We start from the raw sequence: 70772 nt of genomic DNA on the forward strand, positions 1-70772 counted from the left end.
GGCATGGCCGATCTGAAGGTGTTAAAAATAATTGATCGATCGGAGTCGATTCAAAGGTGCAATTTCGTGGATCGGGCATGGCCGATCTGAAGGTGTTTAACAATAATTGATCGACCATAGTCGATTTGGAGACGAAAGATTTCTGAATAGTACTTCATTAATATTTGGCCATGAGGCCGACTGTCTAAGAGGAGGTGGATAGGCCCACTCATCCCTTTTAAAATAAAAAAGAAAACAGAAAAAAGATAAAAGTTCACCTAGAAGTAGTAGCGTTTGAGGTAAACGGCATTCCAACTGTTACTGATGTCTTTACCCTCGGGGGTCTAGAGTTTGTAAGTACCCTTACCTGCTTCTTTGGTTATCTTGTAGGGGCCTTCCCAGGTAGGGCTGAGTTTGCCTGAGTTGATCTCCTTAGTGTTTTGAAAGACTTTACAGAAGACCCAGTCGCCTATCTTGAAAGTTCGGACCCTCACGTTGCGGTTGTAATGTCGGGCAGCCTTTTGCTGATAGATTGCGTTATGGATGCTCGCCCATTCGCGCAGCTCGTCGATGGTGTCCAGATTCTCGCAAAGGTTCTGCTCATTTGATTCCTCGTTCGCCTATTGGAGCTTGGCGGACATGACTGATACTTTGGCTGGGATGACTGCTTCAGAACTGTAAGGGAGGGAGAATGGGGTCTCGCCTGTTGACGAGCGAGCTGTGGTTCAGTATGACTAAAGGACTCCGGGTAGCTCATCTGCCCATGCACCCTTGGCTTTCTGTAACCGTTTCTTTAGTGTTTGAATGATGGTCTTGTTTGACGACTCGGCCTGGCCATTAGACTGGGGGTGGCGGGGGGTTGAGAAGCTCAACCTTATCTTCCATATATCGCAGAAATCCTTGAAGCCTGAGCTGATGAACTGGGATCCATTATCGGTGACGATCTCCTTTGGTATCCCGAACCTGCAGATGACATTCTTCCAAATGAAGGCTTTTACCTCTCGGTCTCTAACTTGTGCGAAGGCTTCAGCTTTGATCCAGTTCGTAAAGTAGTCTGTCACAGCTAACATGAAGACTCGCTGTCCAGGTGCAGTAGGTCGTTTTCCCACAATGTCCATTCCTCACTTCATAAAGGACCAGAGGGTGAGGATGGAATGTAATCGCTCTGATGGGAGGTGTGAGATATGAGCGAACCTCTGACAACTATCGCACTTCTTCACATAAGCAGCCAAATCGGAGCGCATAATCGGCCAGTAATATCTAGCAGTGATCACTCGGTGTGCAAGGTTACGTCCCCCAACATGGTTTCCACATTTGCCTTTATGTAACTCAGCAAGGACACGTTAGGCCTCTTCTGGGCTTGTGCACTTGAGGTAAGGGCCCAAGAATGATTTTCTAAGGAGTTGGCCCTCATGTATGATGAATCTGGCTACTCTTGCTTTTAGCCGCCATGCCTCGTTCTTATCAGTAAGGAGTTCGTCATGCTCCAAGTATTTCACTATCGGAGTCATCCAGCATTCGGCTAGTTCAACTCCCATGGCTTCCTCAAGCGGCTTGTTTGGTTGTCCATCCCAGTTGGCTGGCCACTGCATGAATAGTAAAGGGATGGACGAGGGGGCAGAGCATTTGAGGGCTGAGTCAAGATTGGCAAGAGCATCAGCGTGGGAGTTCTCCACTCTGGGGACTTGGACAATGGAAAACTCATCGAATTGTGCCTGCAGCTCCTTGACCATGCTCAAGTAGGATGTCATATTCGAGTCGCATGCTTGATACGTGCCCTGTAGTTGATTGACCACAAGCTGGGAGTCAGACTTCACTTCTAGTCTTTTTGCTCCAATTTCTTTGGCTAAGGGTCCAGCTATGAGAGCCTCATATTCAGCTTCGTTGTTCGTGCACTTGAACCCACACCGTATTGTCCGCTGGATGACGTCTCCTTCTAGCGTGACCAGTACCACTCCCAGTCCGCTTCCATTCACGTTACTCGAGCCGTCCACTAAGAGGGTCCACTTGGATGGTGATCCGTCGTTCATGCATAATAACTCACTTTCTGCTTGGGTGGTGGTATTCGGGGTGAAGTCAACAATGAAGTCGGCCAAGGCCTGGGATTTGACGATGGTGCAAGGCTGGTATGATATGTCGAACTCACTGAGCTCTACTGTCCACTCCAAGAGTCGGCCTGATAATTCTGGTTTGTGCAGTATCTTCTTGAGTGGGAAGAAGGTGAGTACAACTATTAAGTGGCACTGAAAGTATGGCCTGAGCTTCCTAGATGCATGGATGAGGGCGAGGGCTAACTTCTCCAACTGACTGTATAGTGTTTCCGTGTCAAGGAGCGACTTACTTACATAGTAGACCAGCAACTACTTCGTTTCTTCTTCTTGAACTAGTACTACTGAGATAGCTATCTCTGAGACTGCTAGGTAAGAGTAGAGCTTCTCCCCGTCCACAGGTTTGGATAGGAGCGGAGGGGAGGTAAGGTACCTTTTCAGTTGTTGCAAGGCTTCTTCGCAGGAGGCGGTCCACTCAAACTTGTTGGACTTTTTGAGGGCATGGAAGAAGAGATGGCACTTATCTGCTGACCTGGAGATGAAGCAGCTCAAGGTGGCCACACGTCGTGCGAGGCGCTGGATGTCTTTCACACAAGTTAGAGACTGTATACAAAGGATTGCTCTGATTTGGTCAGGGTTGGCTTCTATCCCTTGCTGAGTCACCATGTAGCCCAAGAACTTTCCTGACGAGACCCCGAATGAGCATTTGGCTGGATTTAGCTTCATGTTGTACTTCCTAAGGATGGCAAATGCCTGGCTAAGGTGGTCGAGGTGCTGTTCGGCCATTAGTGACTTGACGAGCATATCGTTGATGTATACCTCCATGATATCTCCTAAGTATTCGGCAAACATTTTGTTGACTAGCCACTGGTAGGTGGCTCTGGCGTTCTTCAGGCCTAATGGCATCACCTTATAGCAATAGGTTCCCCTTTCCGTGATGAAGGTTGTCTTCTCTTGGTCATCCAAGTGCATCAAGATCTGATTGTACCCTAAGAAAGCATCCATGAAACTAACGGGCTCATGACCTACGGTTGCATTGACCATCATATCGATACGTGGGAGTAGGAAGGAATCTTTGGGGCAGGCTTTGTTTAAGTCCTTGAAGTCGATGCACGCTCTCCATTTCCCATTCTTTTTCTTTACAACCACGACATTTGCTAGCCATTCGGGGTAGTGGACTTCTTTCATCATACCATTACTCAGGAGCTTCTCGACCTCTTCGTTGACAATTCGGTTACGCTCTGGTGCGAATTTCCTTCTCTTCTGTTTCACTGGTAGGTGATCTGGGTCTACCTTGAGCTGGTGGACCATTGCTTCCAGACTAATTCTGGTCATGTTGGCGTGCGACCAGGCGAAGTAGTCTTGGTTCTGTTTGAGGAATTCTATCAGCTTCTCTCTGGTCTCGGGCTTGAGGCGTGACCTTATATGTGTCTTTCTATCGGGATCGTCCGGATGTATCTGTACTTCATCTAACTCTTCCATAGATGGTTGATCTGGATCAGTCGGTGGGGTTGGATGAATCTATAATTGCTACGAAGAATTACCCTTGCCTTTGAAGGCATTCTTGTAGCAATCCCTGGAAGTTTTGGGGTCACCCTTGATCTCTCGTACCCCCCATTTGGTTGGAAATCTGATCGTCTGGAGGAAAGTAGATGGGACTGTGATAAGAGTGTAATTTAGATATTTTTATTCCTTCCATATTATGTTTTTTTTATGTTTTATGCGTAGTTGAGCTGATTAGAGCTTATTTTGTAAGTTTGGCATATTTTGATCGACTTTAGGAAATAATTGAGAAAAGATTAGGAAATTCCAGATTTTCCAGATTTTTCGTTATTCTGACCAATGCTACATTTTTCAGGTTTTTCAGGGAGTTAGATTCCTCAATTGCAAAAGTGTTCTTCAGAGAAATTAAAGTAGACGAATCAACCTTTTCAGGAAGGTATTATGGGCGAGAATCCGAGCTCGTTTGGGTTCTCAGCAGTTGTTGCAAAACCGGACATGGAATCCTAGTCATAGAAGGATTCCTTAGCTGAGTATTGAATCTTCGAACAGGCCTAACTGGAGCGTCAGATATCGAAAACGAGTGATTCAAAAGCCTAGATTTCTATACACATCCTGGACTACAATTTTCATGAAGTGATGGAGCCGAGAAAAGATCTTTTCCATTGCGAGAATCCTGGTGCAAGCTGGAGAAGAATTCTAGAATCCATATCTGATCAGATTTTGTCAAATCTGGAAGTCTATCTTCTAGGAAACGTCTAGGAAAGAAATTCCATGATTCTTGGGGAAGAATTAAGGAAAACACAAGTTATTTAATTAGAAGTTTTTAGGTGAAACGGGGGGAGGACAGTAGAGTTTTAATTTTAAGAGTTTTTGCTTTCTAGATCAAGATGTGCGGCTAATTTCCTTCTTCAGTTCAAGGGGATTTTGAAGCCTAATTTCATGTCATTGGTGTAACTTAACTTCAGTCAATCTCGTTTTTATTAGAATTGTTTATGTTATTCTGATTTAATTGTCTGTGATTCTTATTTGAGTGATTTAGTTTTGGCCTGCTAAATTGTTTAATCAGAATTTACCTGTTAGAATTAGGAATTGTGATACGTAATCATCCTTTTTCTATTCAACGAGTGATGTATGATGATAGCTAATTATGGACAAGTTTTCGGTCTATTGTCTTGAATAACATAACCTAAATTAAATAATCCAAGCTTGCGTGATTGTTGCTTAGATTGATCTATTCTCCTAATTCTTAAAGCTGCCATTGAATTAAATTTAGAGAGCTTGTTCTAGGTTGTTCAACGGTTAGTATCTACTCGAAGAGCTTGTTTCAGTAGTGACAAACTAAGGGAGAATTCGGGTAACAGAGCCTGTTGTTTCCTAGGGTCAGTAGTTCCATAATGACGAGATAGAACAGTGTTACGTTTACTTTATGTCCAATGCATGTTTAGGTGGATATTGAACCGAGAACTGATTGTTTAAACTGATATTTTATTTCTCTGTTTTACTTTAGTTTGCCTTGATTACAAACCCCCTTTCATTACTGTTGTCAGGTTTACTGTTTAGAGTTTAATTTGCGTTTCTGTTGTTTTTATTGTTTTAGAATATAGAAATTAATCGAGTCACTCCCTGTGGGATCGAACCTTGCTTGCCCTTTATACAATTCAGTAGTTAGGTTAGTAAGGTTAATTAATTTGGTGCATTCGGCACGCTACCAGACTGCACGCATGTCGTGGATCCAAGGTCGGCCCAAGATGATGTTGTATGGTGAGGGGCAGTCGATTACCAGAAAAATGGTCTGTTTGTTCACTCCTCCGGCGTAGATAGGGAGGATGATCTCCCCGATAGTGTACTTCTGCTCAGAGCTAAAGCCAACTAGCAGCGTCGGCCGCCTATTGATGTTTGCCTCTTCCAGTCCCATAGCCTTCACTATTTCAAGGAATAAGATGTTTGCCAAAGAGCCTCCATCTACAAATACTCTTTTCACTAGGATGTTGGCGACCTGCAGGGAGATGATTAAGGCATCGTGATGAAGAGCGGCCAAGGTGACCGGCTCGTCATCTTCAAATTGAATTACCTGATGAGTGTGTGACCGTGAGGCCAGATGGATGGACTGGACTTCATGGTGGTGGTTGGCTCTGGCATATCGCTTGGCTGATGAGTAACTTACCCTACTGATCTCTGATCCTCCGGAGATGAGCGAACAGAAACCTTTCGGTGTAGGTTCTCGCGGAGGTGGTGATGGTTCTTTTGAACTCTTATGGCTAATGGTGTTCTTCCCCTTATCAGTTAGCAGATCCTGGAGGTGTCCCCTCTTTAGAAGTGCAGCGACCTCTAGTCGTAAAGCGATGCAGTCTACAGTGTTGTGCCCATGATCGCCATGGACTCACACCATTTGGTCTTGTCTCTCCTTGCCCCAGGATTAAGCTTGCCTGGCCACTTAACGGTGGATCCCATTCCTTTCATAATCGCGACCACCTGGGTTGGTTCGACATTGAGGCTGTACTCTGGTATTTTGTATTGGTTCGATCCGAACTTTCTGCTCTCGGTTCTTGTTGGTTGACGATCATACAGTTTTCTGACCCTACTCGAATTACGTGCTGGGGGTTGGTAGCGGTGCTCCGTTGGCCTGTGTTCTGGTTTCCTATCATTTCGCCTTGAATTGTATCTGGAGTGAATCGTTCGGTTTATCTCATCCTCCTCCCATCTTATTTGGATCACTGCCCGGCCAGGGCGTCTTCCATTGTTGTGCATCCCAGCTTTGTAAGTTCTTTGTATAGCTCTCCATTCGGGAGGAGGCCCTTCTTGAAGGCATCTACGACTGTCTCAGGGTTGCATGTAGGGATGGAGATCTTCTCTTTTTTAAACCTGCTGACATACTCTCTCAACGGCTCGCCCCTTCTCTGGTATACTTTGTATAAGTTGGCTGACAGCTTCTCGAGTTTCTTGCTGCTGGTGAACTGTTCCACAAACGTGTTGGTGAGTTGGGCAAATGAATCGATGGATCCGTTTGGGAGGTTCGTGTACCATTTGAGTGTTGGGCCAGATAAGCTCGAACCGAAACTTTTGCACATGTAGGCTTCCCTAAGCGGTCAGGGTATTGAGACGATGAACATCCGCTGCTTGTACGAGGCTATGTGATCGTCCGGATCGGTTGTGCCATCGTACATTTTCATGTTAGGCATAGTGAACTTCTGAGGCATGTCGGCTAGGGCGATCTCATCCACGTAACAATGGGGCCTATTCTTCTTGGTTGGGACCGACATTCTTGGAATGCGTCGCATCACTGCTTCCATATCGGCTAATCTCTTGGCTAGTACCTATTCCATAGGAGAAGGGGACGTCACTAGGTCATCCCGCATGACCGGGTCAGCCTTTGCATTTAACTTTGGTACATTCCATTGGGTCATCCCTCTTGGGGTAGTCTGACGAGGCCCTTCGTGCACTCCCTGATAGCATAGATCTTCGGTCATTCCTTCTAGTTGGATGATCTCAATGGTAACTATTCTGGCGTTTCGCCCTACATGGATGGTTAGGGGAGTCCTCTGATAGTCATTCGGTTGGTCAGGATGGATGGGCTCGGGTGCTGTTGGTTTAGTTTGGCCATTCATCCCGCGAGGATGAGCCGAGTCGGGTCGAGTTGAGTATGTGTTGGGATGGTTAGATTGAGCTGGTCTTGTGGATGAGGGCTTTCTGCCACTGGATCGTCTTGATCTTGATGCTGGGATGAATCGGCTGAGTGATGTTCTACAGGTATATCTTTATCTCCATGAATTAGGACAGAATCGTCGATCGCAGATGGGTTTAAGGGACGCGGCCTTTTGCCAGAGGCTGAGGGTCGGGGCTCCGGCGTAAGGAGAGGTTACATGGACGGAACAGGGGTACGGAACCAATTGGGGGGTGCTTGGCCGGGCAGGAACTCTAGGTCATAGAATTGACTCACCTTCTCCTTGAGAGATTGGTTTTCTGACCTGATGGACGCATTTTCTGTTCGGATCGCATTGTTCTCAGCTTCCAATGCAGCCACCTTATCCAAGTTCTGTTGCATGAGAGCAGTTAGAGCTTCCAGTTTGGCCTCGAGGCCGGGATTAGCGTTATCAGAGTTGTCAACCATGGCAAGTTCCTCTACGCAGCAAGGTTCGTCGAGCCGAATGATTGCTAGAGGCCCCACGATGGGCGCTAAACTGTAGACGTAAAAATCTACCTATACGGAAAGGGGGTCTGATCCCGTGAAGTTGAGGCCACCAGTGATCCGCTGTACCTGCACACATAGAAAAACAAACGCGTGAAGCAAACGAGAAACATCGGGGTGGTATTTGCCGTAGGCACTCCGACGCTCAAGTCAGCAAGGCTGAAAGAGGCTAGTATAGTGAGGGCTAGGGAGTAAAGAGGTTACCAGAAGTCTAGTCGGAGACTGTGACTACGGCAGTGATGTAAAGCTCTCAAGTAGGAGCTTCGGATGTGAAGGTGTAATGTCCTGCCCTTTGTGAGAGGGCTGACCTCTGTTTATATAGTGACTGTCTAGTCTCCCAATCCTGGTAGGAGTAGGAGTCCTAACGTGACTCTGATGCGAACCCTAGAAGAATTAGGGCCGTGGTATGCTATCTTACCAGTGTCTGGATGGGAAGGTGATTCTGATGAGGAAAGTAACTTCGAATAGGGAAGTCTTCTGAACAGGAAAATGACTTCGAGTAGGAGACTGATCAGGAACTGGAATGTGATCAGTGGGCCGTGGGCTTGGAACTTGCCTATAGGCCTATGAAATGAACTAGAACTGGGAGGCCTGTGCCCAAATGGTTTAGGTCGGCCGTATCTCGTATCAAAGGGGACTAATCTGGCTTGGGCCTCTTTGGGACTGGGCCTGGTCTTTTCTTCACTAGTGGTTCTGTTTTCCTATTTGGGCTAAGGACGATTTTTGGCCCCAACAATATCTATATATAAAGGGGTCGGATTATAGGAATTTCAATTTTTAAACTAATTTGAATATTTATTAATAATCATTCATCAATATCAATTTAACAGCTTAAAATTAAGTGATACAGTGATATATAAAATAACTACTTATAACTATTCATTGACAACTGTTGGATTGAAATAAATTAATCACCGTGTGTGTGTGTGTATATATATACACACACGGTGATTATTTTATTTCAATCCAACAGTTTTCAATGAATAGTTATAATTAGTTATTTTATGTATCACTTGATTTCAAGCTGTTAAATTTAATCAATTTGATTAGAGCTTCATGCCCTTTATTTTTAAATTAGGCATTGTTAGCATCGTAACATTTTTAGACATCATTTGTTAACATGGGTTGTATCAATGTTTAGCATCAATTATTAACTCTTATTTTCTTTTTTAGCAAAATTCTAATATTAGCTTATTCTATATCATTTGTTAGTTAATTTCTGTTTTATACTAATTAGATGGAATTAATTAGAAGGATTTTTCTTTTTTAATTTAAGTTAGTTATAAGGTTGTTGTGACCAATACTATAAATACTTGGGTAGGACTATTAATTCCTTAAACATCCAGAATGGAAGCAACTCAGTACTTACGAATAGCTTTAGTATTTCTTAGTCTAGTTATATTTTCTAGATTTAGTTTTGGAGCTTCAAAATCTTCAGGATTCAGCATTAAGCTCATCCCAATAGACTCTAGTGAGTCCCCTTTATATCAACCTAACCTTTCTCACCACGAAAGAGTTGAAAAAAGGGTTAATATCACCCTGGCCAAAGCTAAACTAACGAACTTACGTTTTACTCAAAATGCAACATTCAGTGATGACAAGCTTTTGACTGCTCTAGACCGTCAATTTATATTCTATATTGCGTATATGATGATTGGAAACCCAGTGCAGCCTGTGTATTTAATGGTGGACACCGGTAGTAGCTTAAGTTGGACACAATGTGAACCTTGCATAAATTGTTTCCAACAAAGTTATCCCAGATACAATTCACAAGCTTCCTCTTCTTACCATAAAGTTAATTGTGATCACCCTCTTTGTAACTACAATGAACCATCCAGCGTTTTCAGATGTGTTAATGGCGGTTGCGTCTACAGTCAGACATATGGTGCTGGTCCAACTTCTTCTGGGCCAACAAAAGGTTATCTCTCCTCGGAATCATTTCATTTTATAAATGGAAACTATGATGACGAAGAATTTACTGTTCTCTTCGGCTGCTCGAATGACAACGTAAATTTCTACTTCGGTAATCAACCATCCAATAGGATTTCCGGGATCTTGGGATTAGACTTACATCCTACCTCACTAGTGAGCCAATTGCATGAAACAATTGGTGGTGTTTTCTCTTATTGTATTGTTCCTTATGATCAAAATTATCCATTCGATGTTCATCCTCATATACTCAGGTTTGGGGATGATGTTCAATTACCTGAGGGAAACATTCCAACAACGCCCTTTATAAGTTTTGTAGGCAGAAGTTTGTATTATCTTGATCTTATAGATATAAGTGTTGGAACGTATCGCTTATATTTACCACCAGGTTCCTTCGATGCTACACTTGGTCACGGTTTCATCATAGATTCAGGAAATCCATTTACCACACTCACCACAAGTACCACGGGTGGGCTCAATGTTTTTGAATTGGTGACAACAACATTTAGTCGACACTATGATTCTTATAATCTTGTGAGAGTAGTAGTACCTCCCACTAGCAATATAAAGTTCAATCTTTGTTATATGCACAGACAAGATTTTAATGATTTTCTACCATTGACCTTCCATTTCCAAGGAGCAGACTACGTAGTACATAGCAGGTTTGTGCACATTGAATTTAATGAAGGATTTTTCTGTGTAGCATTAATGCCCAGTCCATTCGCTTCTATTCTAGGAGCTTATCATATGCAAAATATGCGCATTATTCATAACACAGTAATCAATGCAATTCAGTTTTACCAAGAAGAATGTGCTTCTGATCACTTTTAGAGTGGCGATGATAGTTGATGTTACCTTTCCACTGTGATACTTTATTATCGGAATATGTTAGTATATCTCCTAAGAAACAATCATATTGTCGGTTTCAAAGCATTATATCTTGTAAATACTATTTTAAGAATGGAAGAAAAAGTTCTGATTTCAGATGTATGTCTACTACTTCATTTATATTATTTACAATGCATGTGAAATATCCGAATGATACAGATCTTTAGAAGATCAAATCATCGAAACATTCCCTACATAAGTAATATTAATTGAGAAATAACATTGCATAGTAGGCATGCTAAATGTCTCCATTGAATATCATGTGATGGTATTAGTATAGGTGATTATAAGAGTTATATCACTAGGACATTAGTATGGATAAACGGTTATAGACTGTTTATCGAATATGACCATTTACGATGAATCACATGGACATTTAGAATGTAGTCAATGATACATCATAAGATCGTATTAGTGTATCACTGATCCTTAGACCTGAGATGTCAAGGTTGAATTCTGCATAGATACATGTGATTCACATGGTGTATAAACATGGGACTAGTCATGTCATGTGTAAAAAGCCGATCTAGCTATGTGTTATTTGTGTGTGAAGACAGGTGACAGTCAAGATGAGATCCCTTGAGTTGATATAGTTTGATATCAAGTTCCTAGACCAATGTCAATATACGAAATGGAAATCTCTGGTCGGGGTATATAAGATGTTACCTGAAAAGTTGTTTCATGATGACACGTTCGAAATATATTAATTGTCAATTTAATATAAGATTAAGATAAGGATTTTGACATACTGTGAATTCATTCTTAATTGGGATTAGACAACGAAAGGATTTAACTACACGGCGCATATGATTATAAAATGGTTCTTTAGAGTATATCTTCATTGTGACTTAGAGGTTATGGAGCATTACTAGATACCTACCATAGTTAGTGGGAGTTTCGGTCATAAAGAGATATAACAAAACATATCAAAATAGACTACGATATTGGACCCAGGGCTAAGCCATAGTGAGCATAGGAGGCCACACATAAAAAACTAAAGAGAATGGAAAAATAGGCAAAGAAAATTGATTATCCAAGGTTGGGTAGCACCTAACAAGGATAATAAAGACATTTATATTATTATCATTGAATTAGATTCATAGGGTTATATTTGTAATTATGAACAATTTAAAAGTTAAATTGTTAATTATGACTGAATGTTAATCTAATGTCATTATATAAAGAAGTTTAATAACTTCGTTCTAATGATGAAATTATTTACAACACTAAAACAATTATGGAATTGTTTAAGGAAGTCCAAAACAATTATTGAATTGTTTACAAGGCTACATGCATAAAGAAAATGATATATCAATTTTAGAATAGATATAAAAAATTTCTAATAACCCTAATATATCTCTCTTGGCCTAATTTTTTTTTTTCCTTAGTGTGGATACTCTCTTGTTTAATTTCTCTTGAAATTAAAAATCTCCAAGGTTTTTAAGGACTTAAGGTAACAATCTATACCTTACTTGTTTTCAATTTGATTGAAATTTTTCTTTGTAAAATCGTAATATATATTTTCATAGTATTACATGCATCAAATGCTTAGTTCTCCATGCATTCCAAGCTACAGAATAATCTTCATGTAGTTATAAAAAAAAAAATTAGTCCGAACTTGGGATAGTTATAAATAAGGATAAATTGCACACATTATTATTGTTCACTGAAACTGTTTGAAACAAATCAATGCAACATATTAGTATCACGGGCAATAAAAATTAAATAGCTTTAATCCTCGTAAGCTATTTCACATAGGGACATTGGGTGCATCACCATTAACTCTCCTTTGGGTAGAGAAAATAACATGCTATTAGGGTCCCAACCACAACATTATAGGCAATAAACAATCAAAGTAGCTTTAAAACCTGATAAGCTAAACCTTATAGGGATTCCTGGTGCATCATCATTAACTCCACTTTAGCAGAAAAAATGACATGCTATCAGGGCCCTGTACGCATAAGGTTATGAAAATAACTAATAAGAACATATGACATTCAAAAGACTATCCCCTTTTTGGGTAGATAAAACTTTTTAGGCCACTCTTCATCCTCCACTTAATAGGAAAATACATGTCAATGAAAAATCAATCACTTTTAAGTGTATTGAATTTTTCAAGACCATTGAATTTTTCAAGACCAGTGCATTTCCAAAAATTAACCTTATGCAACCATTAATTTTTAGCACAAATAATAACCACCTTTGGGCAAGAAATTATATGCATAAAAAATGAAGAATGTATCATTTACCAAATGAATAATTTTGCAAGCTTCAATGAATGCACCGCTTTGGCAATTAAACATTCTGGTGATACTAAGTAATATTGTCAAAAACTAAAATAATGTATCATTTATCGAATAAAAAATTTTGCAAGCTTCAATGAACATATCGCTTTGGCAATTAAACATTTTGACAATTCACTAAATTTGTTCTAATGATACTAAATAATATTGTCATAAATATTAAGATTTCATGAGATACACACTTAATTATCTTTAACAAACTTAATTCAATAATTGTTATATTTTAATTGTCATAATTAAGATTTCATGAGATATAATACCCAATTATCTCGGGCAATCTTAATTTAATCCTGTTACATTTTAATTTAGTGAACAGTAATTTTTTCCCTTAGGTTTATACTCCAACTATGTACATAGTTAACCTCATATGACAATGTTGAGAGTATAAGATATAAAACATAGTACAAGGGGAGTGTAACATGCCACAATATTCAACCAATAGTGTAATAACGTATTTAATAGTGAAATAATTTTCACAAATTTTCCAGAATTTTCCTAGCAATATTCATCATAAAAAATATTAAAAAAATCAACCATTACATATTAATAACGTATTTAATATTTCTCCATAATCAAAAATTATGAAATTGCTCCAATAATTCTAAATTAATATTAGAAAAATCCTGAAAAAACTATAGCTCAAAAAACAGCCCTATAGGCTCCTCACGTGCCACCACGTGTGCGTGGGGTCCAATTGGAGCATCCAGTCAGGTCTACGGGTTAGCTGACCCGGGTCTAGGTCTAGTTGACCTGGTTTTGACTTGGTTTGCCCATTTGACCATGTTTTAATCGGTTGACCCTATTGATCCAATTGACTTGACTTGCATTGACATTGGGTTGGTTTGACCTGTTTTGACCATTTTATGCAGTTTGACCCAATTTTGACCTGTTTTGGCAATAATTACAGTGGCCGCATAAACTTTTTTTTATTCTTTTAGCGCCTAAATGTTTGAAATATGACAATTACACCCCTTTAATATGAAAATTCCAAATCGTGTTTCTACGACACCAACAACCAAAAATTACAACCAGAAATTGTAGAGAAAGGGTTTAGGGTTCGTCGGTCGATTTTTGCCTAATATAGGGCTCATTTCTAAATTTCAAATTTTAAATAACTTTCATTAATTTTTTTGCCCACATATGTTTAAATCTTTTCATTTTAATCCATTTTACTTGTTTAATGAATCCTAACTGTGCCATGTCAACTTTTCTAAATTAAAAAAAAAATCAAAAAATATTTTCAAGGCCATTTTGTTAAATGGAAACTTGGGATGTCCGGGGAGTGCTATTCCTCATCTCTAATGGCCGGAAAAGGTCTTCTAGTGGCCGAAAAACAACAAATCAATCAACACACAACACATTCAAGCAATATAATCATCAATGAACTTCAAGGAATCTAGAATGCCAAAGAAAAGTTTAGAAAACCCATGGACACTTCTCAGCTTATGCAAGGGAGATAATGAGTTTTTCGTGATTGATTGGTAGCTCGTGTGGATTTGGACGGGAAATTGTTGGGTTCAATTCGACAATTTAAAATTTAATCCCAAAACTTTAGAATTTGGATTATCAACCCTAAATTGTAATTTTTCCCAAATTCAATTAAGAACCCTAATATAAAAATTAAGCCAAACCCATATTTCAATCCCAGCTTTTGTGAATGCAGCCGTAATGGATATTGAGGTCCTAGATAACAAGATCAGTGTGTTAGCCCCTGTTTGTTACACTATTCTTGATCATTATTCTGTCATCATATTTAGATTAAAAAACAGAATATGTGTTTGTTTATTTATTGGGTCAATTCATTCAAAAAATTAATCCAACTCAAATAGGATTTTTTGTCTAAAAATAAAAAGTGGGTGGGACTTGTTTTCAGATTATCGATTTTATTCAACTCAAAACGTTTTTCCAACTCTATTCAACCAAACATAATTACCTTTCCAATCTGAAAATTAATCCACCCAAGACCACTATCGCTGCTGTCGTTGGGAGCCACCACGAGTCATCGTGGCCAAAACAACATAAGACCGACCAAATCTGGTCGGTCGTGTACCGATCTGGCTGGGAACAACTAGATCTATGGCCAGATCTACCTGTTAATGATGGCCAAATTTTGGTTGTTAACGATGGCCAGATCCAACTAATCGTGCGCTATTCCGGCAATTGCCAATTGCCATCCAATGGTGGTGGCCGACAGTTGGCTATCCTCTTGGGTGACTGGGTTACTTTAGTTAATTTTTAAACTTTTATTGTGGGAGTGTTCAGCTAAATTAAAAAATGAATGCAATCAAGAATAAGTATTGAATTCAGAATATTAATGACCTATAACTTCACATGCATCTACTTGAATGGCCCTTACGATTCATGATATTCATGAATATATATGGAACTGATGAGATTATTGGTTTCATAAGCTCTGATTATTGCAGAAAAACCAAAACAGTTTACTCAGAGTTATTAATATGTATGATATTCTTGGTGTTTCGCTTTTTCTTTTCTGGAGTCCTTGTCTTCAAAATTTCAAACTCTGATAAATTATTTTCAGCTCTCTTTGGAAATTGTAGCTCAAAACTGATATAAGAAGCTATTCTCCTATAGTCTTATGGGACGAGGGAATCTGTTGACTGAAAGCACTGAGAAAAATGGGAAAAGCAAATACTCCGAGAATTTGCCCCCACAAAATTTGTCTCTGTTAGGCTTTTCACCGGCGTGAAGAAAACGTCGAAAGGGAGGCTGATTCCTTCAATGCAAAAGCCCCGCATAAAAAATTACCCCAAGCAACGAAAGCAACTTATCTATGGCGGAGTCTTGGAACAAGTCATTAAGTTCTGTTAGTTGCAAGTAAAAGCTAAGACCAATTGAAGATAGTTTATAGGTAAGAAAGGCTAATCTCTCGCATGAAAATATGTCGATGAAGCAACCAATTTGTTCACCTTGTTATCACAATGTTGAGTTAGATATGATGGTAAAACCAATTTCTTCCTTTTTACCTGATTCAAGATAGGACCATTTGACCCTACTGGTTCTACCATTTTATCTGACTCAAATTCGACATATAGCATGAACAAAAAGCAAAAAAATCTGCGTTAATTTAGACTCATCATCAAAGTTTTGGAAAGACAAAAATATTTACTTGTAATTTACCTAACATTTTAAAGTAAAAATAAAGTCCGTATCTTTTTTCATTTCAAGTGTATTTATCGTAGTTTATTTAAGAAGATAGTATGGATCTTTTTTGCAGTGAAAATTGGCTTGAAAGATGAACAAATATATCTTTCATTAATTAATGCAAATAGGAAGTAAATGATCAAAATGGAGAGACAGGGCACGTACAGAGATTTCCAGCCTCACCCTGAGACTTGTGTCAATCTTGGTAAAGGGCTAAGGGCCAACTATATAAAAGCGATTTCATTGATGTTTTATTAATGTTAGAAGTTGAATTTGCCCCATATCACTCTAATAGTAGACTATTATGATGTATACAAATGATTGGGCTTTCTCCCCACTTGAGTTAGCTTTAAGGAGTGAGTTCTACCCAAGCTCCTCCACTTTGTCTTGGTATCAGAGCCACATTTGTTTGTTAGGGCGGATGATGGGTTTGGATGTTTCTCTCCCCTCTTTGGTTAAGGCCTCACACGTTAAGTGTAAGAGTGTTAGAAGTTGAATTTATCTCACATCGTCTCTGGTGTATATAAGTGGTTGGGCTCTCTCCTCCCTTAAGTTAGCTTTTGCAAGTAAGTTCTACCCAAACCCAATTTATCAATTAAAATCTGCTATGAGCCTATACAGAAGTTGCAACCAAAGGCCTTCAAGTTTATAAAATCTGCCAACTATTAGATTTTACTTTTGCTAGAGACACCATAATTATTAAATGTTCAACAACCTGTATTTGCAGCACTCTCACAACAATTTTCATCTTCAAAATGCATACAAAAAACAAGGTCCACTTCTTATAATACTTTCATGTGGTGATTAAAGTACACTAGACGACATATCTCCAAACGTAAAAAAGATCTAGCAATATATCCTTATAACACTACCAAATTTTTCCCCAAGGCAACCCAAAAAACGACAATATATATACCTCCATCTTTTGTTGAAAAGCAAAGGACCTATGAAACTCCAAAAGCCCACCACAAATCCGAGTGCCATGCTCACATAGAACCAGTCCATTTCATGCTCACTACCATCTCTATTTTTGTTCTCAGGTTTTGGAACAATCACAATATAATTCTGAAGTGGAGGTCCACAAAGTTCATTGCCAATAAAAGAAGAGGCATCAAAGCTCTGTAGTTGAGTGCTTGAAGGAATTTTCCCAATCAGGTTGTTGGTCGATAAGTTCAAGCGGCTCAAAGATGTCATATTTGAAATGCTCTGTGGGATTTCACCAAAAAGATGGTTTGTAGATAAATCAAGTGTCTCTAATGTCTCATATGACCAAGAGTTTCAGGAATTCTTCCGGTATAAGAATTGTGTGACAGATTAAACGTTTGCAATGCTCCCAGATTTGTCACTTCTACAGGTATCTCTCCTGAGAAGCTATTATGAGAGAGGTCTACAAGCCTTACCAAATTAAGAGTGGTGTGATACTGTAACATAATCCCTTTTACCACAACAGATGTATCCTCAACAAACTGAGTTGGAGTAACATCTGAATATATAATTCTGTTTCTTATTCCAGAGAAGTTTATTCTCAACAGGGCACTGATGTTACTGATACAGCTTGGTATAGTTCCAGAAAGGTTGTTGTAAGCAAAGTCTAGGACTTGTAAAAACACAAGATGGCAAAGTTCAATCGGCAAAAGTCCACGAAACTTGTTTGAACGAAGGTTGAGAATAATCATATTTGAAAAACTTTTCCCAATCCATGTTGAAAGATTTCCAACCAATTGATTTTCACCTAAATCAAGTACCAATAACTCTGTACAAGTTTTTAGAGATAAAAGCACTGAGCCAGAGAGGCTGTTGTTGCGAAGGTGAAGGGACTTGAGAGAACTTAAAGTTCCTATGGAGACAGGAAGGATGCCGGTGAAGTTATTGTTATCCAAATCCAGGACAGATAAGGATTGCAAATTCATCCAACAATCAGGTAACTCTCCATATAAAATGTTATATCTAAGGTTGAGAACTCGAGTTGCCCTTGATTCATTTTTCCCAGAACACAAAAATTGAGAAATGGATCCTGACAAACTATTGTTGGAAAGATCTAACTGAATTAGATTGGAGGATACCATTGGCAATGGACCTGAAAATTTATTAGAACCCAAGTCAAGAAACTCCAATTTGGTGACCTCACTCAAATTTGGAATCTCCCCATGGAGATGGTTGTGAGAGAGATTTAAAAGGTTAAATTGGTGGATAGAATTCCAAAACCACCTAGGCACTGTATCTGATATTCCTGCATTTGATAAATCTAGGTACTCTAAATGTTTTTGTGAGTGAACCCATGAAGGAAATTGAGGCCCTAAATGACAAGATCCCAAATATAATTCTTGAAGTTGAAAAGAAGGAACCCAATCAGGACTTACTTTGAGTGCCAATGAGTTTTCATTTGCAACATAACTCCACAGCTTTTTGAGTTTAGTAAATTGAATCTGCCAAAGAGTTCCATTCAGTTTGTTATAGGAAATATCTAGGGCTTCTAATGATTAAAGTTCTCCCAACGAAGATGGAATAGGACCAGAAATAGAGTTGTGAGCCAAATAAAGAAAATGCAAACTTTTAAATTGCCCAAGTTGATTGGTCAAATGACCAGAAAGTTGATTGTAACTTAAATCCAGTAACTCTATTCTATCTGTAACACATGCAGAGAGAATATCTAAGATCTCAGATATCTCTTGACTCAAACTAAGCATTGACAGAAAAATTGACCGCAAGTTGCAAAGTCTACCCAACGATTTTGGAATTTTTCCTTCAAATCCATTGATGGAAAGATTAAGGTAATCGATGGAAGTCAAGTTTCCTAGAGCAGCTGAAATTGTACCTTGCAACATGTTGCCTCTGAGAGCAAGGTGCTTAAGATGGTTAAATTTGTACAACCAGATGGGTATTGAAGAATTGAAACTGTTGACAGATAAATCAAGAAACTCAAGAGAAGTCAAGTTCTGAAGTCCAATGGGAATCGGACCTTGGAAATCATTAGATTTTAAATCAAGGAATACTAAATTACCAAGACTGAAAACCCAAGAAGGAATCGAAGTGTTCAATAGGTTGTTAGAAAGATCAAGTTTGGTAAGAGATGAAAAATTTGCACTGGTTATAGGAGGAAACTGATCAAGTTGGCAATATGGCGATCGTAACACTACCAAAGAAGGGAGTGTATTTATAACCTTCAACCAATGATCATTGACTTTGGTAAGATCCACGAAGTCCAAATCCAGATACTTCAACGATAACAGGTTAGATGCCACCAAAATTTCTCAATGTATGTATGGGGGTTGCGACCGAGGTCAAGATACTGCAGATTGGAGAGATTTCCAAGTTGGTGAGGAACCATCCCCTGAAATTCATTGTTAGAGAGATTAAGATATCTTAATTTCTCTATTGAACCAAGAAATTTGGGAATCTGAATACCTTTAAAATTATTATCACTAAAGTCCAAGGAAACCAAATGCTTCAAATCAAGCAAGGAGGGATTTATCTTACCGCTCAACTTTGACCTCTCATAAGCATCATATTCAACATCAGATGCATAGTCTTTCAATGCAGGATTTCCAAGGTTGAGCTCAAGGACATGGCCTGTCAAGTTGCCACAGACAACACCAGGCCATGCACAACAATCTCCATCACCTCTCCAAGAGTCAAGCCGGTTGTTGGGATCTATCAGGTCATGTTTGAATCTTAAAAGTGCTTCTCTCTCACTTTCTATGCAACCCACAAAAGAGCTTCCATTGCAGAAGCTGACTTTGATGGTTGCAATGGCAAGTAACTCCAGGAAAAGAGCTACAAAACAGCACCCATATTTGGTTTCATTACGTGAGAACGTTTTGAAACAGAGTACTATATGTTTATAGTTACCATATAGCAATTCACTCTCTTTTCCCATTATATAGCAATTCACTCTGTGTTACCATCATAATTTCAACATAAGCAAACATAAATTTCAAACCCACCCATTTGGAAAATTTGTTAAAAGAGGACATCTCTGATAAAACTACAAGAAATTTCCTTTTGATCAGTATGTTGAATCATGAGTCAACGAATCACTTTCAATCTTCACGTCAGTGAAGACACTGGGAAACTTCTTACACACAAAATCAAACACGCTATAGTTTGTTTTGTTCAAAGTATATCAATATCATATTGTTAGGATCCCACATTGAAAGGGAAAAGGGTGAGCATGTGGGTTATAAAGGCTTGGATACCCTCCCTTGACAAGCCGGTTTTTCAAGGAGAGTTCTACCCAAACCCATGAAAGACTCATGGCCCAACCCAAATTATTGAATTATTGGAGTGGGTTCCTATCAATTGGTATCAGAGCATGATCATGCACCTATGTGGCAGCGCACGCGTGACAGACTGACCTTGGGCCCGGGCTGCTACCGCGAGAAAGGGCATGGAGGCCCGAGGGAAAGGGGATCCGCGTAGTCACCTAAGGGGTAAAGAAGCCGAGGGGGGTAAAGAAGCCGATGTGGACGTCGGTTGCAGAAGCGTGATGGAATGTTAAGATCTCACATTGAAAGGGAAAATGATGGGCATGTGGATTATAAAGGCTTGGACACCTTCCTTGGCACGCCGGTTTTTCAAAGAGAGTTCTACCCAAGCCCATAAAAGACTCATGGCCCAACCCAAATTGTTGAGTAGTTATTGGAGTAGATTCCTATCACATATCTTCAAATATTTTATTATGATAACTTTCTTAAGAGTACCTAAAAGTGAAATTGTTTTTCAATTTTTTAGTTTAAATACTTCAAAGTAGACTGTCCTTTAACGCTGCTCAAAATCAGACTATCTGCCCAGTAACCAAATGGACTCAAGACGTTAGTGGTTCTACCATATTATAGTTAAGAGTAGAGGGAAAACCCAGGTACGATCGAACCGTTCTATGGTCGCCTCGGTCGATAAGAGACTAGAGAGCATCAGTACGGCTCTGCCTTATCTTTTTTTTTTTTTTTTTAAAAAAAATAAAAAAAGCTTCCTCTAGTCGGTCCTAAAGAGAGGTCTTTTTAGTTTACCTTTACCTAAAAGCTTCCTACTTTCTTTCCTGGCGATTAGGAAATTTCCTAGGCGTGGTACGGTATATGAAAAGCCTTCCATTGAACTGACACTCCTTTTCTTAATCGTATTCACATCCAAAACAGAAGCACTTTACGCTCCAGGAACGATTAGAGGATGTGTCCAATGATCAAAATAAGCAAACCTTGCTGCATGCGATAGAAAGAAAATATATGCCAAACTTATATCCAAAAGCTAAGGGTGCGGACAATAGAGATACAAGTTTTTCCGGGGCAATAAAGATTCTCAAACTCAAAGCTGACAAGATTGCAATGCCATAATGCCAGGATTTGCATCTCAACTGTTGATTAACATGCGTAAACTCATTTTTTTTCCATCTCAACTGTCTTTATTCTTGTTTACCTTGAAAGATGGGACATAATATTTTCATGCGAGAAATGGCTTAAAAGCTTAACATATATCCATGAACATCATTACTGAGTACGATGGCAAAAGTGGAAGAAGATATATAATACCTTTTTGCACTTCATCTTTTGGGTATCCACAAATGACATTAAGATTTGATACAATTTTATTGAAGAGAAAACTTTATGCTAAGAATCAGCCCCTACTGATGAGGTGATTGAAGATACACAGGGGAACCAATACCTGCGTCTGCCATCTCTGTGGCCATCATCAATCATCGCCAGACCTTCCTGTATCAAACAAAAAGGATTTATGAGTCCTTTGCATCTGACCATACAAGTGACCAACATAGAGATTAAAAAGAACTAGTAATACAAAATATGAAGCCTAATGATAACAAGAACTTACTTCTAACAAAGTATCAAGTGCGTCAATGGCACGACCAGATGTCCAGGAAAGACGTCTCTCTACCTCATCAACAGTTACAAAACCTTGAGCCTAAAAGAGCCAAAAGAACAATGCAATCAGATGTGTTTTCAACTGGTAATACAATATTCCACTTTGAAGAGTAAAGAAATAACAAATGGTTCTTGTTTTAGTACACATTCCAAAATGAAATTTGAGAAAGAACTCATATAAAGAAATTGCATATAACCTGGGCCAACTCCAGAATTTGATTATGGTCTTTGTTTAACTCAGTGGGAACAGAGCGGACAAGCTTTTTCTTTCCAACAGAAATCACCTCAAAACCACTACCCATTACCTGGAGAAATTGAAGCATCGAGTGTTTATGTATCTATCGACATAATAGCATCAACATGAAATAATAGCCTTAATTTCAATACCTTCAGCTTACTTATAGCACGCAAGCAGTCATCCTCAGATATAGCTTCACGGTCACTTTTTCGCTTCTGACGGAGGAGATTGCAGAGTTCCTGCATGTTGATCAGACCTCCATTGTGGGGTCTTGTTGCCAAGCAAATTTCAACAATTTGTACCCCTGTCTAGCCAAGTTGCTATATTTCAGTATAAGCGTTCTATAACATCGTGAAGATATGCCTTTCACAAATTAGATTGAAAGAGGACATAAGTGATAAAAACTAGAGGAACAGAGTCACTCAGAATTCATAATTTCCTGCCACGTCCAGAAACTTGTAGGTGCAGTGCCAAATTCAGATGATTGATTTTTAAAGGCAAGAACACAGTTACTACAAAATTCATGATTATTATGATTGAATTAAACAAATGCTGGAAACATAAAGGCCTGATTCAAATTTTTAGGGTATGAAGAACCAAATCATGCTTCCAATAGTATATAACAGAGCACACAATTTAGTAAGGGATGTTCTCCCAATTCACTCATCAGAACAAGCTTTTCCTCAGCAGAAATCTCTATTAAGTAATGAGCATTTACTTTTAAAGATCATAGCCTACTAAATCCACCACTAGGCGGAAACATCCTACACTCTCTAGAACATAAAACTGCAATTTCCTTTTGATAAGAGGAGGACCAAAAGTATAAATTTACAGATTGCAAATTCCAAATTCCAATAGTTCCTTCACAAACAAACTAGTAATAAGAACAAGTAATAGCCAATTTCTAAAAGGAATCTTACACAGTTTATAAAACAACTGAACACTGAAATAGCTTCTTGATTCTCAGAATGTTTGTTGATCTTCATAATAAGAATAAACGTTTGATTCCATATAAAATTATTCTTGGTGACAAACAAAAAAATGCATGTTTATTTTCTCTGTGGGAAAACTTAAAGTTAAATATGCAGGGTATTTACATGCATCCACAATTTCCTCAACACCTCATAAAACATCACACCTCAAAAAACTATGGTCATGACTCATGAGACATGGACCAAAATTCAAGAATATGACACTAACCAAGTTCATAATAGAAGTCACCGATCCCTAACAGCTCCGCCCAGAAACCCTTATTAGATGCCAAGGGATCCACTCCAACTTTTGCACACATCTCATGAAACTGTGACCTGAACGTAGGGTTCTTGCGTATATCATTCTGCATCAACCCATTTCAACAATAAGCTTATATAAATTTCACCAACAAAAACAACACAATAGCACAAACAAGTAATTCATCCTAAATATCTATTCATGATCAAACTTTAAATCACCATAAAGACAAACGGAACCTGTTTCTTCACACTACCACACATCAACCCTTAAAATTTCAATATATTGTTATTAATTCAGCCAAATTATTAAAAAAATAAAACCCACTTTCTCAAAAAAGAAAAAAAACATCGATTTTTTTAAAACCTTTAACAACAGGATCCTAAAAAATTTGTATTGTTCTAAGAATACTAACCTTATGCTTATATAATATCGTCATTATTTCAACCAAAACACAACACTTTCAGTAATTCAACATCCAAATTCTTAAAAACAACGAAACCGAGAGAAAAAACAAGAAATTTACAGCAAACTCTATTTCAAGTATTCAATAATCCAGATTCCCAAATCAATTAATTTTTTTAAAAAAAACGCTGAAGTTATTACAGAAGGGGGGAAGGAGAGGAAAAATGACCTTGTGCTTACGAGCAAACTCTTCAAGCTGAGAACGAAAGGTGGCAAGCTGTTCTTTCATGAGATCAGTTCTAAGCTTTGCTACATTTTCTCCCAGTAATCGATACTGATCCTGCAAAAATTTTAAATCGAAAATTATATGATTAATACATAAAAAAGGAAAAACCTGAAGCAAAAACTTTCTAGCGTAGATTAAGGTTTGTTGAAAGCAAAAACAAACCCTTGCAGCAGCTGCCGTCTGTAAACCACCAATTCCAGGTCGTCTTCTCATTTTTCAAATATTTCTTTTATTTGTCAGGCAAATTGATTAGTTTTGTTTCTGGATATGTCAGTTTTAAGACCAAACTTGTATCAACAACGTTGTTTGTGAAGAACGGCGAGATGAGATTGAAATTGAAATATGGGTAGCGAATTCTGATGTCAGATCAATGTGGCGCGTATCGAAACCGGTGAGAGCCTTCACTCACTTTATGTATAAATATTCAATATTAAACTTAATTTTAAATTAAACATGAATTATAATATAAAATTATAATTAAATTCTGTAAATTTATTATTAATTTCTAATAATAAATTTATTATTTACTAAAATTAGTATTAATCAATTAAAAACTAAACTCGATATTAATCAATTAAGTTAATCACTAAAGATTAGTTCACAACCAAATTTTATAAATTTTCTCTCATAACCATTACGCGTCAGTTCGAAATTGGACAGACGAGACTCATTGGGAGCTGTTATATCAAAGTTATGAAAATTTGTAAGATTGACTGTAAATGTAATATTGTCTTTATATTATGGGCATTTTATTTTGTAATCGCTATTATATAAACTAGTCAAGCTTCTCACAAATTGAGCTAGCTCAATTCTAGCCGAGTTCAAGCTTGAGTAGCTCGAGTGTCGAGTCGAGTCGAGTCGAGTTCAAGTATAATAATACTCAATTTGAGCAGCTCGTGAGTTTACTCGAGCTTGATATATTATATAATATTTTAATTTTATAAAAGTAAATTAAAATAATTAATAATTTGACTCGAGTACAACCGAGTTGGACTTGAGTTTGAGCTCAAGCTCGAGCTCGATTGTAACCTATTTGAGCTTGAACCAATCATATATCTATCGAGCTCGAGCTCAACAATTGACGCTCAATCAACTTGAGCTCGAGCTCGAGCTCGAGCTCAACAATTGACGCTCAATCAACTTGAGCTCGAGCTCGAGCTTCAACTATTACAACTAAACCAAGCTCGAGCTTCTTAATATTTAGCTCGATTCCAGCCTTAATTGATATGAATGATAACAACAAAATTGAAGTACACCATTTTTGAGTCAATCAAGAAAATAATGCAGTGATTGCAACTTCTTTTATTTGTAGCACAGAAGAAGAGAGACCAAAAAGAATCTGTATTTCATAATGAACTGATACTCAAAACTGTTGTATAAAATGTTTATGTATACATGAAGATTGTTGGAGGAGGCCAAGCTCTACATTGAATTTTATGGGTTCAAAAAATCAGCTATTGCTTTGAGACTCTCGATCTGAAGGTTAAAAAAGTTAAAAATGACTATTGATTTCGGTTCTAGGCAATTCTAGACCATGGCTAATTATGTTGATATTCCTGTAGCTTCCTTTGGTATCAAAAATAGAAAAGCTATTGGAATGAAAGTGCAGAGGAGTTGAATAGCAATCCCCAAAGGAAGGTTGTCGAAAGATCCTGAAGAGATGTTCAAAAATGAAGCTAACCCGGCACCAACAAATGAGCCCAATGTAGACCCCAAGTTGTTTATTGACATAAAAAGAGCAAAGAGAGTTCCTTCAATTCCTGGTGGACATAGCTGTCCAGATAAGATGAGGAATGGCATGAACCTGCAGATACATCGCAAAACTCAGTGAGTTAAAAATACGTTAACAGAAACGAAATGCAAGTAGCAAAAGATGCACATACTTGAATTGATTGATTGCATCACTCAGAGCAGATCCATATAGCACCATGGTCTTATCAGATATCCCATAGGCGACATTCATTCGAGAGACTAGAACAATATCTAGGAAGGTCAAGATTGACAATCCTATCTGAGTCCACCTGCATGATGTTTATGGATCAGGACTAAGTTATAAAATATTTGCCAAAGATATTTAAACAAAAAGATGTATTCCTTACATTAGAACTCTTCGTAGCTTCATCTTTTTTAGGTAGCGGTTATAAGTAAAGGTTCCAAGCATAAGGCCTACCCATCCAACAACACGGGCAGTGCCCAAAAAGGATGCTTCCAAATTCAGGACCTCAGTCTGGTAGTAAAACATGACGGTTGACAAGTTGGGAATAGTTACATGAGCCATGAAAAACCAAGCCATAGGCCTGACCTTCCCAAGAACAAGTAAAATCAAGAGTAACCATAATTAGAATGATATACAAATCAACAAACAGAAAATGTCAAGGACCCTTGAAATGCAAACATCATTTGTGACCTTCAACTGCCACTAGACAGACTGATAATGCAGCACAATAGCGTTAAGTAATTACCTCAAAATCATGGGCTGTCTAAACGCAGAATACAAACTGTAAGTGGCTGCTTTCAGAGAGTGGAACCATTGTAAGACTAAGTGGTTGCCTTTTTCAGGACTCTGAGGTTTCCTTGTCATAACAAATCTCTTCTTCTTGTTCTTTTGGCTCTTCTTTCTTCTTGACATGGTGATATTGGACTTCTTCTCTAAGAAATCCTCCTCATCCAAAATGTGATTATTCCCATTCACCAGATGGGAGCTGCTTGTATTAGAAAACTCTTGCAAGACTTTACTACCTACAGGATTCTCCTTAACCAAGCAACACGATAATAACTGTATGGTTGGCAGCACAGAGAAAAGAAGAAAAATTCTATCTATCTGTAAGCTAGTTAATGCATATCCTCCTAACAAACTCCCACATATTCCACCGAAAGCCATTGCCAACCAAGATAATGACTGGAGGTCTCCAGCAAATGTGGCCCTGATTTAAGAGCAGTGGTAAGTGATGATATTTAATATCTTACTTTTCAAAATAGGAATAATTAAGACTAATTTATCAAAGGGGAGTTCAATGTTTCTTGATCCATATGTTGTTTCCGGACTATTTGCGGACTAGTGAATAGATAATTTAAAACTCGTGAACTCATAAACATGAAAAAACTTATAATGTGCACATACCGCTCAGATTTTACTGCCTCAGCAATCATTGCATCAACTACAACATCTGCCATGGCTGAGCCCAAGTTTTGTGCTGTCAAGAAGACTATTAGATGCCACTGGGAACTCCTCACATATTCATTTAGGCCCAGAATTATCCATGGCACGAAAGAGCACACGGTTGCAATGACTAAGTATGGAACCCTTTTCCTTCCTCTGATTGGAATGCAATCGGACAAAATTCTGCATGCAAAATAGAAAAAGAGTTCAAAAGAATTAATAAAAAAAATAAAGCTTTCTTGTCACAAATTGCCTCATTGAGAACCACAAAATGGCACATATATCAGAATATAATCTGCAATAATATCTGCTACGTTCAGGTACTATAGAACATGTGTTCATACAGCACACAAACTTAGTACCAATACTTGTGTAAACTGTTAATACTATTCAGATGTGCCAGGAAATCTTTCCATAGTCTCTATACATGGAATCTCTAAAAATATCCTAGTTATTCCCAAAAACATCTAGTAGCTTCTATCTATGAAATGATACTTACTATCACACAAAAAACGAAGGGTACATATTTTATAATATGATATGACCCTTCAATTTCATCCAAAAACTTCACTTTCAATTCTAAATGATTCATTACAAAGGCCAAGAACATCAAATTGCCATAATATTCATACCCATATAATGGTTTTATGCTCCATGGGAAAAATGCTATTGAAAACACAAACTGGGAGACTGAGGGCGACAACTTAAGCTTGTCTTTCAACTGGTAGGAAACTGCTGTCCATACAAATGATCTGAAACCCTGTATTCACATAACCATGAAAAAAATATAAGTCGAATTTGAATGGATATGAAAATAAATGCATTGAAATTTAAAAAGCAAAAAAAGTAACAGGCGCCAGAAGTATCAAAAACCTTTTTTTTTTCTGTTTTAAAATAAAAAAAGAAAAAAAAAACACACACACACACATTCTGAATCAATTTCTGTTTTTTGCAACACCACAGAGAGAAATCGCTTTCTAAGCACAGAACTAGTTCTATGTCAAGCAGCGAAAATTCAAATTCAATATTGATTGCATACAAGATCTAACTTCTCTCAATATATTCAAATCACTCTACAAAAGATTTTAATGATCGAAAAAAATACACATTACTACTCAATTCTTGTTGAGACGAGAGCAGGGCAAGGTAGATGATGTGATGACTAAGGACAACAAAAACAAATAATTTTAAACGAATTGATAGTCTTCCACTTCAGAAGCTAATCACACTCCAAAATATATATGCTGCTTAAAAGGAAAAACAGGAGGATTAGACACCAGCTGAAGGCATATCCTTCCCAAACTTCAGAAACATTAATTTCAGAAGCAGATAAACTTCTCCTGAATACCTACCAAAATTCAATCCTCGTTGATTTTCTAAAACCGAAATTAAACAAAAACCAACAAAGAGATCGAAACTAACATTTTTAGAACAATGCGCTCTAATAACACCAACTAAAGTCTCAAATCAATCAATCAATCAATCAATCCATAACCTAAACAACCCAAAATTGCTTAAACTCAACAAATCGTCACAACCCCAAATGCCAAAATCAATAGAAATCACCCATCTCGACATCCCAGAACCCAAAACAATTTTTTTTTTTAAATGAAACTTTAACACTGGAAGATCAAATTCCTGAAAAAAAAAAAAAAATACAAAAAGAGATCCCACGTAGGCATACAAACATAGCATGAATATCCATACATAAAAACAAATACAAGAGATAATAATAATAATAATAATAATAAAAGGAGACTTTCTTATTGGAACCTGAGTAAAGTAGATCAAACAAATAAGCCAAAGAAACGAAAACCCGAACGCTTTTTTCATCTGACTCAGCCATTCTTTCATCTTTCAACTTGCAGTTTCACCAATTTTCAAACTCTCTCTCTTTTCGCTATTTCCTCCCTCTGGTTTCTATATTTTTCTTACATGGCCATGATTCTTCAGAGCTACGGTTCTGCTTCAGTTAAACGGTTTTGTTACAGTTGGTGATCTTATAGACGTTGATATCCGTGGTTGACTGAAACTTGTTGTTTGACCAACTGTATTGTTGATGGGTTATTTTCTCGTTTTATAGAGGTTTTCAGCTCCCTGAACACGTCTTGGCTCCTATCAACACTCGCCATGTGATCAGAGTGGCCCACTGCTGTGGCAGTCATCTAGTGCTTTGGTCACAGAAATGTTTCTCTAGCTACGGATTTTATTTATTTGTTAAAAAAAAAAAAAAAAAAAAAGGTAAAAGACATCTATGTACTAATATTTATAAAAATATATATATAATTTTTAAATAAGATTACTACATATTAAAAAAAATGAAAAAATCTAAATAAAAAAAACACAAAAGTTAGGAAATCAATCAATTTAGAAAATTAAAAAAATAAAACCTTTAAAAAATAAAAAGTCAAAAACTAAAATATTTAAAATTAAAAAATTAAAAGTAAAGTAAACTGGCCAAAGGCATCGACGCCGGTGCATTGCCTAGCCGACGTGGTCCGTGGATGGACACATTTGTGAAATGTCATTTTTATCCTTCTCAAATGTTATATTTTACATTTTTTAACGGTGTTTTGTTTATCTTTTCTTAGGTTATTTTGAAACTTGAGTCTCTTTTCTTCTAATTTAAAAAAATATTGTCCCCTAATTAATAATATTTCTTTTAACTTTTGTAACGAAATATTTGATTAAATTGAAAGAATATTTTCTTTTGGTAAATTAAAGCATTTTTAATATATTTATGTGTAAAGAAAAGAAGTATTGATATTGACTAAAATTCAGACAAAAAAAAAGAAGATTATTGAAAGTGGATAATCAAAAACTTTAGTTCACATGATTGGCCCAACTTTCAGTGGAAGTTATTACCAAACTGATTTTGGACAAAGAGATGGGACTGAAAAAGACCCTCTTGCAGTGTTTTTTGTTGGTTTTATGAACCAATTTACCAGCTTTCAATGGTTTCTTCATAAACTGAAAGTTGCAACTAAAATGGAAAATTCTATGGTCTGCGATGGTTTCGATGGCAGGTAATGTTTGGATTATTGGAGGAGGATGAACAATTAGTTGGAAAAATATTTTATCTGTTTATCAAATGGTGTTAACTCATCCTGTGTGGTATATAGAATGACCCCTGAACCTTACTTTCCCAGCTGCAGAGGGCGGGAGAGGGAAGGGAGGAGAATACATTATAGATTGCTTACCAAACACATGAAGAAGCTGCACTCATCTGCTTTTTGCCGGGTAAAATGATAATCATTATGCTAATGAAGAAAGGAAAATGGGAGAAAAATGTGGGAAGAAAAACCTGCCATGGTCATGAGATGCTAAAACTGGGCTATAGAGGAGCAAAACTATAGTTAAACATGGCTTTAAACATTTTTTCTGCGCCAACTCGATTTCATGTATTACTCTGTTTGCTGAAATGTCGAGTTTATGATGGCCATAATAAGGTTGTCAACAGTAATATCAGTGATATCTCATCCAATAACATGTACAAACATTAATATCAGTATATGGAAAGTATAAATATCACAGTGCTGTCATCATTGGTTCTGATTTCTTATATATATAAATCTCTAAACTAAATATACACACTGAGACTCGAAATCTCACATGCAGTAAGTTGGTACACTGCCATGTCGATAAACAAAAGGTTTGACAGTGTGAAAATAACCTGATGGATGATTATACGTGAACTTGACTCCAGCACTACCTCCTCCTAGATGGGTGCAGTGTTCATGGAAACTTCTTATAGGCCGTGCCAGACATGCATCCCAGCGGTCACTCTCAGGCATTGTCTCGGCCACTGTATACATCCCCTTAGCATTTGTAAATGCTTGATAATTTAGAACTTCCCCAGATTTTGTTATGCAAAGAACAGCAACCTCAGCACCTGCATCCATATTAAAAAAAAACCCACTTATACCTAATTGACTATAAAGATATGTCATATTGTAATCAGAAGGGTTTCTAATGATCACAAGGAATTTTTGTTATATATATATATGCAGGCATGAATGTGGCAAGCATCATCAGAACAAGATAAAATGGAGCGCATCAAGCTTTTTCAATTATTAGTTCAATTTCAAGTCAAGAAACTAAGTTTGTACAACTATTACAAAAGGCACACACAAAGAATTAATTAATTTTGATATAGCAGATGACATCTAAGTTTGAAGAAATTAAGGACATCTATGTTTAAGAGTGATGAAATAATGACTAATACAATCACATAGGAGAGACTGAAACAAGCAGAAGCTAGCCTTCAAATAATAAAACCTTAGTATGTCATCTAAGCCACCTCCCTGGATGACCCTAACCAGTGACAAACTTTATCATGAAAATACAGACGATAAGCATTCATATTAAAATTGTACATTATCGCTCAAGTGATACTGAAGCAACAAAAATGAATTAGCAAAGAAACATAATTAAGGCACTATGAAGTACTTAAGTGTGTCAATTTTTAGCCCCTACAGAATCATTTGGAAGTAAAGAATGTTCTCTTTCACAGATGGATTTGGTTTAGTTTGAGTTGATTGACCAGAAGACATGTCCAAGAGAAAACAACATCCCTACCATAGGAACTACTAACACAATCAGATTGTGCCCAAATCTTACAAATAAAGGAAAGGAACATAACCCGATTTAACCAAAAGTTCCTGCTCAGTGATAATAGATACGAGAGAGAAATACACAGCTAGATAGAACAATGTAATAAGTTGTAACCAAAATCAAGCAACTAAATGCTCAGCATTTCTTTCTTCCTTCAGTTTAAGCAGCAACTGTTCGGTTTCAATCGAATTACGTTACGCGTCTTCACAACAGCAGTAAACGTCAAGGACTCAAAAGGAAAGATAACTCCTATTTGCTGACCCTTTTAAAACTAGATTAAGTGCGTAGATAATGCTCACTCATTATAGTACAAAATCCCACAAAGCTAGTAAGAGAAAAGAAATATGTCCATAAAACGTAAAAGACTATTCATCATTCTCAGATAACAATTTCCAGCAAACTCATCTTATTTACACTCATAGACAAGCTCATAAACATATCAGCAATCCATAGAAACCAGAAATTGATTCCCGCAAAAAGAAGAACCAACTATAGAACTTATAATCATAAAATTGTTGCCCAATTATTCATGATATATATAAATTAAACTCATACACTCTTTGGCAAGCTCAAAACGAAATATAACAAACCAATTAATCAAAAGGAACCAACCAATTAATAAAAAAGGAACAAACTTTAGCAGAACCCACAATTAAAATCACAAACCCATCAAATATCGCTAACCAAAGACAAAACCCTGTACAATTACACAACCAAACAACATACAATCAAACCAAAGATTCCGAGTTTATGAACTGAAAACGAGTGAGAGGACAGACCTTCAAGAACGTGATCTTCAGGTCCGATAGAGGAGTCACCACAGACATCACAGACAACTCTTCCATGGATCTCACCGGTCCAAGCTTTAACATTTGATACAATCACTGTTGTCAGAGCCAAAACAAAGAGACCCATCACCATTTTTCTCTTCTGAGAATCCATGACTACCGTGCTTCTCACAGAGGTAATCCCAAGTTCCCAACTCCAAATGTCCCACAGACTCAAATCACGCACACAGTAGTTCCTGACATTTATTAGCCAAATATGAACTTTACCTCTGAGCCCCTCCTTTGTTTTATTCAAAGAATGCTGCCACTATTGGCCATAGCGTATTTGGAATTTTGGATCATACTTTATTACACATGACAGTGCCTTTATATTTTACAAAATTACTGTAAGTCCCTATCTTTCTCTAATTCAAGAATGGCTAGATGCCTATAAATAATTTGGTTATATCACAAGGGCTAAATAGAAAATTCAGGTTTAGTTCCTTCCCACATAATGATAAACTAAGCCTAGCTTTACAAGTGGCGAAATGTGTTGTGGACTCTTAGCTTCTCTTCCTGGGCAAAGGAACCAGATGAAGAAGAAAAAAGATATCTTCTATGTGCCTTAAAAAACTTAAAAGTTCACAGTTTTCTCACTATCAAGTATCAACAATGGCTGTTGAATTTAAGATGCTGTTTCCTCCTTTTTCTTTTTCATTTGCAATTCGGGTTTTCTTTTCTTTTTCCATTATTTGATCCGTTTTTTCACTTTTCATGTTTTGGCTTTCAAGTTGCCGTACATCATTGTTGCACAGATCATGATGCAGTTTTGAGATTATAAGAAAAGTAGTGTATTTTTTTCTTCTGTAAAGTAGCAAAAGATGATGTGATGTTAGTTTAGTTTAAGACTTTCAACATGATATTGTTTTAATTTCATTTCATTTGAAAATTTTGAACTGTGTATTCATTCTTTCAAGCTCTGCCATTCTGATTTACAGATAATTTGATTCCTTGTTGATATCTTGGAAGTTTCTGGTAGTTTTCTGTGTGGCACTTGTTTTGTTATTCCTTTCTGCAATTTGTTTTTTTTTTTTTTCTTTAGGGTTTTTGTTCTGTATCCCTATGAAGAATGATCAGATCGTTAAAAGTAGTGCCTGATTTCCATTGATGAACAGCAAATTCTGAGGGATAGCATTCTTACTACAATGATTGCACTGTTTGGAATTTTATTGGGGGCTTCTGAAAATTGATCTCTGCATATTTTTCGTACTTGTGATCCTGAGCTTGTTTGAAACTCTCTTGATATCTTTTCTTTTAAAAAAAATCTCTCTCCTTACAATACTGTTTTGCATTCCTATGAGGATTAATTTGCAAACTGAAAGTAGTGGACTGATCTCTGGTAATTGATGAATAACAGATCCTGAGGGATGCACTCATAATTTGTACTTGTCAACCAAGTAAGAGTACTTGAATTAGGGCTCTTTGAATTGACTTGGCGTGTGCGCATGCATTTCTTCATACTCTTTTGTTGAGTATCTTTTTTTGCAATTCTATGAAGAGGTTTAAGCAAATGAATATGTCATTTCTTTAATCTTATTTATTTATTTTTCTGGAGAGGTTTGTTTCACATCTATCATATCATAGGTTCCATAACTCTGTGATGAATGATAAGCAATTTAGAAATAGTGGACTGATTTTTTATTATTCACTGACTGAGGGATGATGTTTTCTTTTTCAAGTATTAAATTAATGCAATGCTCTGTTGTAATGTGTACAATCTTCCCAAGTGAGGACATATTTGTACAAATTACCCCTGTTATATTTATTTGGATGGTCATAGCCAAGGGGATGTGATCTATTGCCTAAAGAAATTTAGAAGTTTGATGCATAACCAAAGATGTGCCGGACTGTGGACTGCCGGAGGCTGGAGAATTTTTTGCAGAGGGTTGATAACGGCATCCTTTGGATATGTAATGATCACACTATGTTATATAGTTTATCTCTTATATGCCTCTAAAAACTTTAAGTTCACATTTTTCTCACTATCAACAATGGCTGGGGAACATAAGATGCTGTTTCCTCCTTTTTCTTTTTCATTTGCAATTCGGTTTTCTTTTCTTTTTCTATTATTTGATCTGTTATTTCACTTTTCATGTTCTGGTTTTCAAGTTTCGGTACATCATTGTTACACAGATCATGATGTAGTTTTTAGATGATAAGAAAGGTGTGTATTTTTTCTGTAAAGTAGCAAAAGATCATGTGATGTTAGTTTAGTTTAAAACTTTCAACATGATATTGTTTTAATGTAATTTCATTTGAAAATTTTGAACTGTGTATTCAGTCTTTCAAGCTCTGCCATTCTGATTTACAGAGAATTTTATTCCGTGTCCTGATATCTTATAAGTTTCCGGTAGTTTTCTGTATGGCACTTGTTTTGTTATTCCTTGCTGCAATTTGCTTTTTTCTATAGGGTTTTTGTTCTGTCTTGCTATGAAGAATGATCTGATTGTTAAAAGTAGTGCCTGATTTCCATTGATTAACAGCAAATTTTGAGGTATAGCATTCTTACTACAATGATTCCACAGTTTGGAATTTTATTGGGGGCTTCTGAAAATTGATCTCTGCATATTTTTCATACCTGTGATCCTGAGCTTGTTTGAAACTCTCTTGATATCTTTTCTTTTAAAAACAATGTCTCTCCTTACAATATTATTTTGCATTCCTATGAGGATTAATTTGCAAATTGCAAATAGTGGACTGATCTCTGGTAATTGATGAATAACAGATCCTGAGAGATGCACTCATTATTTTTACTTTTCAACCAAGTACAAGTACTTGAATTAGGGCTCTTTGAATTGAATTGATGTGTGTGCATGCATTTCTTCATACTCTTTTGTTGAATATCTTTTTTGCAATTCTATGAAGAGGTTTGAGCAAATGAATATGTCAAATCTTTAATCTAAAGAATTTTTTATGGAGAGGTTTGTTTCACATCTATCATATCATAGGTTCCACAACTATGTGATGAATGATAAGCAATATAGAAGTAGTGGACTGATTTTTGACGATTCAATGACTCTCGAGGGATGTTGTTTTCTTTTTTCAAGTATTAAATTAATTGAATGCTCTGTTGTAATGTGTACAATCTTCCCAAGTGAAGACATGTTTGTACAAATTACCTTTGTTTATATTTATTTGGATGGTCATAGCAAAGGGATTTGATCTATTGCCTACACAAATTTAGAAGTTTGATGCATAACAAATATGCGCTGGACTGTGGAGTGCCGGAGGCTGGAGAATTTGTTGCAGAATGTCATCCTTTGGATATGTAACAATCACTATGATACGGTTCAATTATACTGAAGCAGTTGCTGGACCTCTATCTGTATTGATATTGATTGTTGGGGCCATTGAGTTTTGTGTTTCCAAAGGCTTACCAAGTTGACTGCTCAAGAATGAGCCTGGATTGATTTGAATGTAAATTGTATGTTCTGACCCATTTGAAAATTATTGTATCTTTGTTGCTGCTTGGTATAAGTGAAGATGGTATTTTTCTTTATTCTCATATTTAAATCTGCAGCAGGTGCTTTGCGGTTACGATTTGAGAGTCCAGAAAATGTAGCTATGAGTTGAATCGCAGTTCTTTTTCTACTTTTAACCTTCTCATTCAAAATTAGAGAAAGTATTGTCCTGTTATTGTCAGATAATGAACTGTAACTGCTGCACATTAGACTATTAGAGTATCTAATAAATCCCCAAATAATAACTTTGAAGGATAGAGACGTTTGATCTAAAATCAATCTACTCGTTGCAACAAAATATTAGGGTTTCTTACAAAACATGCTGACACAAAATGTTTCTTGCAAACATATGTATTTGAATGCTGGACTATAACATATCATGTTAATCTTTGAACTCATTGTCATGCTAATGGGTCAAAACAGGTTATTTAGGAGCAAGTCTTTCAGCTTTTATCTGCGCAAAGATCCTCTCAAGCTTACTAACCCGTTCTTCAAATTGCAATTCCAGTATCTCCATTGCCCTTTTACTGCCATATCTTTCACCATATTGCATCCTCACTGCATCATGATCTTGATCACTTGCTTTACTATCAGTTGCAAGATCACTAGGTGCCTCTGGTACAACTTCCACAATCTTAGGTTCATTCTGCATCATTTTTTCTGCCAATTCTGTCTGTAGATCAATTGTTTTAACAACCTTATCACCTATGGTTGAAGAGGAAATATTTTGAGATTGACTTTACATATGTTTAACATCTGGAACCTGCCTATTCTTCCCATCATCATGCTTTATACAAGATTTCAAAAACTCTGCAACAGTCATATCACATTCCTCTACCGAATCCTTTGTTTCAACCACATTAGATTTGGGAGGAAATCCCGGAGGAACCAAGGAATCATTGCCTTCCCTCAAACTCTTCAACATGGAACTAGAATAAGTAGAGGCAGCATCAATTTTATTCATTCCATCAAACCTCCTTGGTGTTATTTTGAACCTTTTGATAAGGTTCTCTGCATTTGTTCCTCCTAATATCTTTGGCTTTGTCTTAAAGCTTGATGAAGTATCAGCTTCCTTCTTTCCTTTTGCCATCTCCAGGACTTTTTTGGTACCAGTGAAGGTACACTCACTAGCACCTTGCAGACATGAGATCGATTGTTTCCACCACTCTGAGTATTGGCTTGTTACATCTCCCTCATTCAGCCGGCATGGAATATACAAAGTGTAACAAATTGGCTTACTATAATAATTCCAAGCAATAGAAGGAGTCTCATTGATTCGAGGAACACAAGGTGGAAGATCTTGGTCCATTCCGAATTGCATGGCAACACGATGTGGAAGGTATTGCTCTATACATTCAAAGCCAACTAGCTCAGAAACCCTCAAGCAATAAGCAAATGACTGTAGTTCTTCAGACAAATTAGGACCAACTGAAACCCACATTTCTTTTTCTCCATAAAACTTGGGAACATTCCAATTTTTAACAGGTTTTACATAGGGACGCCAATCGAAATCATCTTTCGATGAATCTATAACTTTCCTCACATTCTCAACGACAGTGAGTTTCTCATGCCAAAGAGCAAGTCTCGGTTCACCCGTTTTGATCAAATTAGGCTCTGGCCTCAAGTGTAAAAACCTTTCCCAAGCCCAAATTTGGACCAACTGAAATGGTGAACGTACAGTAACAGCTAATTTATTATCTTCATTTCCCCAATTATCAAACTTAGTTAAAGCAACAATCTTTTCTTTCAATGAAGTCAGATCTTTGTAAATGCTGGCAAGAACAGCAGGTGCAAGTGCAATTCTAGTCCCTCTAGCTAAACGTATCGCAATAGGAAATACAGATTTGACAATTACATTACTGAGGCTAAGAACAAACCTTGACAACCACAGGGCAAGAAAAGCTTCGTGTTCAATTTCGCTTCCACTATCCATGAATTTCCTCATCCATGGTCGATGGTCTGCCTTCCTGGCTTTACTCATACGGAGTTCCCTTTGTGCTTCATTCAATTTCTCTTCCAACTCCTTCAACTCATCTGCTTCAACAGGGCAAAAAATAGGGGACCCCAATACAGAGTACCCTGCTATCATCATATCTTCTAGAGTAATTGTAACTTCACCCCAAGACAAAATGAAACTTTTAGTCTCCGGACACCATCTCTCAGCAAGACCAAGAACCAAGTCATCATTTTTCTTAATTTGATAGACAGAGTTCAAAATGGCTTCTCGTATACCAACCTTCTCCCATGTACTTTCATGTAAAGAAGCCATCTTTTCCACCCATCTTCTCCAATTAGTTTGTGGGTGCCTCCATCCATGATATGCCACTTTCAAAGGCCACTTTTTTGGCTCAAAAGTGGATGGTAAATGGTGAAGAAAGTGTGAAGGTAGCTCAAAAACTGGACCTTTAGAAGATTTTATGGTAGGTTTAAGAAAATGGGCTAGCTTCATAGTAGGAATCCCATCACTTGTTGGTGGGGCCATCAACGCTTGTCTCACTTCAACACCAACTTGTACTACTTCCTCCATTGTTGAAGCTCACAAATGAAGCTTAAAAGACCGACTCTTGAAATGGGTTTCTGGGTTTCTTCGTGAGCAAGGAAGAGTAAGTCAAGGGACAGTCTTGAAGATAAAAAAAAATGAAGGGTCTTTACGGGAGAGATCAGAAAAATGTGGTCTGTGACACTATAGGGTTCTTCATCTTTTGCTTCAAAAGAAAAAGAAGAGGAAAGTAATGAAAGTCTGGAAGTGGCGTGTGGCTTGATCATGGGAATTGGATGGTCAAATTGTTTTCCAAAATAGCATGGAAATGGAAAGGGAAGCCATTATGTGTCAGCTTTTCAAAGCTTTCTAATGCTATTTTAGGAAGCTTGTATTAAAGCCTTTCTTCTACATTGTCATCACATTTCATTAATTTTTTATTTATTAGTTGAAATCTAATAATAAATACAGAAGAAAATAATTTTAACATAATAACGGGTTGGCTTAATGGTCAAGGAGTTTTCTAGTTTTTAAAGTTTAATGGATCCTAAAGATTAGTTAAAGTGCGCGCAAACTGGTCCGAATACTTGTGTTATCAAAAAAAAAAAAAAAATTAACATCATAAAATACTTGAACTTCTAATGTCAATTTTGAAATAAACTATGAACATTTTTCAGTCTAGAATAATAATAATTATTAATGGAATTAATAATAATACACTATGATAAAAGATAGAACCTTTATTATCCTTGTCCATTTTAATATTTCTATTTAATGATTTGGAATTAATTTTTATCCTTTTCATGTTTCAAAATCCTTATTGTTTGATAGCATTATAACTAGATATATAAAGCAGAATAACAAAATCACTCTGTTTTAGGGTCCCCTGTTTCAAACTCTGTTCATTACAGAGAATTAATCCTTTTAGTAGCCAATATGTAATCTACCAAAAGAACCTGATCAACGGCATTGATTTTGAAATGAAATAACCAGAAATGTTTTCTTATAACGCTAACGTATCAGTTTCAAAAAGCTGTCTAAAATGCAAATCTTCTAATGACAAGTTCAGCACTTATGGTACCCCAGAAACTCATCACAAATACAAGTGCTATGCTTATGTAGAAACAGCTCAGTTTATGTTCATTGGCTCCACTATCATTAGTCACAGTGCAATTTTTTAGCACCGGAGGTCCACAAAGTTCATTGTCGCTGAAATAGGATGCATCGAAGCGTTGTAATTGACTGTTTGAAGGAATTTTCCTGATCAAGTTGTTATTCGATAAGTTCAAGTGACTACGTCAAATTTGACATACTTTGTGGGATGTTACGAGAAAGCTGATTTCCGGATAAATCAAGGGCCTCTTATAGTCTTATAACATCTATACTCTCAGGAATTCTTCTGGTGAAAAGATTGTGACCAGAATGCTCCAAGTTTTTCTTACTTCTGCTGGAATTTCTCTTGTGAATTTATGTTTGGAAAAGTCTATAAGTCTAATCAATCTGGCACTGGTAGTATATACAACTGCTTTTCTTTTCATTACAAGGAATGCATCCAGAAGAAAACCATCAGTTGAAAGAAAAGCATGATCATATCTATGTATTCAGTAACAAAATCTTCATAGTAACTCTTGGTTGTCATGGCACGGAAATTACTGATACACCTTGGAATTGTTCCAGAAACTTTGTTGTAAGCAAGATCTAAGATATTGATTGGTTCAATTCGACACTGAAATCCAAAAAATTCTAGTACATCTGAAACACATCAAGAGAAAACATCAAGGGTATCAGATATTGATTGGTTCAATTTGACACTTGAGATAGAGATTGACCTTCAGTTGCAAAGTCTTCCCATTGATTTTGGGATTCCACCTTCAAATCCATTTGATGAGAGATCAAGGTTTTTTTTTTTTTTTTTACAAAAGTCAGATTCCCTAGAGAGCCTATCGTGCCTCCAAAGCTATTTTCTGCAAGAAAAAGCTCCTCGAGATGTCTGAGTTAAAGAATTGAAACCATTATAAGATAATTGAAGATGTTTAAGGAACGTTAAGTTTTGAAGTGCATTTGGGATTGGACCTTCAAAATGACTAAAACTCAGATCAAGGATTTCAAGAGAGGAAAAATTTACAGTGGGTTTGTTGAGGGAAGTGATAGAATCCACAATCTATCAAGTTTAACACAGGTAAGGAAGGGAGTGTGTTTATCACCTGCAGACAATAATCAGAGGATCTATCCTGCCATGGAGGCTAAGTTATTACAAATCAGAGAGATTTCCCAGTTCGTGAGGAATCATCCCCTGAAACTCATTCACAGAGAGAGATTGAGAGATCTTAAATTCTGCATAGAACCAAGATCAAGTCAAGGTGTTGAGATTTTAGAGTCAAATTCAATTCAAATTAGTATTGCGTTAGGAAAAGAGTTTTCCTAGTACACTTCTACCTAGAATTGTTTTTGATTTTAAATAAAATAAATTAATGTCTACGTGGCTCCTCTTAATTCCAAAAATATCCCAAAACTATATATAAACCCTCTTTCTTTCTCCCCCTCAACTCAATCTCCAACGTACCAAAACCCTAATCCAAAAATATCTCCCCCAAAAATTAAAAAAACCATGACCTCATCCACGAACAGCACCAGCAATTTGGAAGATCTCCTGCTTCAGACCTTGATGGGTCTCCTTCAAATCAGGCCACCAAACGGCAACGTTTCCGATCCTTTCCGCTCTCAACAGTCCCTCGAAGACCTACTCTCTGACGCAGCCAATCTCTCAGATTCTTCATCCGTTGGCGACTCAAACAAAACCCAACTCTCCAAAGAAGAATCGAAGCTCGAAGAAGAGATAATCAAGATCATCCTGTCCGGCAAGATCGAATCGCTTAAGCCCAACTCGGGCCAAGCTGTTACGATAGGGGAACGCCACATCTGTGTCGGATTTCATGAGGAAACGGGTTCGGATTATCGGGTCTGGGAGTGGCACGGGCATATAATGCTTTTTGACATGGAGACTGGGTACTCGCCTGAATATATATATGGGAATTATTTTGAGAAGTTGCATTAATTATTTTAGGATTTTGGGATCAGTGTTTATTGTTATAAATACTAACTGGACATAAAGTCCTAAAGTACTGCATCTCTATTGTCAAATTTGAATAATTTTCTATCCTGAATAATTATATTTTTTGTTGAAATTTTATTTCAATTAAGATTGTAATGGATTAGTGTCAGATTTATTTATTTATTTTTTTTTTAATGAAATCCTCCATATGATCATTGATCAATGACTTGAAGTACATAAAAGGATATTGATTCAAACATTAAATAACCAGCAATTTTTTGCTACAGCACTCATATTCGTTTCAAAATCTGCCTAAGAAAATGATAATGCACAAATCTAAATCTTCTGATTAATGTTTAAGGACCAATTACAACCTAGAAGGCAGAAACTCATCATAAATACTATAGCCATGGTCATGTACAGCCAGCCCACTTCATGTTCATTGGCTCCAGTATCAGAAGTCACAGTAAAACTTTTGGGCAGTGGAGGTCCACAAAGTTCATTGCCACTGAAACAGGATGAATCGAAGCCTTGTAATTGAATGCTCAGAGGTATTAATAAGTTCAAGTGACTCAAAGACAACAAGTTTGTCATGCCTTGTGGGATGTTACTTGAAAGCTGATTCCAAGATAAATCAAGGGAATCTTAATAGTCTCAGAAGTCAGAACACCAATACTCAAGGAATTCTTCCAATGAAAAGATTGTGTGACGAATTCAACAACTTCAATGCTCCAAGTTTTGTCATTTCTCTAGGAATTTCTCCTGTGAATTTATTTTTGGAGAGGTCAATACTTCTTACCAATCTAACACTGGTAATATATACAGTTGTGCATTCAACAGAAAACCATCAATCGGAATATAAGCATGATCATATCCATATTCAATAACAAAATCTTACAAAGCAGCCCTTGGTTGTCATGGCACTGAAGTTATTGATACATCTTGGAATTGTTCCAGAACGACAAATTTCTGCTGGTAAAACACCATCGAACTTATTTGAAGGAAGGTTGAGAATCAACAGTCTTAAAAAACTTTCTCCAACCCAAGCTGGAATGTTTTCAGCAACTCATTTTCACTAACATCAACTTCTAGTATCTCTGTACAACTTTTAAGAGACACTGGTATCAGTCCAGGGATGTTGTTTTCAAGAAAGTATAGTGATCTAAGTGAACATAAAGTTCCAGTGGAGGTTGGAAGGTTACCAGAAAATTTATTGTTATCTGAATTCAAGCTTGTCAAGTGTTTCGAATTCATCCGGCAATCTGGTAATTTTCCATCTAAAAAGTTTTTTCTAAGAGCTAACTTTTCAATCAGGTTCTTTTACTCATTCATTCCATAACACAAGAAATGGGAAGCATTACTGGAAAGATTGGGTGGAAGGTATAAGAGGCAATGAAGCTGACAAATTGTTATGAGCTCAAATCTAGTAAATTAAGTTGAGTCAACTCGGTTAAATTCGGAATTTTCCCTTAAGAGTTTGTTCTAATATAGATTATATAGATATATTGGAAAGGAAATTCAAATAAATAAATTGAAAGAGTATCTGAAATTCCTAAGTCTGATATATCCATAGAAACTAAATCCTTCTGTGAATGGAGCCACAATGGGAATTGAGGTCCTACATGACAAGATCTTAGTCCTAATAGTTGGAGTTTAAAAGGAGGGATCCCCTGAGGATCGGCTCTCAATCTAACTGGATTTCCAAACACATAAAAAACAGACAATCTTTTGAGATCAGCAAAATGGACACAGAAAATTTGCATTCAGTTTGTTATATGACAGATCTAAATATTGCAACAATGAAAGTTCTCCTAAAGATAGGATAGGACCAGAAACATAGTTATAACATGAAATTCTTAACTTGTCCAAGTTGATCTGTTGACGGACCAAAAAGCTGGTTCTCACTCAAATCCAGAAACTCTAATCTGTGTGAAACACATTCTGAGAGAATATCCAGGACTTGGGAAATCTCTTGGTTCAGTTTGATACTTGAGATAGAAAATGATCTCAATTTGGAAAATCTTCCCAAAGATTTCTGAATTCTCCCTTCAACATTATTATTTGACAGATCAAGTGTTTTGAGAGAAACTAAGTTCCCTAGAACACTGGAAATTGTACCAAGGAAATTATTGACCTTAAGAGAAAGGTCGTCGAGATGACTAAATTTATACAACCACTTTGGTATTGTAGAACCAAACTGATTGAATGATTAATCAAGATGCCGCAGAGATGTCAAATTTTGAAGTCCGTCTGGAATTGGACCTCAAAAATAATTATCACTTAGCCCAAGACTAGTAAGGGATGAAAAATTAGCAAAGGACAGCGGAGGAAAGCGAGGAAGTTCATAAAGAAGGAAGTGTGTTCATCACCAAGAGCCAGTCAGAGACTTTCCTAAGGTCCACGTCACTCGGATCAAGGTGCTTCAGCAAATAAAGACCAGATAACCAACTAATACTCAGCATAACATTTTGACTGAGGTCAAGATATTGCAGATTAGAGAGATTTCCAAGATGGTGTGGAATCATTCCTCCAAATCCAGCATTGGAGAGATTCAGGTATCATAGATTTTTCATAGAACAAAGAAATCTGGGAATTTGACTTCGTTCAAAATTGTTACCACTTATGACCAAGTAGATCAAAAGTTTAAAATCAAGCAAGGAGGAATTTATCTTATCACCAAGCTTTGACCTCGCATAAGATTCAAAAGTCAGCATATGATGGTTTGTGATAGGCAAAAGGTTTTCATGGGTGGAGCTCAAGGACATGGCCAGTAGACCTCCTGCATACAACATCTGCCCATGTGCGACAATCTCCATCACCAATCCAAGAGGCAAGCTGACTGGAAGGATCTATGAGATCTTACTTCAACCTTAAAAGTGCTCATCTTTCGCTTTTGATGTAACCTACATAAGAGCTTCCATTTCAGAAGCTAATTTTGATTGTTGCTATGGCTAGCAACTCAAACAAAAGAAACTTGATGACACTCATGGCAACTTCTGATTGGCAAACACCTGCAAATAGAAACTGCATAGAAGGGAAATGAGAATGAGACTTTTATCAGTAGACTGCTATTTATGATTTTTTCTAAACCTAGACTGCTATTGGTAAATTTTTTATTGCTAACTTATGTTAGTATACTACTACTAAATAATTTCAGCAAAGAAACACAAGATAGCTTCTAAGAATATGCCATCAAGGTCAAGATATGGGAAATTAGAGAAGTTTCCAAGTTGGTGTGGATTTGCCCCCCCAAAAGGAGCATAAGAGAGATAAAGGTATCTTAAATTCTGCATATAACTAAGAAATAAAGGAGCCTGAATTCCATGAAAATCATTATCGCTCAAGTCCAAGGAGCGCAAATGCTTTAAATCAAGTAAAGAAGGATTTATCTTACCACCCAACTCTATCCTCCAATCAGCTTCATTGTAAGGATAAAATGTATCATCTTTCAAACGAGGAGGTGTAAGGCTGAGCTCTAGGACATGGCCTGCCAAGTTGTCACAAACAATGCCAGACCACATACAGTATAATATATGTTGCAATTTTCAACACAACTTTAGTAATCAATAACAGTCTGTGAATCAAAATGAGCATCATGGTGTTGTCAGTAGGCTGCTATATATAAATCTCTTTTATTGTCATCATTAGAACCCAATGATCCCTGTAGCATAAAATTACCCCAGCTCATCCACTGACCCTAACAGTGGATTTAAGAGTAAAATTATGATAGACCTGCATCAAGATTTCAAGGAAGAAGAGAAGGCATGTATAAGCGTCAAGAACTTTTATCCGTATAGTATATCCATTGAACATTGTGAACATCAGTGCTACATGGAATAAAGAAAGACAAGCTTCACTATATGTAACTACAAACATAACATAACATCAGTTTCTCGCATTCAGAAATTAAACCATCTTCACTTTACCATGATTGGAATGTCAGAATAATAAAAAGGAGAAGCTTATCAGATTTCTGTGATGCAAAGGGCTCAAGTACAATGTTGTTTACACTAAGATCACCGTGAATCGATAACAAAAGTGATACACAGTGAACCTGATAGATGTAGCTAAATGCTAGACTATAACATATCATGTTAATCTTCGAATTCATTCCGATGTCAATGGATAAAAACAGGTCATTTAAGAGCAAATCTTGCAGCTTTCAACTGTGCCAAGGTCCTCTCAAGCTTACCAACCCGTTCTTCAAATTGCAATTCCAGTATCTCCATTGCATTTTTACAGCCATCTCTTTCACCATCCTGCATCCTCACCTTATCATGATCTTGATCACTTGCTTTACTATCAGTTGCAAGTTCACTAAGTGCCTCTGGTACAACTTCCACAATCTCAAGTTCATCCTGCATCATGTTTTCTGCCAATTTTGTCTGTGGATCAATTGTGTAAACAGCCTCATCACCTATGGCTAAAGAGGATATTTTTTGAGATTGACTTGACGTATGTTTAACATCTGGAACCTGTCTATTATTCCCATCATCATGCTTTATGCTAGATTTCATAAAATCTGCAATAGTCATATCACACTCTTCTGCTGAATCTTTTGCTTCAGCCACAATAGATTTTGGAAGGAAAACCCGGAGGAACCAAGGAATCACTCCCTTCCCTCAAACTCTTCAGCATGGAACTAGAATGAGTAGAGGTACCATCAATTTTATTCATTCCATCAAACCTCCTTGGTGTCATTTTAAACCTTTTGATAAAGTTCTTTGCATTTGTTCCTCCCAATATCTTTGCAAAAACTCTAGTAACATTTCTTACAACACTGCCCAGTTTGTCTTGGAGACTATTCAAGAATTGGCAATACAAGTATCTCCATCTTCGGCTGACAAGTAGAGAACCTATAAAACTCCAGAATCCCACAGATAAATCCGTGCAATGCTCACAAAAAACCAGTTCCTTCATCTTCATTACCATCTTTCTCTCCTTTTTCTGATTATTGATTGTTGGAGTAGGCACAGTACATTATTAGAAGTGGAGGTCCACAAAGGTTTCCTGTAAAACAGGATGCATCAAAGCCACTAATTGAGTGCTTGAAGGAATTCTTCCGGTTAAGTTGTTGTTAACAAGTTCAAATCACTCAAAAACGTCAAACTTGAATGTCTTTGTGGGATTTCACCTGAAAGTTGATTTCTGGAGAAATCGATAGACTCTAGAGATCTCATAGCGCCAATGTTTTCCGGAATTCTTCCAGTAAAACCATTGTGTGATAGGTTTAATACTGCAATTATGAAAGATTTGTCACTTCCATAGGATCTGTCCGAAGTTATTTTTTAAAGGTCTATTCCTCTCACGAACTTAGAATTGTGCTGTATTCAACAATGCACCTTTCTTCACAGTAGTTCACTCTCCAAAATGTTGATAAATAACCTCATCAGGTTCATAATTCATATCGTTTTCCCAGGAGGACTCTTTGTCTTCATGGCACTGAAGTTTTGATGCTCCTGGTATGTTCCAAGAAGTTTTATCTGCTAGGTCTAAGATTTGTAGAGAACGGAATTACAAAGTTTTTTTGGTAAATGGCCAGAAAACTTATTGATCTAAGGTTGAGAATCTTCATTCTTGAAAATCTCCTCCAACCCACACTTGAGATTTCCAACAAACTCATTTTCACCCAAATCAACGACACCATCTGTGAACAATTTTTGAGTGACACAGGAATTGTTCCAGAAAAGTGGTTTTTGCTAAGGTTTAACCTTTTAAGAGAACCTAAGTCCCAATAGAAGCTGGAAGCTTACCCGTGAATCTATGTGACACTAAATTCAAGACTTTTAAGGCTTTCAAATTCATCCAACAATCAGGTATAACTTCTGACAAAAGTTGTTATTAAGGATGAGAATGCTCTTGCGCTCTGACCATTCATCTTATGATACAACAAATGGAAAATTGATCTTTACAAAATGTTGTTGGAAAATCAAGTCGATACAAGTTGAAGGGTAAAAGAGGCAATGAACCTGATAAATGATTGAATTCAAGTCAAGCACCTCAAGTTGAGTGGACTCTTTTAAATTTGGAATTTGCCCATAGAGTGGGTTGTGAGAGAGATTTACAAAATTGAAAGGAATTTGAATAAACATGTTGGAACAACATCTTTAATTCCTGAATTGGATATGTCAAGATATTGTAAATGCTTTGTGAACGGTGGAAATTGAGGCCCTAAATGACAAGATCTCAATCCTAGAACTTCAAGTTTAAAAGGAGGAACCCAAAAGGACTGACTTGGAATTTAATGAATTTTCATATGCATAAAATTCTTATAATCTTGTCAGATTGGAAAAATGCATCTCAGAAACAGTTCCATTCAATTTATAAACCCAATATGAAGATATTTTAACGACGATAGTTCTCCTAAAGAGGATGGAATAGAACTGAAATAGAATTGTTAAACAGATGAGTATCTAACTTTTTAAATTGTCAAAGTCTATCAGTAAATTGACCAAAAACTTGACTTTCAGTTAAATCCAAAATCTCTAGTACTTCGAAACACATTTAAAAAAATATCAAGGACAGATTATGGTTGGCTTCAATTGACATATAAGAGAGCGATTAACCTTAAGTTGCAAATCGTCCCATTGTTTGGGATTCCACCTTCAAATCCATTTGATGAGAGATCAAGCTCTTCTATAGATGTCAGATTTTCCTAGAATCCCCAACGTGCCTTTCAACCAATTACTACCAAGAGAAAGTCTCTGGAGACGGCTAAGTCTGTAAAACCAATTGGGTATTGAAGAAGAAATAATTTTGAGATAAATCAAGATATCTAAGGGAAGTCAAGTTTTGAAGTCCATAAGGAATTGGACTTCAAAATGATTAGCACTCAGATCAAGGGTCTCAAGAACGAAAAATTTACAATGGGTAGTTGGGAAAATGATGGATTTCACAAAAACTCAATTTTAAACACTACGAAGAAGGGAGTGTATTGATCACATGCAGCCAATCAAAGGATTCGCTGAGATCCACACCACTCAAGTCAAGGTGTTTCAACAAAGAAAGACAGATACCCACCCTAAATTGTCAACATCTAACCCAAACCACCGAGGGCAAGATACTGCGATTAGAGAGGTTTCCAAGCTGGTGAGGAATTAACCTTGAAAGAATTTGCAGAAAGATCAAGGTATCTTAAATTGTGCATATAACAAGAATTATGAATCTGAATTCCAGAAAAATATAAAGCTCAAGTCCAACGAGCGCAAATGCTTTAAATCAAGCAAAGAGTAGTTACCTTCCCACCCAGCCTTGGCCTCATAGTTGAATCAACTATAGAAATCAACGGAGGAGTTTGGGTTGAGTTCAAGGACATGGCCCGTCAAGTTGTCACAAAAAATGCCAGACCATGTACAGCAATCTGCATGACCAAGTCCAAGAGCAAGCAGGTTGGAAGATCTATCAATCTTTCTTAACCTAAAACAGCTTGTCTCTCAATTTCAATGCACCCCGTAAGAGCTTCCTCCGCAGAAGCTAATTTGAGGGTTGGGAAATGAAAAGAAAGGCAAGAAAAATGCTCATGGTTTCATTGCATGAGAAGTTTATGGTAAAGGAATTGTGCATGAGAATATTATTATTAGTGGCCTGCATTTATAGAGTTTCCATTCACTGAACCACTCAACTAGTTTGTCCAGAATCATTTTAAAACTTGCAGGAAATCTCTTTGATCTTTACTGATAACACAAGATTTTAAAAGTTCAGTGGGCCACGTGGCTCCAAGACCCCTGTTTCAAAGATAAGGGACCCCCATGGCCTCATAGTCAATGACCTGAAATAGTACTTAAAGGTAATTTTAGTTGGTCCAATTACCAGAGTAGACTTCAAGTCAATTAACGAGGAAGAATATGAAACTTTGATTTTTCTATTGTCCAGAGTATCTAGAAGCAATTGATTCCAGTCGTGAGAACCAATTGATTCAATATAATAAAGCTTTTGGCACTGCATTGAAACAGTTCTGAAACTGACTAGTATCCTTCCATGGCAACTTATTGTGATTCAGCATCACCTGATCTTTACATTGACAACATAATTAGTTTACAAGTTTTCACTCCTCAATCAAGTGGGTGAGTTTGGGATGAAATACATTTACATGAAATTTAAAATCAGCAAGAGTAGAAATTAATATATCCACAATGTCCATGTGATCGAATATGCCAATGAGAAACGGATTGCACATGATGATCAATACATCTCAGAATCCAATCCAGAAAAGTAACAAAAATTTAACTAGCTGAAAACTTTGTACTCTTTTATATTTATATTAGGTACATTCAAAATAAGATTTCACCAGAAGTTGATTTGGGAGAATCAATCAACTCCATTGATGTCATAGCACCTTTATTCCAGGAATTCTACCAGTAAAGAATGTGTGATAGATTCAGTGACTGCAATGTTGCAAGATTTGTCACTTCCATAGTAATCTCTCCTAAGAAAGATATTCTGAAAGATATATGACTCTCACAAACTTCAGAATTGTGTTATATTCAACAAGTTGACCTTATTCACAGAAATGAATCCTCCACGTAACCTGTATCCATTCATGGTCATTAGAGCTCATTGTCATCATGGCATGAAGTTATTGATACATATCGGTATGGTTCCAGAAAAATTGTTGAGAAATATACTAGTGTCCACAATTCAATTACTTTAGTTATTCACTCTGTTTCGGCCCCTGTTTCAAGTTCAAATTAAATTAAAGAGAAAGTTGTTCATCACTATTAAATCATCAAGAAATTAAGAATGATTTTAACAATATGTCAACACCATCTGTAATGCTTGGAGCAGAGGTTATTTATAAGTAAATAGAAAGTATCATTTCATATTACAAAGACAACTACAACTTTCATCCATCCAATTAATTTCAATGGTTCACATTAATAAAGTTTGTAGACTCCAAGCCAAATCTATTCAGCTGACCCGAGTAAATCTATTCATCCATGGAACTTCTCATGAATGACCAATTTGGCTTAGCTTATCCAACCATCTGGAACAGAAGTCTGAAAAGTAGGACCTCACATATCTACGGTGTAAGTTTCAAGAAAGTCTTACTGTTGATTAAGGACATTTAATTAGTCAATAAAGAAGGATTGATCATGATCCAAAAGATCTGTACATCTCTGCATCTCTGATCAATTATGTAAACATGGATGATCATCTCTGCCACACAAACTAACCCTAATAGCTAGAAAATGTGATGATGATATTATCAACTGCAAGATATCAACAATAGCATATGAAGTGTCAAACTCAGAAAGTTGCATATCATTTTCAGTCTTCAATCGCTTCAGTTGACTCCAAGTCAGTTAAAGGAGGACAAAATACGAATCAACACTAACTAGTGTATGTTGGTGCGAATTAATAGTTAAGCTGGATTGATAGAGAACTAGTGGTGACTTCTCATCACACATTTTGGAAAAGATGCAAATTCTTCTAATTTTAGTGGTCCAATTACAGAGGACTTCAAGTCATTAAAGAGGACAGAATCAAACTTTGATTTAATTAGTCAATAATGGTTCAATAGAAAATATCAAGTTTAATGAACTTTCTACCCCTCCTTCAAGTTTAATATATCATTGAAGTGAATGAATGATGGAGAAATGCTGGCAGTACTTGCTTACTAACCCTCTGTTACTCTTCTTCTTATCACACTATTAGCCCAAATCAACAAAAGCTTGATCAATGGCTGAAATCACGGGTGTAACCAAAATCAAGCAAAGATTGATCAATGGCGGAAATCAAGGTTGTTAATTCCTAACTAGAGAACACGGAATAACCTCAGGTCACAAGACTAACAGTATATCTTCTATTTTAAGAAAACATCATTCTGTTGATCCATTCTTTACGTGGTTGCAAAATTATACTTCAATTACACCTTCATCGACACACACCAGAGTTCCCACATTTATTATAACTCTTCATTTATAATGAAGTACATAAACTGACACAGCTTCACACAAAATTTTACTAACACTTTCTTACAACACTGTAAAACATGTAGCCAAGGGATCCAAGAAATCACAATATATAACCTACATCTTCTGATGTTATAAAGGACCTATAAACTCTAGAAGCAAACAACAAATCCAAGCTCCATGATTACATAGAACCAATCCACTTCATCTCCATAACGTCAATTTCCTCTCCATTTTTGTGGTCAGGTACAGGTACTGAAATAGTATCGTCAGTGCAATTAGGAAGTGGAGGTCCAAAGTTTGTTGCCAATAAAGTAGGATGCATCAAAGCTTGAAGTTGAGGCTTAAAGGAATTCTGCCGCTCAAGTTTTTATAAGATAAGTGCAAATGATGCAAGATTACAACTTGTAATACTCTGTGCATTTCCCATAAAGCTGGTTTGCAAGAAATCAATTGAGATTAATGATCCCATAACACCAATATTCTTTGGAATTCTTCCCGTAAGAGCATTGTGTAAAACAATTTAATGACACAATGCTCAACAATCTATTTGCGAGTTACCAAAACAAATAGCTTATTAATGTACCTTGAGACCTAAAGAAAAGAAAATATAGATGATGTTCATCATCTATTCATTCTAACACTAATAAAAATTTATCAACTCATCGTAATGTTGGACAACATATCATCTATTAAAAATTTAATGAACGACAAGTCATCCATGTATAAACTTTCTATAACTTGCCATTCATAATTATATAAGTTTTTGCTTAGTTGTAGAGAAATAGTGTCCTGATTGTAAGTTTTATTCATTCTGTTTCGGATCCCTATTTCAATTCCATTCAAGTTAGACTAAGAAAATTTGGTCATCGCTATGACCTCCTAGGAAATTACTCGTTCTAGGATCCCCAGTTCCAAGCTCTGTAAGAGAAATTATATGGTGCTAAGAGAAACTATGGTTATGCTAGATCAATTCCTATAAAGAAGTAAAATATGAAAGAGCAGTGTTTGATATATCATATATCTAAAAAATAAAGACCTTTCAGAATGAACCTATAACGCAGACAATTTACTGTTAAAATCCCTTGAGAGAAACCAACTTTGACTTTTACCCCAAAAATAAATAAAGAAGAACCCTTTTCTGGAGCAGAAGCAAACAAACTTTGATATTTATGTAACACTTCAGATAATCATGATTGAGTACATTAAACAAAGTACAGACATAGCTTCAAACAGAAAACAACCCACAGTTTCTTACAACACTACCAGATTTGATCCAAAGACTATCTAAAATATATAATACATAACCCCCATTCTTCTGACGAGTAATGGACTTATTAAAGCCCAGAGACCCACCAGAAATCCAAGTGCCATGCTTACATAGAACCAGTCCACTTCATGTTCATTACCATCTTTTCCATCATCGTAGATTGTGTTCTTTATAGCTCCATCACCATGGAACTTCTCATGAATGACCAATTGCTCCGTTTATCCAGCTCTTCTGGAATAGAAGTCTGAAAAGTAGGACCTTACAGTGTTTACCTGGAAATTAATGTTACCTTTTACTCTGTTACATACAGAGTGGAGGGTTATATTGTAATCTACTCAACCACCCCTGCAATAGAAAATGTGAATGAGAATATCATCAATTGCAAGAGACCGATAATGGCATTTCACAGTCCAATTTGAGAAGGTTGATATGGTTTTCAGTGTTCATTGACTTCTGTAGAATGTAGACTCCCAAGTCAATTAAAGAAGACAAATTTGGAAAACCCAATCACAGATTAAAGCGGAAAGTTATCTTTTGATTTCTTTGTTTCACGTAGTCCCCTTTTTAAGCTCTGTTCGAAACAGAGATCAAAGAATTTAGATTGTGATTTTACTCGTCTTACCTTTTCACAAGTCTTAAGGTGGACCAGAACCCAAGTTGAAAATTTCTCCATTCTCTGACTTGCTTTCATCTCACTGTTTATAATTATAACCTGTTACGTACGGCATGGACACCAAGTAATGAAGACAATTTATAGCTCTTATTTTTCTAACTTCGTCCTTCTTTTTCAATATCTCTACTTATATCATGGAAATGCGTAGAAAATTTGTAACAACATTTCGGTGGATCAAACTCACACTTGCATATTAGCGGTCCCTTCAGGTTTCTTTTCCGGTATCTTTGTCTTTGTTTGTTGAAACAGTGATATTTTGCTGGAAATATAACTGAAATTCGTTTGTTTTGAAAAAACCGTCGGCGCCAAAAGAGCTCTCTGTTTTGCCTTGCATTCTGCCGTGTAAAGCTGCTGAAGTTGATATGTTTTGGTGATAAGTTTAGTTGCCTCAGCTGTGTTAAGGTGTATTAGTTTAAACTTGTTTTAAATTTCAAACTTTTAGATTCTCTGATAGTTGGTGTAACAGTGAGTAGATTTTGTTTTGTATAAAGTGTAATGTTATTGTTGTATGAAAGTGTAATGTTATTGCACTATGCTTTCCACCTGCAACGTCACCGCCCTACTGTCTCAGTAACTGCTACTGGTACCTCATGTTGCAGTAGGGTTACTGTAATGCTACAGCAGGACTACCGTGCCTCAGCTTCCAGTGATATCATCGTGATGTTCATTGCAACCGTATGTTACCAGAACCTGAGGCACCGTTACGTTACCGCGGGATAGTACTTGCAACAGTAACGTACAAAGTGTCTTGAGGTACGTAACCATACAGCGATGGTCAGCATAATGGTAACGTTACTGGTCTCAGGTTCTAGTAAAATTACTGTGGTGATTCAACAGTAATGTTACCGTGAAGTAGCAGTAAAAACCATTCTGGATTACTCATAAATCTTCTGAAGAGTGGATGGAGGGATCTTTGAAACAGTTTTGTTTGAATAGCTAGGCCTGGTATATAAATTTTAAATATATGTTTTAAGTGGTCAAGAGGAATAGCTGGATGTTAATGGACAAAAAACTGGAATTAGTTCTGAATACTATCAACATAACTGCAAGTGATAGAGCTGTGAAGAGGATAATTTCTGGTAGAATCAGAAAATATGTTTTTATCCCTTTCATGTTTTAAAATGCTTATCGTTTGATAGCATTATAAATAAATATTAAAGCAAAATAACAAAATCACTCTGTTCCAGGGTTTCCTGTTTCAAGCTCTGTTCAAAACAGAGAACCTTTTAGAAGCCAATATATTTTTGCTTTTTAATGTAATCATCCATATGTCATTATCAATGACTTGACTACTAAAAGGATATTGATTCAAACATAAATAAAACACTAACCTATTCATTTCAAAAGCTGCCTAAGAAATGATAATGCACAAATCTAATCTCTGATTACAAGTTAGGACTAATTACAATCCAGAAAGTCATCATAAATCCAATAGTCATGGTCATGCCAGCAAGCCCATTTCAGAATTGGCTCCAGCTCAGAAGTCACTACAATTTTTGGCAGTGGAGGTCCACAAAGTTAGCTGAATTGGCGATCGAGAATTCAAGCAGATTTAGATTTTTAGAGATCCAGTGACATTTCTGCTTGTAAAACACCATCAAACTTATTGGACGAGGTTGAGAATCAATAGTCTAAACTTTCTCCACCAAGCTGGAATGTTTCCAGCAAACTCATTTTCACTAATATCAACTTCTAGTAACTCTGTACAATTTTAGAACATTGGTATTGCTCAAAAGGTTGTTTTCACGAAGTGTAGCATCTAAGAACTAAAGTTCCAGTTGAGGTTGGAAGGTTACCAGAAAATTTATTGTTATCGAAATTCAAGCTTGCAAGTGTTTCCAATTCATCCAGCAATCGTAATTCCCATCTAAAAGTTTTCTCTAAGGACTACTTTCAATCAGGTTCTTTGACTCATTCATCCATCACAAGAATGGAAGATGAACTGAAAACAAGCATTACTGGAAAGATTGTGCATACGACTGAAGTATAAGAGGCAATGGACTGACAAATTGTTTAAGCTCAAATCTAGTAAATTATTGGTTAACTCAGTTAAATTCGGAATTTCCCAAGAGTTGTTCTGAGATAGATTATATGATATATTGGAAAGAAATTCAAATAACTAAATTGAAAGAGATCTGAAATTCCTGAGTCTGATATATCTATAAACTAATCCTTTGTAATGGAGCGATAATGGAAATTGAGGCCTAAGACAAGATCTTAGTCCTAATAGTTGGAGTTTAAAGGAGGGATCCCCTGAGGACTACTTTCAACTAACAGGATTTCCAGATACATCAACATAACAATCTTTTGATAATTTTTTATTAGAAGATCTAAAGATTGCAACGATGAAAGTTCTCCTAATTAAGGATAGGACTAGAACCAGAGTTATAACTAGAATGTCAAATTCTTAAATTGTCCAAGTTGATCTGTACTGACCAAAAAGTTGGTTCTCACTCAAATCCAGAAACTTGGAATATCATCATCCAGTTTGATACTTGAGATAGAAAATGATCTCAATTGGAAAATCTTCCCAAAGATTTGGAATTCTCCCTTCAAATTATTATTTGACAGATCAAGTGTATTGAGAGAAGTTCCCAGACACGTACGGAAATTGTACCAAGGAAATTATTGACATTAAGAGAAAGGTCTGAGAGACTAAATTTGTAAACCCTTGGTATTGTAGAACCAACGGATTGAATGATAATCAAGTTGCCGCAGAGATGTCAAATTTGTAATTCCATCTGGAATTGGTCCTCGATGCTTTATGCTAGATTTCATAAAATCTGCAATAGTCATATCACATTCTTCTGCTGAATCTTTTGCTTCAGCCACAATAGATTTTGGAAGGAAAACCCGGAGGAACCAAGGAGTCACTCCCTTCCCTCAAACTCTTCAGCATGGAACTAGAATGAGTAGAGGTACCATCAATTTTATTCATTCCATCAAACCTCCTTGGTGTCATTTTAAACCTTTTGATAAAGTTCTTTGCATTTGTTCCTCCCAATATCTTTGGCTTTGTCTTAAAGCTTGATCAAGTATCAGCTTCCTTCTTTCCTTTTGCCATCTCCATGATCTTTTTAGTACCAGTGAAGCTACACTCACTAGCACCCTGCAGACATGAGATAGATTGTTTCCACCACTCTGAGTATTGGCTTGTTACATCTCCCTCATTTAGTCGTCATGGAATATACAAATCGTAACAAATTGGCTTACTGTAATAGTTCCAAGCAATAGAAGGAGTCTCATTGATTCGAGCAACACAAGGTGGAAGATCTTGGTCCATTCCAAATTGCATGGCAACACGATGTGGAGGGTATTGCTCTATACATTCAAAGCCAACTAGCTTAGAGACCCTCAGGCAATGAGCAAATGACTGTAGTTCTTCAGATAAATTAGGATCAAATGAAATCTACATTTCTTTTTCTCCATAAAACTTGGGAGAGTTCCAATTTGTAACAGGTTTTACATAGGGACGCCAATCGAAATCGTCTTTCGCTGAATCCATTACTTTCCTCACATTCTCAACAACAACAAATTGCTCATGCCAACAAGCAAATCTTCGTTCACCCATGTTGATCAAATTAAGCTCTGGCCTCAAGTGTAAAAACCTTTCGCAAGCCCAAGTTTGGACCAACTGAAATGGTGAACGTACAGTAACAGCTAATTCATTATCTTCATCCCCCCAATTGTCAAACTTAGTTAAAGCAACAATCTTCTCTTTCAATGAACTCAAATCTTTGTAAATACTGGCAAGAACAGTAGGTGCAAATGCAATGGAAAGGATGGTGATGAAGAGACGCGTCGGCAGCCGAGGATTCCGGCTGTGGTTCACGGCGGCGGATGGTGAAAGGCGACGGAAATGCTAGGAAACGCTGAGGAAAGGACGGTCGGCACCCGGGGAAGCTGAATCGACGTCAGAGAAGACGAAACGTCGCCGTAAAAACGAAGAATCGCAGCTGGAAGGTGGAACGCCGCGACGGCGCAAAACGGTGATGTGAGACGTCGACCAACAGGTCTCCGCAATGGGAAGAAGAAGTCAAAGCTTGGGGAAGCTGAAACGACGTCGAAGAAGACAAAACGTCGCCGGAAAAACGAAGAATCGTGGTCGCGCAAATGGTGATGAATGGAAACCGCGGCGGATCTTCAAGGAGATGATGGAGGTGATGAAGGTGACGGCCGATCGGAGTTTTGGAAGAAGAAGGGTCGCCGGAGATGGTCGAAATCCAGTGGAGAGGAGATGAGCAAGGGCTTACCACGGTTCCCTTTTATTTTATAGAAAATGTGGATAATCTCAGTCCTTGTACATTTAAAAAGTGACAAAATACACCCTTTGAAAACATAACATTTTCCCCCTAATAAACATAAATGAGACAGAATCAACCATAATCCATAAACCACAACCTAATATCAACTCACACCATTTCCAAAAATCATTCCAAAATGCAAAATTAGTAAGATAACATTAAAATGTGATTTTTCATCAATAAATTCAAAAATTCACAGATTGTCTCAATATATATTCAATTAAACCATAACAAAGGGTATTAAATCACTTTAATGGAGTCATTGTAACAACCATCAAACTCGTCTCACTTCAACGCCAAGTTGTACCACTTCCTCCATTGTTGGAACTAACAAATGATGTTTAAAAAACCGTCTTTTGAAATGGGTATGCGGGTTTCTTTGTGAGAAAGGGAGATAGAAAGTCCAGAGTCGGTCTTGCAGATAAAAAATTGAAATCTGTTTATGGAAGACAGAAAAATGTGGGATTTTTGAGTACTAGAAGCGGTGGTGATGAGGTTGATCATGACATTTTGCCTTTAATATTTTATTAATCACATTTATGTCATCTATTCAATTTTTGCAGGCCCCATTAAAACAAAAAATTTGATCATTCTACAACAATTCTAGTCACTGATCAGTGTGTTAAAGCAATGAATGCATTAACATAATCTTTTTGATTTGTAAAAAAGATAGCAGATATCATTTCATGACAAACGTTCAAACAATTACTCACTTCCTTTATGGTACATACAAAATAAGCCCCAAACGAAAAAAAAAAAAAAAAANAAAAAAAAAAAAGAGTACTTCTCCCCCAACTTATTTTTTTTAGCTTATAAGCTCAACTTATAAGCTCAAAAAAATTATAAACAAACATGTCAGCTTAATTTTAAAACTTATAAGTAAGTTTAATCAGCTTATAAGCTTAGACAAATATCCCCTAAATCACTTTAACGGAGTCATTGTAACAACCATCAACTCTTGTCTCACTTCAACGCCAAGTTGTACCACTTCCTCCATATTGGAACTCACAAATGATGTTTAAAAAACCGTCTGTTGAAATGGGTATGCGGGTTTGTTTGTGAGCAAGGGAGATAGAAAGTCCAGAGTCGGTCTTGCAGATCAAAAATTGAAATCTGTTTATGGAAGACAGAAAAATGTGGGATTTGTGAGTACTAGAAGCGGTGATGTTCAGGCTGATCATGACATTTTGCCTTTAATATTTTATTATTCACATTTATGTCATCTATTCAATTTTTGCAGGCCCCATTAGAACAAAAAATTTGATCATTCTAGGACAATTCTAGTCATTGATCAGCGTGTTAAAGTAATGAATGCATTAACATAATCTTTTTGATTTGTAAAAAAAGATAGCAGATATCATTTCATGACAAACGTTCAAACAATTACTCACTTCCTTCATTGTACATACAAAGTAAGCTCCAAACGACAAAAGACACAAAAAAAAAATAATAAAAAAATAAAAAATAAAAAATAAAAAAAACTAGTAACATTTTCTTACAACACTGCCCAGTTTGTCTTGGAGACTATTCAAGAATTGGCAATACAAGTATCTCCATCTTCGGATGACAAGTAGAGAACCTATAAAACTCCAGAATCCCACAATAAATCCAAGTGCAATGCTCACAAAGAACCAGTTCACTTCATCTTCATTACCATCTTTCTCTCCTCTGTTCTGATTATTGATTGTACAATTATTAGGAAGTGGAGGCCCACAAAGTTGGTTTCCTGTCAAACAGGATGCATCAAAGCCACTTAATTGAGTGCTTGAAGGAAATCTTCCTGTTAAGTTGTTGTTGGACAAGTTCAAGTCACTCAAAAATGTCAAACTTGAAATGTTTTGTGGGATTTCACCTGAAAGTTGATTTCTGGAGAAATCGATAGACTCTAGAGATGTCATAGCACCAATGTTCTCCGGAATTCTTCCAGTAAAACCATTGTGTGATAGGTTTAATGTCTGCAATTCTGAAAGATTTGTCACTTCCATAGGAATCTGTCCAAAGAAGTTATTTTTTGAAAGGTCTATTCCTCTCACGAACTTTAGAATTGTGCTGTATTCAACAATGCGACCTTTCTTCACAAGTAGTTCACTCTCCAAATATGTTGATAAATAACCTTCATCAGGTTCATAATTCATATTGTTTTCCTCATTGGAGCTCTTTGTCTTCATGGCACTGAAGTTATTGATGCATCCTGGTATGGTTCCAAAGAAGTTGTTATCTGCTAGGTCTAAGATTTGTAGAGAACGGAGATTACAAAGTTCTTTTGGTAAATGGCCACAAAACTTATTTGATCTAAGGTTGAGAATCTTCATTCTTGAAAATCTCCCTCCAACCCACACCTTGAGATTTCCAACAAACTCATTTTCACCCAAATCAAGTGACACCATCTTTGTACAATTTTTGATTGACACAGGAATTGTTCCAGAAAAGTGGTTTTTGCGAAGGTTTAACCATTTAAGAGAACCTAAAGTCCCAATAGAAGCTGGAAGCTTACCCGTGAATCTATTGTTACCTAAATTCAAGACTTTTAAGGATTTCAAATTCATCCAACAATCAGGTATAACTTTTGACAAAAAGTTGTTATTAAGGATGAGAATTTGCATCTTGTGCTCTGACTCATTCATCTTATGACACCTAGATTCAGTGACTGCAATGTTGCAAGATTTGTCACTTCCATAGTAATCTCTCCTAAGAAAGTATTTCTGAAAGATATATGACTCTCACAAACTTCAGAATTGTGTTATATTCAACAAGTTGACCTTTATTCACAGAAATGAATCCTCCACGTAACCTATATCCATTTCATGGTCATTAGAGCTCATTGTCATCATGGCATTGAAGTTATTGATACATATCGGTATGGTTCCAGAAAAATTGTTGAGAAATATTACTAGTGTCCACAATTCTAATTACTTTAGTTATTCACTCTGTTTCGGGCCCCTGTTTCAAGTTCAAATTATAAATTAAAGAGAAAGTTTGTTCATCATTATTAAATCATCAAGAAATTAAGAATGATTTTAACAATATGTCAACACCATCTGTAATGCTTGGAGCTAGAGGTTATTTATAAAGTAAATAGAAAGTATCATTTCATATTACAAAGACAACTACAACTTTTCATCCATCCAATTAATTTCAATGGTTCACATTAATAAAGTTTGTAGACTCCAAGCCAAATCTTATTCAGCTGACCCGAGTAAATCTATTCATCCATGGAACTTCTCATGAATGACCAATTTAATGGCTTAGCTTATCCAACTCATCTGGAACAGAAGTCTGAAAAGTAGGACCTCACATATCTACGGTGTAAGTTTCAAGAAAGTCTTACTGTTGATTTAAAGGACATTTAATTAGTCAATAAAGAAGGATTGATCATGATCCAAAAGATCTGTACATCTCTGCATCTCTAGATCAATTATGTAAACATGGATGATCATCTCTGCCACAAACTAAACCCTAATAGCTAGAAAATGTGAATGATGATATTATCAACTGCAAGATATCAACAATAGCATATGAGAGTCAAACTCAGAAAGTTGCATATCATTTTCAGTCTTCAATCGCTTCAGTTGACTCCAAGTCAGTTAAAGGAGGACAAAATACGAATCAACACTAACTAGTGTGTGTATGTTGGTGCGAATTAATAGTTAAAGCTGGATTGATAGAGAACTAGTGGTGACTTCTCATCACACATTTTGGAAAAGATGCAAATTCTTCTAATTTTAGTGGTCCAATTAACAGAGTAGACTTCAAGTCAATTAAAGAGGACAGAATATCAAACTTTGATTTAATTAGTCAATAATGGTTACAATAGAAAAGTATCAAAGTTTTAATTGAACTTTCTAACCCCTCCTTCAAGTTTAATATATCATTGAAGTGAATGAATGATGGAGAAATGCTGGCAGTACTTGCTTACTTAACCTCTCTGTTACGTCTTCTTCTTATCACACTATTAGCCCAAATCAACAAAAGCTTGATCAATGGCTGAAATCACGGGTGTTAACCAAAATCAAGCAAAGATTGATCAATGGCGGAAATCAAGGTTGTTAATTCCTAACTAGAGAGACACGGAATAACCTCAGGTCACAAGACTAACAGTATATCTTCTATTTTAAGAAAACATCATTCTGTTGATCCATTCTTTTACGTGGTTGCAAAATTATATTTCAAATTACACCTTCAATCGCACACACACACGAATAGAGTTCCCACATTTATTATAACTCTTCATTTGATAAATGAAGTACATAAACTGACACAGCTTCACACAAAAATTTTACTAACACTTTCTTACAACACTGTAAAACATGTAGCCAAGGGAGTCCAAGAAATCACAATATATAAACCTACATCTTCTGATGATTAATAAAGGACCTATAAAACTCTAGAAGCAAACAACAAATCCAAGCTCCATGATTACATAGAACCAATCCACTTCATCTCCATAATCGTCAATTTCCTCTCCATTTTTGTGGTCAGGTACAGGTACTGAAATAGTATCGTCAGTGCAATTAGGAAGTGGAGGTCCAAAAGTTTGTTGCCAATAAAGTAGGATGCATCAAAGCTTTGAAGTTGAGTGCTTAAAGGAATTCTGCCGCTCAAGTTTTTATAAGATAAGTGCAAATGATGCAAGATTACAAACTTGTAATACTCTGTGGCATTTCACCATAAAGCTGGTTTGCAGAGAAATCAATTGAGATTAATGATCCCATAACACCAATATTCTTTGGAATTCTTCCCGTAAGAGCATTGTGTAACAAATTTAATGACAACAATGCTCTAACAATCTATTTGCGAGTTACCAAAACAAAAATAGCTTATTAATGTACCTTGAGACCCTGAAAGAAAAGAAAATATAGATGATGTTCATCATCTATTCATTTCTAACACTTAATAAAAATTTAATCAACTCATCTGTAATGTTGGACAACATATCATCTATTAAAAATTTAATGAACGACAAGTCATCCATGGTATAAACTTTCTATAACTTGCCATTCATAATTATTTAAAGTTTTTGCTTAGTTTGTAGAGAAATAGTGTCCTGATTGTAAGTTTTATTCATTCTGTTTCGGATCCCTATTTCAATTCCTATTCAAGTTAAGAACTAAAGAGAAAATTTGGTCATCGCTATGACCTCCTAGGAAATTACTGCGTTCTAGGATCCCCAGTTCCAAGCTCTGTTAAAGAGAAATTATATATGGTGCTAAAGAGAAACTATGGTTATGCTAGATCAATTCCATATAAAGAAGTAAAATATGAAAGAGCAGTGTTTGATATATCATATATCTAAAAAATAAAGACCTTTCAGAATGAACCTATAACGCAGACAATTTACTGTTAAAATCCCTTGAGAGAAACCAACATTTGACTTTTACCCCAAAAAATAAATAAAGAAGAACCCTTTTCTGGAGCAGAAGCAAACAAACTTTGATATTTATTGTAACACTTCAGATAATCATGATTGTAGTACATTAAACAAAGTACAGACATAGCTTCAAACAGAAAACAACCCACAAAAGTTTCTTACAACACTACCAGATTTGATCCAAAGACTATCTAAAATATTATAATACATAAACCCCCATTTTCTGCTGACGAGTAATGGACTTATTAAAGCCCAGAGACCCACCAGAAATCCAAGTGCCATGCTTACATAGAACCAGTCCACTTCATGTTCATTACCATCTTTTCCATCATCGTAGATTGATGTTCTTTATAGCATCCATCATCCATGGAACTTCTCATGAATGACCAATTGCTCCGTTTATCCAGCTCTTCTGGAATAGAAGTCTGAAAAGTAGGACCTTACAGTGTTTACCTGGAAATTAATGTTACCTTTTACTCTGTTACATACAGCAGTGGAGGGATTATATTGTAATCTACTCAACCACCCCTGCAATAGAAAATGTGAATGAGAATATCATCAATTGCAAGAGACCGATAATGGCATTTCACAGTCCAATTTGAGAAGGTTGAATATGGTTTTCAGTGTTCATTGACTTCTGTAGAATGTAGACTCCCAAGTCAATTAAAGAAGACAAATTTGGAAAACCCAATCACAGATTAAAGCGGAAAGTTATTGAAGTTATCTTTTGATTTCTTTGTTTCACGTAGTCCCCTGTTTTAAGCTCTGTTCGAAACAGAGATCAAAGAATTTAGATTGTGATTTTACTCGTGTCTTACCTGTTCACAAAGTCTTAAGGTGGACCAGAACCCAAGTTGAAAATTTCTCCATTCTCTGACTTGCTTTACATCTCACTGTTTATAATTATAACCTGTTACGTACGGCATGGACACCAAGTAATGAAGACAATATTTATAGCTCTTATTTTTCTAACTTCGTCCTTCTTTTTCAATATCTCGTACTTATATCATGGAAATGCGTAGAAAATTTGTAACAACATTTCGGTGGATCAAACTCACACTTGCATATTAGCGGTCCCTTCAGGTTTCTTTTCCGGTATCTTTGTCTTTGTTTTTGTTGAAACAGTGATATTTTGCTGGAAATATAACTGAAATTCAGTTTGTTTTGAAAAAACCGTTCGGCGCCAAAAGAGCTCTCTGTTTTGCCTTGCATTCTGCCGTGTAAGAGCTGCTGAAGTTGATATGTTTTGGTGATAAGTTTAGTTGCTCTTAGCTGTGATTAAGGGTGTATTAGTTGTAAACTTTGTTTTAAATTTCAAACTTTTAGATATCTCTGAATAGTTGGTGTAACAGTGAGTAGATTTGTTGTATAAAAGTGTAATGTTATAACAGTGAGTAGATTTGTTGTATAAAAGTGTAATGTTATTGTTGTATGAAAGTGTAATGTTATTGCACTATGCTTTCCACCTGCAACGTCATCTGCTCCTACTGTCTCAGTAACTTGCTACTGGTACCTCATGTTGCAGTAGGGTTACTGTAATGCTACAGCATGACTACCGTGCCTCAGCTTCCAGTGATATCATCGTGATGTTCATTGCAACCGTAATGTTACCAGAACCTGAGGCACCGGTAACGTTACCGCGATGGTACATTGCAACAGTAACGTACAAAGTGTCTTGAGGTACAGTAACCATACAGCGATGGTGCAGCATAATGGTAACGTTACTGGTTCCTCAGGTTCTAGTAACATTACTGTGGTGATTCAACAGTAATGTTACCGTGAAGTAGCAGTAAAAACCATTCTGGATTACTCATAAATCTTCTGAAGAGTGTGATGGAGGGATCTTTGAAACAGTTTTGTTTGAATAGCTAGGCCTGGTATATAAATTTTAAATATATGTTTTAAGTGTGTCAAGAGGAATAGCTGGATGTTAATGGACAAAAAACTGGAATTAGTTCTGAATACTATCAACATAACTGCAAGTGATAGAGCTGTGAAGAGGATAAAGTTGCTGGTAGAATCAGAAATATATGTTTTTATCCCTTTCATGTTTTAAAATGCTTATCGTTTGATAGCATTATAAATAAATATTAAAGCAAAATAACAAAATCACTCTGTTCCAGGGTTTCCTGTTTCAAGCTCTGTTCAAAACAGAGAACCTTTTAGAAGCCAATAGATTTTTGTTTTTTAATGTAATCATCCATATGATCATTGATCAATGACTTGAACTACATAAAAGGATATTGATTCAAACATTAAATAACCAGCAATTTTTTTCTTACAGTACACCCATATTCATTTCAAAAGCTGCCTAAGAAATGATAATGCACAAATCTAAATCCTCTGATTACAAGTTGAGGACTAATTACAATCCAGAAAGTCATCATAAATCCAATAGTCATGGTCATGCACAGCAAGCCCATTTCATGTTAATTGGCTCCAGCATCAGAAGTCACAATACAATTTTTTGGCAGTGGAGGTCCACAAAGTTAATTGCAAGCAAGATTTAAGATTTGTAGAGAATCCAGGTGACAAATTTCTGCTTGTAAAACACCATTAAACTTATTTGAACGAAGATTGAGAATCAATAAGCTGGAATGTTTCCAGCAAACTCATTTTCACTGATATCAACTTCTAGTAACTCTGTACAATTTTTAAGACACATTGGTATTGGTCTAAAAAGGTTGTTTTCACGAAGGTGTAGCGATCTAAGAGAACTTAAAGTTCCAGTTGAGGTTGGAAGGTTACCAGAAAATTTATTGTTATCGAAATTCAAGCTTGTCAAGTGTTTCCAATTCATCCAGCAATCTGGTAATTCTCCATCTAAAAAGTTTTCTCTAAGGGCTAACTTTTCAATCAGGTTCTTTGACTCATTCATCCCATAACACAAAAAATGGAAGATTGAACCTGACAAACAAAGCATTACTGGAAAGACTGAGTGCATACAGACTGGAAGTTATAAGAGGCAATGGAACTGACAAATTGTTTAAGCTCAAATCTATTAAATTAATTTAGGTTAACTCTATTAAATTCGGAATGTTCCCACAGAGTTGGTTCTGAGATAGATTATATAGATATATTGGAAAGAAAATTCAAATAACTAAATCGGAAGAGTATCTGAAATTCCTGAGTCCGATATATCTATGTAAACTAAATCCTTCTGTGTATAGAGCGATAATGGAAATTGAGGCCTTAAATGACAAGATCTCAGTCCTAATAGTTGGAGTTTAAAAGCAGGGATCCCCTGAGGATTGACTTTCAATCTAACAGGATTTCCAGATGCATAAAAAACATACAATCTTTTGAGATTTGCAAAATGGACTTCAGAAAATTTCCATTCAGTTTTGTTATATGAAAGATCTAAAGATTGCAACGATGAAAGTTCTCCTAATTAAAGATGGGATAGGACCAGAAACAGAGTTATAACATAGAAATGTCAAATTCTTAAATTGTCCAAGTTGATCTGTTGACTGACCAAAAAGTTGGTTCTCACTCAAATCCAGAAACTTTAATATAATATCCAGGACTTGAGAAATCTCTTGGTTCAGTTTGATACTGGAGATAGAAAATTATCTCAATTTGGAAAATCTTCCCAAAGATTTTGGAATTCTCCCTTCAAAATTATTATTTGACAGATTAAGTGTATTGAGAGAAGTTAAGTTCCCCAGAACACGTACTGGAAATTGTACCAAGGAAATTATTGACATTAAGAGAAAGGTCTTCGAGATGACTAAATTTGTATAACCCCCACTTTGGTATTGTAGAACCAAACTGATTGAATGAAAATCAAGATGCCGCAGAGATGTCAAATTTTGAAGTCCATCTGGAATTTGACCTCGAAAATAATTATCACTTAGCCCAAGAGTAGTAAGGGATGAAAAATTTGTAAGGGACAGCTGAGGAAAGTGAGGAAGTTCATAAAGAAGGTAGTGTGTTCATCACCAACAGCCAGTCAGAGACTTTCCTAAGGTCCATATCACTCAAATCAAGGTGCTTCAGCGAAGAAAGACCAGATAACCAACTAATATTCTCAGCATATACCAGACATTTTGACTGAGGTCAAGATATTGCAGATTACAGAGATTTCCAAGATGGTGTGGAATCATTCTTCCAACCAGCATTAGAGAGATTCAGGTATCTTAGATTTTTCATAGAACCAAGAAATCTGGGAATTTTACTTCCTTATAAATTGTTACCACTTATGTCCAAGTAATTCAAATGTTTAAAATCAAGCAAGAAGGAATTTATCTTACCACCAGGCTTTGACCTTTGATAAGATTTAAAGTCAGCATATGATGGTTCGTGATTGGCAAAGGAGTTTCCAAGGTGAAGCTTGAGGACATGGCCAGTAGACTTGTTGGATACAACATCTGCCCATGTGCAACAATCTCCATCACGAATCCAAGAGGCCAGCTGACTGGAAGGATCTAGGAGATCTTGCTTCAACCTTAAAAGTGCTCGTCTCTCGCATTCGATGAAACCTACACAAGAGCTTCCATTGCAGAAGCTAATTTTGATGGTTGCTATACCTAGCAACTCAAACAAAGAAATTTGATGACACTCATGGTAACTTGTGATTGGCAAACACCTGCAAATAGAAACTACATTGAAGGGAAATGAGAATGAGACTGTTGTCAAAGTAGAGTGCTATTTATAATTTTTTTTTCTTTTCATGGCAGTCAATATAACACAACTAATCTCACTGACCCACTAGTGGTTTTGGAGGGAAGTGATGATTAACTAACATCAAACTTTCAAAGATATACGACTGTAATGGGACTTATATGTGTCTGTGATCAATTACTATGGAAAATTTCTAAACCTAGATTCTGAATTTTGTTACTTTGGTAAATTTTTTATTGCTAACTTATGTTAGTATACTATTACGAAATAATTTCAGCAAAGAAACGCAAGATAGCTTCCAAGAATCTGCCACCGAGGTCAAGATACTGGAAATTAGAGAGATTTCCAAGTTGGTGTGGATTTATCCCCCCACAACCAGCATAAGAGAGATTAAGGTATCTTAAATTCTGCATATAACTAAGAAACAAAGGAGCCTGAATTCCATAAAAATCATTATCGCTCTAGTCCAAGGAGCACAAATGCTTTAAATCAAGTAAAGAAGGATTTATCTTACCCCCCAACTCTATCCTCCAATCAACTTCATTGTAAGGATAAAATGTATCATTTTCAAATGAGGAGGTGTAAGGTTGAGCTCTAGGACATGGCCTGTCAAGTTGTCACAAACAATGCCAGACCACATACAGTATAATACATATTGCAATTTTCAACACAACTTTAGTATTTAATAACAGTCTCTGAATCAAACTGAGCATCATGGTGTTGTCAGTAGGCTGCTATATATAAATCTCTTTTGTTGCCATCATAAGAACCCAATGATCCCTGTAGCAATAATTACCCCAGCTCATCCACTGACCTAATAGTGGATTTAAGAGTAAAATTATGATAGACCTGCATCAAGATTTTAAGGAAGAAGAGAAGGCATGTATAACTGTCAAGAACTTTTATCCGTATAGTATATCCATTGACAATAGTGAACATCGGTGCTACATGGAACGAGGAAAGACAAGCTTTACTATGTGTAACTGTAAACATAACATTTGTTTCGCGTTCAGAAATTCAACCATGTCCACTTTACCATGATTGGAATGTCATAATAATAAAAAGGAGAAGCTTATCAGATTTGTATGAAGCAAAGGGCTCAAGTACAATGTTGTTTACATTAAGATCACTGTGAATGGAGAACAAAAAGTGATACACAGTGAACCTGACATATGTAGCTAAATGCTAGACTATAACATATCATGTCAATCTTCGAAGTTATTCCGATGTCAGCGGGTAAAAACAGAGCATTTAGGAGCAAATCTTGTAGCTTTCAGCTATGCCAAGATCTTCTCAAGCTTACTAACCCGTTCTTCAAATTGCAATTCCAGTATCTCCATTGCATTAATTTTCACTGCCATCTCTTTCACCAGACTACATCCTCACCATATCATGATCTTGATCACTTGTTTTACTATCAGTTGCAAGTTCACTAAGTGCCTCTGGTACAACTTTCACAATCTCAGTTTCAACTTGCATCATGTTTTCTACCAATTCTGTTTGTGGATCAATTATGTTAACAACCTCATCACCTGTGGCTGAAAATGAAATTTTTTGAGATTGACTTGACATATGTTTAACATCTGGAACCTGTCTATTATTCCCATCATCATGCTTTATACTAGATTTCATAAAATCTGCAATAGTCATATCACATTCTTCAGCTGAATCCTTCGTTTCAGCCACAATAGGTTTTGGAGGAAAACCTGGAGGAACCAAGGAATTATTCCCTTCCCTCAAACTCTTCAGCATGGAACTAGAATGAGTAGAGGCAGCATCAATTTTATTCATTCCATCAAACCTCTTGGTGTTATTTTGAAGCTTTTGATAAAGTTCTTTCCGTTTGTTCCTCCCAACATCTTTGGCTTTGTCTTAAAGCTTGATGAAGTATCAGTTTCCTTCTTTCCTTTTGCCATCTCCATGATCTTTTTAGTACCAGTAAAGCTACAGTCCCTAGCACCTTGCAGACATGAGATTGATTGTTTCCACCACTTTGAGTATTGGCTTGTTACATCTCCCTCATTCAGCCAGCATGGAATATACAAAGCGTAACAAATTGGCTTACTGCAATAATTCCAAACAAAAGAAGGAGTCTCATTGATTCAAGAAACACAAGGTGGAAGATCTTGGTCCATTCCAAATTGCATGGCAACACGATGTGGAAGGTATCACTCTATACATTCAAAGCCAAGTAGCTCAGAAACCCTCAAGCAATGAGCAAATGACTGTAGTTCTTCAGATAAATTAGGATCAACTGAAATCAACATTTCTTTTTCTCCATAAAACTTGGGAAAATTCCAATTTGTAACAGGTTTTACTGATGGTTCTTGGCCGGAGAATGCAAAAGGAAAGATAAAAGAGTAATCAAAACATGTATGCAAAAAGTCATTGTTTTTCATTCAACTTGATCAATATATACATCAGCTTAACGACTATCTACTGTTTCAACAACTACAACAGACATATACAAATTTAAATTTAAATCTTAACAACCAATACTTCATAAACAAAACACATCATAATACTAACTTAATTACACTTAAGCCATTCAACTACAATACACCAAAAAGGTGCAGCCATGCACGTTGGACCACTGCAGCAAACTAACTTCAACAGGCTTCAAAAGGTTGCAACTGAATCCTGTAATGTTGATGCATTGGCAGCAAGGTATCACTGCATCAACACTCCTCCTTGATACCTTTGCTGGAGACACCAAGTTTGAGTTTAAGTTCCTCAAACTTGGCTTTAGGCAATGCTTTGGTCATAATATCTACAGTTTGGTCCTCACCCCTACAGTGAATTAAAGTAACTTCTCCTTTGTTTTCAGCCTCCCTTATAGGATGAAACTTTATCTTAATGTGCTTGGTCCTGCCGTGAAGAACTAGATTTTTGGCCATGGCAACAGCAGACTGGTTGTCACACAAAATTGGAGTTGGACTTCCTTGATTCTACTTCAAATCTGCCAACACTTTCCAAAGCCAAACAGCTTGGTTTACAGCT

The 70772-nt window shown here is 36.6% G+C and overlaps 9 protein-coding genes and 3 non-coding genes across 13 annotated transcripts; 5 read left to right on the top strand and 7 right to left on the bottom strand.

Annotated features, from left to right (window-relative positions):
• The first annotated feature begins 9063 nt into the window (after positions 1–9063).
• LOC116118316 (aspartic proteinase CDR1-like) lies at positions 9064–10476 on the top strand. Its single transcript, XM_031404305.1, has one exon. It carries the CDS (start codon positions 9064–9066, stop codon positions 10474–10476), a length of 1413 nt encoding a protein of 470 aa, XP_031260165.1.
• A 6778-nt stretch (positions 10477–17254) lies between these two features.
• LOC116118317 (receptor-like protein EIX1) lies at positions 17255–18067 on the bottom strand. The gene has a single exon (XM_031404306.1). It carries the CDS (start codon positions 18065–18067, stop codon positions 17255–17257), a length of 813 nt encoding a protein of 270 aa, XP_031260166.1.
• A 1199-nt stretch (positions 18068–19266) lies between these two features.
• On the bottom strand, positions 19267–19878 carry LOC116118318 (receptor-like protein EIX1). Its single transcript, XM_031404307.1, has 2 exons — positions 19479–19878; positions 19267–19332 (listed from the first exon to the last, which is right to left on the bottom strand). Exons 1-2 carry the CDS (start codon positions 19876–19878, stop codon positions 19283–19285), a joined length of 450 nt encoding a protein of 149 aa, XP_031260167.1. The 3' UTR covers positions 19267–19282.
• A 1474-nt stretch (positions 19879–21352) lies between these two features.
• Positions 21353–24408, bottom strand: LOC116118361 (vacuolar protein sorting-associated protein 22 homolog 1). 2 transcript variants are annotated; one of them, XM_031404349.1, is made up of 7 exons: positions 24193–24408; positions 23974–24084; positions 23310–23445; positions 22259–22413; positions 22069–22176; positions 21822–21911; positions 21360–21703 (listed from the first exon to the last, which is right to left on the bottom strand). In XM_031404349.1, exons 1-7 carry the CDS (start codon positions 24241–24243, stop codon positions 21602–21604), a joined length of 753 nt encoding a protein of 250 aa, XP_031260209.1. In that variant the 5' UTR covers positions 24244–24408; the 3' UTR covers positions 21360–21601. The 2 variants fall into 2 exon arrangements, with proteins under 2 accessions (XP_031260210.1, XP_031260209.1); XM_031404350.1 differs by lacking the exon at positions 22069–22176 and having other exon boundaries at positions 21353–21703.
• A 948-nt stretch (positions 24409–25356) lies between these two features.
• On the bottom strand, positions 25357–29243 carry LOC116118284 (probable folate-biopterin transporter 4). The gene is made up of 7 exons (XM_031404251.1): positions 28964–29243; positions 27823–27950; positions 27152–27373; positions 26493–26954; positions 26130–26327; positions 25914–26051; positions 25357–25834 (listed from the first exon to the last, which is right to left on the bottom strand). The coding sequence occupies exons 1-7, from the start codon at positions 29042–29044 to the stop codon at positions 25573–25575; spliced, it is 1491 nt and encodes a 496-aa protein (XP_031260111.1). The 5' UTR covers positions 29045–29243; the 3' UTR covers positions 25357–25572.
• Positions 29244–30664: 1421 nt separating this feature from the next.
• Positions 30665–32921, bottom strand: LOC116118359. Its single transcript, XM_031404347.1, has 2 exons — positions 32584–32921; positions 30665–31082 (listed from the first exon to the last, which is right to left on the bottom strand). Exons 1-2 carry the CDS (start codon positions 32744–32746, stop codon positions 30799–30801), a joined length of 447 nt encoding a protein of 148 aa, XP_031260207.1. The 5' UTR covers positions 32747–32921; the 3' UTR covers positions 30665–30798.
• A 765-nt stretch (positions 32922–33686) lies between these two features.
• Positions 33687–33762, top strand: LOC116118381. Its single transcript, XR_004126146.1, has one exon. It is a non-coding gene; the product is annotated as a small nucleolar RNA R21 (small nucleolar RNA).
• Positions 33763–33920: 158 nt separating this feature from the next.
• LOC116118377 lies at positions 33921–34001 on the top strand. The gene has a single exon (XR_004126142.1). It is a non-coding gene; the product is annotated as a small nucleolar RNA R21 (small nucleolar RNA).
• Positions 34002–35054: 1053 nt separating this feature from the next.
• Positions 35055–35130, top strand: LOC116118376. The gene has a single exon (XR_004126141.1). It is a non-coding gene; the product is annotated as a small nucleolar RNA R21 (small nucleolar RNA).
• A 1386-nt stretch (positions 35131–36516) lies between these two features.
• On the bottom strand, positions 36517–38687 carry LOC116118319. Its single transcript, XM_031404309.1, has 2 exons — positions 36856–38687; positions 36517–36765 (listed from the first exon to the last, which is right to left on the bottom strand). Exons 1-2 carry the CDS (start codon positions 38617–38619, stop codon positions 36517–36519), a joined length of 2013 nt encoding a protein of 670 aa, XP_031260169.1. The 5' UTR covers positions 38620–38687.
• Positions 38688–41096: 2409 nt separating this feature from the next.
• Positions 41097–41767, top strand: LOC116118362. Its single transcript, XM_031404351.1, has one exon. The coding sequence runs from the start codon at positions 41180–41182 to the stop codon at positions 41624–41626; it is 447 nt and encodes a 148-aa protein (XP_031260211.1). The 5' UTR covers positions 41097–41179; the 3' UTR covers positions 41627–41767.
• A 17495-nt stretch (positions 41768–59262) lies between these two features.
• On the bottom strand, positions 59263–60405 carry LOC116118320 (receptor-like protein EIX2). Its single transcript, XM_031404310.1, has one exon. It carries the CDS (start codon positions 60403–60405, stop codon positions 59263–59265), a length of 1143 nt encoding a protein of 380 aa, XP_031260170.1.
• Positions 60406–70772: the final 10367 nt, after the last annotated feature.

Source organism: Pistacia vera, unplaced genomic scaffold, assembly GCF_008641045.1.
Source record: "Pistacia vera cultivar Batoury unplaced genomic scaffold, PisVer_v2 Contig840, whole genome shotgun sequence".
NCBI lineage: Eukaryota > Viridiplantae > Streptophyta > Magnoliopsida > Sapindales > Anacardiaceae > Pistacia > Pistacia vera.

Coding starts and splice junctions, on each gene's coding strand:
- LOC116118361 (XM_031404349.1), bottom strand. CDS start 24,243: ATGAGAAGACGACCTGGAATTGGTGGTTTACAGACGGCAGCTGCTGCA. Junction 22,414..23,309: donor TGACTTCTATTATGAACTTG/GTTAGTGTCATA, acceptor TTGGCTAGACAG/GGGTACAAATTGTTGAAATT. Junction 22,177..22,258: donor GTGCTATAAGTAAGCTGAAG/GTATTGAAATTA, acceptor CAATTTCTCCAG/GTAATGGGTAGTGGTTTTGA.
- LOC116118316 (XM_031404305.1), top strand. CDS start 9,064: ATGGAAGCAACTCAGTACTTACGAATAGCTTTAGTATTTCTTAGTCTA.
- LOC116118284 (XM_031404251.1), bottom strand. CDS start 29,044: ATGAAAGAATGGCTGAGTCAGATGAAAAAAGCGTTCGGGTTTTCGTTT. Junction 26,052..26,129: donor AAGCTACGAAGAGTTCTAAT/GTAAGGAATACA, acceptor AACATCATGCAG/GTGGACTCAGATAGGATTGT. Junction 25,835..25,913: donor GATGCAATCAATCAATTCAA/GTATGTGCATCT, acceptor ATGTATCTGCAG/GTTCATGCCATTCCTCATCT.
- LOC116118319 (XM_031404309.1), bottom strand. CDS start 38,619: ATGGAGGAAGTAGTACAAGTTGGTGTTGAAGTGAGACAAGCGTTGATG. Junction 36,766..36,855: donor ATGATGGGAAGAATAGGCAG/GTTCCAGATGTT, acceptor ATTGATCTACAG/ACAGAATTGGCAGAAAAAAT.
- LOC116118320 (XM_031404310.1), bottom strand. CDS start 60,405: ATGAATGAGTCAGAGCACAAGATGCAAATTCTCATCCTTAATAACAAC.
- LOC116118317 (XM_031404306.1), bottom strand. CDS start 18,067: ATGGTATCCTCCAATCTAATTCAGTTAGATCTTTCCAACAATAGTTTG.
- LOC116118362 (XM_031404351.1), top strand. CDS start 41,180: ATGACCTCATCCACGAACAGCACCAGCAATTTGGAAGATCTCCTGCTT.
- LOC116118359 (XM_031404347.1), bottom strand. CDS start 32,746: ATGGATTCTCAGAAGAGAAAAATGGTGATGGGTCTCTTTGTTTTGGCT. Junction 31,083..32,583: donor TGAAGATCACGTTCTTGAAG/GTCTGTCCTCTC, acceptor ATATGGATGCAG/GTGCTGAGGTTGCTGTTCTT.
- LOC116118318 (XM_031404307.1), bottom strand. CDS start 19,878: ATGGGAAAAGAGAGTGAATTGCTATATGGTAACTATAAACATATAGTA. Junction 19,333..19,478: donor TGAGAGGTCAAAGTTGAGCG/GTAAGATAAATC, acceptor AATGAATTTCAG/GGGATGGTTCCTCACCAACT.